Source organism: Ylistrum balloti, unplaced genomic scaffold (genome assembly GCF_031769215.1).
Source record: "Ylistrum balloti isolate Yb309-2 unplaced genomic scaffold, AGI_CSIRO_Ybal_v1 Utg371410, whole genome shotgun sequence".
NCBI lineage: Eukaryota > Metazoa > Mollusca > Bivalvia > Pectinida > Pectinidae > Ylistrum > Ylistrum balloti.
The window spans coordinates 68,768-140,856 of NW_026782741.1; the positions used below are offsets into that span (position 1 = coordinate 68,768).

General features: G+C 34.9%; 1 protein-coding gene across 1 annotated transcript; it reads right to left on the reverse strand.

The window, feature by feature from the left end:
• Positions 1–7,173: 7,173 nt before the first annotated feature.
• On the reverse strand, positions 7,174–56,416 carry LOC132562399 (substance-K receptor-like). The gene is made up of 4 exons (XM_060227140.1): positions 55,277–56,416; positions 13,671–13,883; positions 9,061–9,510; positions 7,174–8,061 (listed from the first exon to the last, which is right to left on the reverse strand). The coding sequence occupies exons 1-3, from the start codon at positions 56,111–56,113 to the stop codon at positions 9,226–9,228; spliced, it is 1,335 nt and encodes a 444-aa protein (XP_060083123.1). The 5' UTR covers positions 56,114–56,416; the 3' UTR covers positions 7,174–8,061; positions 9,061–9,225.
• Positions 56,417–72,089: the final 15,673 nt, after the last annotated feature.

Consider the following 72,089-nt stretch of genomic DNA (forward strand, 5'->3'; position numbering starts at 1 on the left):
ATCAACTTGCATCTTTTAGAACCACGAGTTACGAGTTTAACAGTCAGTTAACGACATCTTGCATCAAAATCGAACCAGTCCCTTGAATATCAAATCAACTGCGACATATTAAGAGAGTTTAAGCTATTTACTTTGTTTTGATAGATTAATAATTTAATTTAACTTAGATGTGTTGCTGCATTTTCATATCTTTCCTGAAAACTAAACCGATGTTTTTCGAACACATAACATATTAATCATACTCCTTAAAACCAGACCACAATAATTGCTTCCTCTGATTTAACTTAGTATTAAATTGACAAAACGAAATGCATGGAGGCCATTATTAACACATGAAGAAACGTTATCTGTATATATGTGATGATTTTCGGGAAGGCTTTTTGTCTTGCTATTGAGCGGCGGCGTTTAAATAATGACATTTTTATCACATGCAGAAACGAAAATGAGATAAAAAAAAAAAAAAAAAAGCATGTGTTAAGTATGTCAGGAAAATGTAAAATGCGTGAGTTCGACACAACTAGTATAAATTTTCTCTTTTTTCTTATTTTGAACAGAACATGCCAATTAGCATGTTGACTGTATAGAATTTGTTACATTCTATGGTATTCTTTAAAATCTAAATCAATCTGGTTCTTACTCAACAGCCTCCTTAGTTTGAAAAAAAAAAGCAAAAGCAAAAAAACGAACGAAGAAAACACCAACACGCCCACACTCAAATTCAATAACACTTGGGCAAGAAATGAACAAAAGAAAGATTTACGAGGAGACTCCTGATAAAGGGAACAAGACCAGGTATTCTGGAAGAGTTCGTGTCTTCTGCTTCATCGTCATGTAGATCTTCATCAATCCAAATAAGTAAAAGCTAACTCTAAATATGTATTGCAGAGTGTTTTAATTTTGCCCTTTGTACAACCTTAAATATGTTACTACAATGTACGACAATTAACTACATAGCTGAAAAGACAATTTATGTTATGATGTGTGATAAAGATTATACAAAGACACGCAAATGAAAAATGCCTTTCAATATGAATTCAGAATAAGATATAGAAGAGCTTAATTTTGAATCAACAGCATAACACAGCCGTTTTATCATTCCATTACTCATTAGTAATGCCGAGGACCTAAATTTTGAAACTAAGGAGACGGCTGAAGAAAACCAAATTTGATAGAATGAAATGTCAGTCTAGATTGGAAGGTGCACAAGCCACATAATTCAATGCAATTCATATTTTTTATATATGTAAAAATTTCAACGTCAAGTACATGTGCATATACTGAACCTTGCTTATATCAGGGTAAGGTACATAATGTTCCACTATCATATAATACACCGTTGGTTAAAAAAGAGTTATTTTCATTTAATACTGACAATAACGATAGTCTACCCTTGACAAAAAGTTAATCTTCGTTTAGAAATTCTGTATACGAATATAGTGACATTTGGTGGAATATGATAGATCGGCTTTAGTTTGCTTGTTTGCCATGTAGCTTAAAGTAAGAAAATACTCGCTTTCTAATTTTTAGATTTTTTGAAATATGATATTTTTGGTATTTCTGAAGGCTCATTTTTCTATCACTCATTTGATTTCGAATTCCCTTTTGATCACTTTTGGATTCGCCTTCTAGGCTTCATAAGTTAGGCCCTAAACATCACTGACGAGTCCTGGAAGGGTGAATTAGCTATATGATGCGACTTATTTGAGTCCTATTCTCTTGGGTATCTATTGTACAGTCTTTGACTAAAACCATGTCATAACAGTTATGATGTATCCAATTTTATCCTTTTTGAATATAAAGAAATAAGGGACATTATATCTAGAATATCCGACAATTATAACCGATAGAAAATCCGCGACCTACACATTCCCATGCATAAAAAACTTTATAAAATACAGTTGCTAGAAAATCGGATAAACAATTAATCGTTCTTTATTCAGTAAATGTGTTATAGTATGTAAGATTTTAGGATTTTTTAATGTTTATGTACAAGTAGATACTTCTGTAATATTGCTGGATGGTTTTATTATTCCTCTTGAACAAAAGCACTTTCTATAAAAATAAAAGCAGTGTTTTTAAATGTGTCATCATTACAGGTTAATTTCCCCGGAGGGTTCATCCAACCTTTAACATTTTTCTTATTTCAATGAAATGAACGTTGACTTTTATTACAAAATAATTAGTATGTATAAGACATAGAAAAGCTGGTAGAATCCTATTGAAATTTAATCCCTCTCCTGAGGTGCATGTACTTTCTGTTTATGAAGAAATTCCAATATCTTCAAGTCTGTAATACACATTTCCATTACCCCTATCCCTTACTTGGCGATATGATACAAACAACCTTATATTCACCTACAGGGCAGATTTGTTTCAATCTTCATGTTAATAATTCAATATATCTTTCCTAATGTGATGGATATTAGAATAAGGTTACATATGTAACTGAATTGTATTCATTGCATTCATATAGTTTTCCATTATATTGATAGTCGTTATCAAAATCATGCCCCAGTGTTCTCCATGGTGCATGTATCACCAATTCCGAAGCATTTTGGCGTCTCAAGGAGCACTGGAGTTGTTGACCTTTGTTTTAGTACGTGGCATCTGCTCCGTGTCTCAGTCTATGTTGTCCCCTTGGGGAAAATATGTAAACGTGGTTGTCACTGGCTTTATTCTTTATCCTTTGATAATGAATATATGCATGTCGAAAATACAATTAATCAACAGCAAAACCATGTTTATCTCGCCCATAACCTACAGCGTGACTTTTCGACATAAAATCATCTCAATTTGTCATCCGCATCAAACGTCCCGGTGGAGCTACAAACTGTTTGATAAGAGTTTGTTTTGAAGATCGTCTATCTTTCGGGATTAGTATTAGGGTTTTGTGTCCTGCTTCCAGAAATGCTGTGTTTCATTAGTATACAATTGTACATGGTTTGAACTCGGACATCCAAAGACGACATCTCTCGCTACTGCTTATGGCGAGTTTATTATAAATAATACAAGTCTTGTGAAGAATTGATTTATTGACGCACAGAGATTACCAAAACTAAAGAATTTAGAACAATGAAGTCCCGATTCAATACTTCTGCTTCATTTCAGCATATGAATTCAGGATTTTTTTAATGCAAACTAATACATGCATCGATATCAAAGTAAGCATTTCCTTTTTTCGGAAGAATTAATCTCAAAAACAATATTGATTTTTGGTGAAAAACGATAGAAAACCAGGATGTCACAAAGCGAATGCACTATGACAACATATCTTTATTGATATCACATATCGTGTGTTACATTGGATGATACTTTAATTAACCAAATATTGACCGAATTCCAACAATGGAGTAATGTATCCGAACAAAAGATCACAGTACACCACCTACGTAGCTACATGTTAATTTCAGTATAAGACATACATTTGATAATCATAGAGTTTTCATCAGGTGTCTTTTCCAATGCTATTTTTGGATTATAGAATAAGATGTTGCTTACGTCGAATTAAGCTTGCGTAATGATAAATATCAATTTAATGTTTGTGAAATTATCAATATCGATTTAACGTTTGTGTAAATATTAATAAAAATATCGATTTTAGGCTTTTTTTAATTATCTATATCGATTTAACCCTTGTGTTATTATCAATATTGAGTTAATTCTTGTATAATAATTGTTATCGATGTGATACTTGTGTAATTATTGACATCGATTTATCGATATAATTTTTATGTATTTATACTTATAAATTAAATACTTGTGTTATTTCTTATATCGATTTAACGCTTGTGTATTCATTTATATCGTTTTAATTTTTGTGTAATTAGTAATATCGATATAATGCTTGTGTATTTATTAACATCAAATTAATGTTTGTGTTACTGCTAATAGCCTTTCTATTACTAACTTACGTCAATTTTATGCTTCTACTATTGCTTATTTCATTGAATGGTTGTTTTAATGATATTGTTTTATATTATCTTACTCCTCACGTCGAGTTCATTCATGTTTGATTAATTAAATGATCATGCCCTAATGATCGCGTTATGTTTCATGTTGCCTTTCCATTTACTTTGATATTTTATTTGTTATTGATACTATCGTATCCTTATTATTTGTGTTTTTATACTTGCTGCAGTAACAACAAACAAATTGGACATCTGGATGTATATGTCATATGAGAAACTGCAGTGGTGACAGTAGGACAAATGTTGCAATGTCAGCATCCTTGTTCATATCACGTGACTCTAAGATCCCATGCATTGATTTCAAATGATTGGTAAATTTCCATTGACATGCAGTCTCGAAATACTATTTTAGGTGTAAGTTACAAGTCGATCTTATGCTGAATATTTTGTAATGGACTACATACTATACTAGAAAACGGCATACATGTTAGCTTTCGAATTAGTCATACTTCTCTTACTCCATTTTACTCATTTTAGTCTTTTCTGTCGATTACTGATATTGTCTTTAACTTGGTTAATCGTCGTTTTTGACGATCTTCAGATAAATTGGGTGCTCAAAATAAGGATGTTGAAGAGTTATAATTGTTCATCAAATAAGTGCTATGAACTTACAAGAAATAGCAATGTTAGCGAGGCAAACGCTGTCTTCGCACCTTTTGTGCTAGTAAACACTATTAGCAACCACATACACTTCTATAGATCTATCGATGCATGTTGACTCATCAGATGGGACAATGCTGTTCAGGAATATAATAGATGTGAGGGCAAGGTAATCAACTTACTTGTAGCAACCTCATATGTGTGTGTACTTTCACCAAAGTTCAAAGTAAGTATGAAAATGTATAGCAATATTTTTGTTTTAAGTATAAAATAGCATTGCTTTTGTTATCTTAGACATAAAGATCATTGAATTCGGACAATTTTGTTTTGTACAAGACTCCTGGGTCTCAACACTTTCGGTCTAACAGCACCGGTGAATCTTATTCATAAGCTATATCTCAGGTACGTATCCTCTAAACATTGTTGAACATGTGTATTTATCAATAAATCTGTCAGTTGTTTCAAGTTTATTTCAATAATTAATTCATCCTACTGAATATATGATAAATGAGATTGTGGATTTGTATTTATATGTACCAGTGTGTAAAGCAATGTGTGACCATGGACCGTGTTTCTTTTACTTGTGGGTAGTATGAAAGGTCAGTACATTTGTATAGAGGAATGAATTTGTAGATGTAATACATTATAATGCATTAGGTGTACTTGCCTTTCTTTTTCTTTATCTGCATTAACTCAGACACTGGCATAAAACCAGTGTTTTGTCGTATTCAATTCTATGCAGTTTAAAACAAATATTGGGGGAAATGTCAGTAATTTGTAATCACTGCTCAGAAAAGGAAATGTTCATAATTCCAAATAAGGCTATTCCTTGTTATACACGAGGTCCCTGATGTTTCCTTCTGTCACGCAATTCATTACTACAACTACACATCATACTTATCTTGTACATGTACATATTTTACCACAGGGGTGCTTTCAATAACTGCGAGTTTAATTAGACTATGACAAATCATTACTCCGAGATAGCATTTTAGAATACATGGAACATTACTACAGGTTATTAAGTTATCAAATGTTACTACAAATTTCTTCGTGTTAAGGTTGTCTGGTACGCGGGAAAGGTGTAAGTAAACATGATACTTTCACACAGCACCTGCTATCTGACCTGCATTAACGGAATTATTTTTTCATAATGACTCCTTATTTCAAAATATTATCCGTGTTGCTGGAAAAAGCTATTTAATCAACACTCGTATCCATAGAAAGTGATACTGGAGAATTACTCCCCGCTATCAATGGTATGCTAGTATGAAAGGATTCACACCAGCTATCGAAACGCCCAGTGATTGCTACTGATTAAGTTTAATTTTCATTGGAAAATAAGTCCATACTACATCAAAACGCCGGTGGGTGGTCTTACAAGGCAAATCCCAATTTGTCGGGATGGATACAACTCACGTTTTTATTTAGTTATGAAATAACTTCTGCATATCAGTAGGATTTTTAAAGGATGTAAGAAAAACCACAGATTCCGTTATCTAAATTGTTGCAAGCTTGCATAAATTCATGACTGTGAGGCTATTTCATACCTACATACATTTTGAAACTGTACTTTAACTAGATAGGTGCAGTGCTAGTGACCCAGGTAAGATATGGTAAGTCTCGCTCTGTAAATGTTATTGCAAGCATTTCATATTGGGTTTGGCAGCCATGGAGCAGGACGTAGCATTGCATTACAACTAGATTTTAAAATAGTGTTGTTTTGATCTGATATGATAGCATTATGTACATTTTCATAAACCCTGACTTTTCTCACCTTGTTAAGCAGTAATATTTTCATCATATGTGTTTCTTATTTATATATGAATACTATGAAAATATCAGCCACATATTTTTGTTATATTGTATAGTTCATGAAAAAGGAATGTTTTCTTTGACAAATCAACCGTAAAGAATAGTACAATGATTTAAGTTAGAAAGAATAATGTACATGTAGAGGGACTTAAATCTGAAATTGAAGTAGGAGAAAGTTCGTATTGTGAGAAACCCTTCGGCCCGTGTCTATTGCTCGTCTAACGTTTACCGTGTTCATGGAATCATATATACAATTGACAGCTCAAGGGAAATTATTCCATTACCATTAAGTCATCTTCTGTCAAACAAATGATTAAATCATAAACAATTCTTCCTAGATGGTTTCCACCACAAGCTAGTGAGTCTTCGTTACTTAAGGTCATTCGTACTTACAACAAAAGGATATATTGGCGCTTCATTTGTCCAGAACGAATGTTTATTTTACGGTATTAGAAAGATATTTTGCATTTGAAGTCTATGTATTTAATTCCTTTTAAAATTGTATTCCTTTTTCAGCTACGATTAAAATGAATTACGTTATTTAGAAGATGGCTAGCATTGTCATCACTCTTAACATTTCATCTACTTAAGAAATTGTGAATGTCTTATATGTATCACGTTCAATGGTCATTAGCATGTCTTTTTATGCCGTTATTGTTAACCCTTACCTTGCATTAATGTATAGACAAAATCAACACATTATCGGAAAGAAAACGTCACAAGCAAAGTAATGTATCACAATTACATCTTTATTAGAAAAAAAGAAATCAGAAACAAAATAACAGTTGATTCGAGATATGATTGAATGGTACGTAATATAAGTTAATGTCACCGTCAAATGTTGCCGACATGCTCCATAGACGGACATCTCTAACATATTCATCAGAAAAGATTGTCATCGACAGCTTTAATAATGACAATACAGACTAAACCAATCTCGTATGGTCTGCTCTCTATCGTAGCACGTTTACTCACGACCGGGGACTACTTTTACACGCGGAATGACACAGGGTCAAGTCACCCGGGAAATAGTGCTCGTTAGCAGCCTACGTTGGTGCTGGGTCGGTCGTTATTTCATCATGGTGGGCGATTCAAGGCCCAGATAGATAGCGCTGTCATACCTATACTTATGAAGAGTTGATTGATTACTGCTCGTTTTTCATACAGTTCATGTGATTCCCCGGTTTGGTAGACAAGCGTATCCTTGGGGATCGATACAGCGTCTTACAACAATGACCAGCGTACATCAGTTATGACTGCTAAAATTTCATCAGAAATTAATCATGAACGATGGGGTACCGACTAACAAGTCAGCATTAATGTATCGACAAAATGAAAAGTAATAAGGGCTATGATTAATTTTGTGTCTCAGCAAACCAGCTCGTTTATGACGTCAGGGATATCTATTAACCCATCATCACCGAGGGGCTCTGCAGATATATCGAGTCCCTTCAACAAACATCTTCCAATAATATTCGGATAGGTATCACAGACGCATCATCTCACTCTACATGTCTGATCTCCTTCCAAACGGCAGAGCTAGGAGACAGGGATAGGGTGATATATTGCAAATATAAACAAATGTGATGTAATGACGACCTTGATCTTGGTCTCGCGAGTGGTATAGGTCATTACATAAGTATGATTAACTAATGCCGATCATCCTGTCCTTGGCCGTCTGAAAAAAAGAAAGAAAATTAGCATATGATCGATAACAAGTGATCGTAGTTTATCTAAACACGTGATCAGTAACAAGAACATGACTATATAATTATCTCCTACACCTACCCTTAACATATCGTGTGATATTATTTATCTTAATTACCTATTACAAATCAAATTTGTTTTAAATTTTATATCACTACCTTGATATCTTTTGAGAACACCCAGACCTTTTTGAGACCATTTAGCTATCCTAGTCACTTTTGAGAACATATCGCCATCCTCGTCTCATTTGGGAACATGTCACTATCCTCGTCTTTTTTGTGAACATGTCAATATTTTTGTATCATGGGAACATGTCACTATTCTTGTATCGTTGGAGAACACGCCACTATCCTGGCACCATTTGAGAACATGAAACTATAAAGGTATTGTTTATGAAATGTCACTCTCCTGGTTGCTTTTGAAAACATGTCACTATCCTTATATCGTTTGTTTTGCCTACAAGTCACTGTCCGTGTGTGGTTTTAGAATAGGTCACTATGCTGGCTTGTTCTTAGTAATGGTCACTGTCCGGGTGTGTTTTGGATATAGATCATTATTCGGGGTTGTTTTCAGTACAGGTCACTATCCAGGTCTGTTTTAAACCCAGATTTTAAATTTAAATCTTCTGAACTCGATGTACATTATGACAATGTGGAAATTTGGTGATGTGCAAGGAATGTAACTGCTTTAGAAATAAAACTGCCGTTAACTGCTTGCCTGGTAATACCTTAAGACTATGCTCTTAGCTAGATAGGTTACTCTAACAGGGAATACATTTATAAAAGATCATCACGTTTAAGAAAGTTGATATACCTAGTATTACAGTCATTACAGTTATTATCATCGTACATGTTCATAGATTTGGATTTAATTCAGCGAACCAACAGGAACATTTGATTTAAAAAAAAACCTTTGGTGAAAGTTTCAAGTTAAAATTCATATATATACCATATATAATAATAGTGCGTACCTGTTTCATTTTGTTGTCGGTTCCAAGAGAAAGTTAATGTTTTCTTGCAAACATCTTCAAAAAGGCAGGTAAGAACCAATAACTAATAAGAACTACTCTTTCAAATGAGATGGTACTGATATACTTGTATGTTCCAAATGAAAACCATCCACTCACATCCGAAGTTCACTCATCCGATGAACCACCAGAACAAGCCGAACATTCCCTACTGCTTTGTACAGGTTCAAGGAAACGCTTGTTGTCGTAAGTGGTTTGAGCAAATTTTTGCAAACGTGTTTTTGAGGTAGACGACAATCGGCACGTGTTCGTGTTCCATTTGCTATTAATGACAGTGCTCTGGCGTCGAAGGATGACAGTTTCGTTCGTGCACGAACTGCTTAGCCGTGGCATGGCGTGTTTCAGACATCCGCAGCATGGCATCCACATATAGAATAGTGTGGCAAGGTCAGCCTACAAAAAAGGACGTGATAAGTATGAAATAATATGGTTGTTAAAAGGAAATTAAACATACGATAAATGATAAATGAACATAATAAATTTGTAGTAATCATGCTCATCCTTTTAGCTTTGGTTGTCATTGCGATCGGGGAATATTCTATTTTCTTGTGCGTTATAAGGTAGGGCATGTTTGATGTTCCTTAATATGCATGGTGTTTCCTTATTCATAGAGTTATTACAGTTGTCTCTAAACAGGTATATGGCATCCTCTTAACTTGTTAATTATGAAGAGTAACCGTATCCACAGATTCATCTCTACTTATTCTAAAGAAACCTAATGAACTATAGATGCTTAACACTTTTAGAGCAGTTCGTAATGTATGATGCGAAATGTGCACATTTTATGAATATAAGTCAATTTAAACTCCATCACTTCAGTTCTTTATCTAACGGAACAGAAGATGTTTACAATATATTTCATATATCCGTGATTTGTGTGCAAATATTACGCAAGGAAAAACAAATGTTTTATAAAATTCACTCAGTGTACGCTGGCGGTCGTTCCATTTGAAGCATGTTCATGTGGTTTTTATCACAACTGTTATTTATTAACTTTATAGTGATATTCTGAATAATTTAGACAGTCATTACACTGCAGCAGCAGAAGCTTAATTTCGTGCGTCGTGATTGTTTACGTTTTAAACACAGTCTAATTACAGTAAAAACAGATATTAAGCAGCGACTTTTAAGTATCGCGTGATGATGTCCGATTTTACCCAGAGGAATGGCATAGAGTGTTGTATTATTGGCAATTTGACTGGAGTGTATGATTAGTAGTTACCGTACCAAGGCCGTTGAAACATCATGATGCAAAGGAATTACAAGGGAGGTAGTTTCTTTTTCAGATCATCTTCGTATTTCGGAACATTTTCTTCGTGTTAGTAATAACAATAGAATAGCAGGTCTTTTAACACAGCCAGTGGAAAATTTGAGTGTGACGTTCAGGTGACTCTTAATCTTATTAACTTATCATTTTGAAACTCTACAAAGGAACTGGTTCATATATCTATAGCATATTCAATGAACCATATTGTCGACGCGAACAAACAAAGCAACCGACTGTTCGACACGTAATTTAATGTAACAAAACTGTCCTGCGCGAAAAAAAATGTAAAAGGGTACATATAAAGTACAAATTTGTCCAAAAGGAACAAAACAGCACCAATTTAGAACAATTTTCTACCTGTAAGCAATGCAACAAAATATTCCGAAAAAAAGAAATATTCAACAATGTACAAATCTGTGTTTCGCAACAAAAACATACCAGACTTTTAGGCACACAATGAAATTTTCTGCAATGTCCAAAACCCGTAAGCCTACACCATGCTTCACAGTTGATCGCAATATACAATACCATATGGTATCTTTTGCATCTTTTTAAAAGCCCGTCTCTTTCTTATCTCTCTAGACATTACCTCATTTTTGATATTTTGTCTGAGCGTCCGCCCAAGGCATAAAGAGAAGCGGTTCTAAATCAATTGCGGGACTTACCAAAATAATGATAATACTCCGTGTTCGGTACTAGTGGCTCAGCAGTGTAAAGGATGCATTATGATTATACAGCGTATCATTATGATGTGACCGGACGATTTGACACGATAACGTCTCCATGTTATGACATTTCGGTGTGATAGTGCTATAAAATCGTATGCTGTTGTGTGGGAGTAATCAATCAAATAAACAAACATATTTAGACCAAAACGCCAGAGATGAACCAATATGTTTGAAGTAGGAACCATTCTATAGCATTATTCTATACACAAAGCAATGAAGCGGTCATCTCCGTTTCTTTGATTTACACATATCTGCATTAGACTATGTCATTTTTGTATCATGCTAAATAATTTCCTAAACGACTCTCAATTTAGCTGAAATGTCCTAAGCAGAGAAAACGATCTTTTAATCTACGAACAATAACGCTGAAGCATTTTACAGACAACAGTCTGTTAATAGAAGCATATCACTGTGTGTCATTAACACGATTCCATTTATAGTAACATGGAGAACAAGGAATCATTCCTTGCGCGTGACACATTCCTATGGTAGTGGCATGTCCCGGACGTCATTTAAGGATAAACAAGACTTTATCTGCAAAATGGAAGACACGAAAGTATCGTTTTCAGTGCGTTTTAACTATAAATAGTAAACATTTCAGTCCCTATTTCCCGTAGAGATAATTGCTTCTTTTTTATAGCGTTAGCCTGACTAATAATAGTTTGAACACAACGAATATTACAATGTTTGATATCAGATTTCACATAACATCAAGATATTTGCAGAATAGATAACTATGTAGTTACTGTGAAGAACGCATTTCCCTTCCAAAATTAGTTTAATGTCGACATACAAAATGTACATCTACAATATGTTATTTCTATACTCGTTACATTCTAATATATACTGTTTTTTATATTTACATATTTGTAAAGTAGAACTCATGTATTATGTTTCTAATGCTTATTTGTGATACTTACGCATCTGTCATGAAAAAATACCTACATGTCAACGTAATCGTAATCAAAACTCAAATTAAATAAAACTAAGGCAAATATGAGCAAAAGAAAGATTTACACAGACTCCCGAAAAAGTAGAAGGAAAATAACTGACGAGTAAACGTCTTCTACTTCATCGACGACACGCGCCATATGTAAGCCTTGGTCAATCCCAGTAAGTAATGTCACGTTCTCTACAACGGAACCGACATGTGAACCAGCGAGCATCTAACATTTCAAGCTTCATATGACACAAAAAAAAATAGAATGTTACATTTTTGAACACTCTAGAATCACTGTTTGATATTTATACACTTGTGATACAGGATCTGTAATGTTTAACACTTGTAATGCAGAATCTAAATTTTGATAGTTTAATTATTCTTACACAAGGAGAGAATAGTCATTGATTGTATATCAACAAGACCATACCAATTAATCTAAACATGTTTCTCGGTGTGAAATCCCATTTACACTTCCATTCATAACCACTTCATTGACGATAATTCTGAATTTTGTGAATGAGGTGGTATAAAGGCACATGGTATTAATTTGAAACGCAATTCATTATCACCCTGTTCTTCCTCCTTCTCATCTTGTTTAAACATTCACATCATATTATCAGCTATATCATCATCTACTTAACACTTACTGAACTTAAAATATCTGCTTTGCGTGAAATTTCAACTAACAGAAGATAAGAAAAATCGGATAATCACGATAAAATTCATTTAGACATTATTTTTTTTATATATCTTTTATCAAACGATCCGCTACACCAGAGGCTGTCCATCTGTTTTCTTGTTACACATGAAAATTTTACCGACAGGGATGCGTTAGTACTGCAATGTAATTTGTTAGGTTTGATAGGTGACTGTAGGTGGCACCTGTTCCAAAGCTTTATAACAACATTATAAACTGTCTTCATATTACAAACGAGCAGACTTTAAATGTCGATCTTTATCCTGATAGATAACATAAACCCGAGTGCTGCATATGTTATAGTCAACACTGTTTAAATATTTACACTAAATGGTCCACGTTCCCATCACTTTAATCCTACCACCATCTATTATTTCATAAGAGGCTGTCTGCACTCAGTTCACTGCAAGTATATTGGTGGAAAATCGTCTTTTATGCGCCTGATTAGCGATGTAAGAGTTTGGTTTTTTTTTTCATTATGGAATAATTTCAGAAAGCGAACGGATTTTGTACTTTCAGATGTAGGTGAATAGGAACGATTCTTCTTTAGAAATCAAGTGTCATTAAACGGCCAACTGACTATTGATCTAGACAGTTAACATTCAATAGCTCAATTAATGGATATTTTGTACAGCGAATAGAAATAAATAGATTGCAGGAGAGTAAATATATGTAGTTATGATTTGACAATATGAGTCCGAAAAGTATGAACGATATATATTTGCAGCATTTGTAATTTGGCATACATATGAACTGAAGGTTATTCAAGCCTTAAACTGCCGCGATGCGGAGGTTATACAAACTTCCATATATAGTTGAGGTGTTCAATATGGCTACCGACGCAAGAAAATCCAGCTGTTTTGGTAAAAATACGTTCATATATTACAATTTTCTTTAAATAACTATATAATAACTTACCCTAAAACTTTCATTCGTAAACCCATATATGACTGGATTTGCAAAGCTGTTGGACATTGCCAGCCAATGAACACACAGAAACACGGCCATGGTGAACATTTGGTCCCCCTGTGCAAACACACTAGGGTAAAAGTCCATGACGATGACAAACACATGGATTGGAAGCCAGCAAACTCCAAACACGGCAACAACGATAACCAGCATCTTGACGATCTGCGGAAAGAAATATATATTGTTTTGAGAATAGTAACGACACCATCATTTCTTTTATGATGATGTATATAGAAATTACAATGGAAACGTAGCATTGGTGGTTGTAACTTTTACATATATTGAATAAAAAGGGTAAACAACACTTAAAAATATATGTTTTAGAAATAATCCTGAAAACTCATTCCATTATGCAATTGCTAAAAGTTTTATCTAATATCTTTTTTTTTCGATTGGTGAAATATTTAGATTTATTAACAGTCTGAAGAAAAAAAAGAAACAAATTTTTCAAGGAAGTAATGAAAATTTTGTCCTCTAAATTAGTGAAATTGATCAATCCTCAAAAAAAATTGCAGCATATTTCACTTTCGAGTTAAACATTTTTATGATTCACCGTAGCATGACACTATATCAGTTTATCGATATGCCCGCTCCACCAAGAATTGAAGCATATATCAATGAAAAAAGTACGGTTACCTCTACGTTTTGTCTAGCCGTGATGAATCACCTGTGTACCCTGACACATTGTGATTATATTCTAGTACAACTGCAAATAACGTATCATTAAACAAATTAAAATCGATATCACCGATTTTGATATCTCATGAATGCAGTTTCTAGTATTTTTGAAACTTTGAAACGTTATGTGGGGTGAACCCCCAGCGGATTATGTTGAGGTTGAATAATATTTGAAAACATGTCACTGATGCAGGAAGTGTAGGTCGTTTTGCGAAAAAGATTTGACAGAAAAATTCTGACACGGGAGACGTTAGGTAGGTTGTGACAATCTCTTTTTAATGTGAATCGAGAGATGTCAATCAGACAATTGAGAATGAAATTCAAATCAAATAACATTTAACGACTTTTATTTCATCATTTGTTATTAATGATAAAACGTCTCATGCTTTTGAAGTCTGTCAACATATATCGCACTGATGGTTTGAGAAAGACGCAAGAAGCAGTCGTATACCAGTCATGTCTTTGAGTTCACATATAACATGGCGATCAGTTCTTTGTCATTAATTCAAATTATAGTCAAAGTCTTTTAGATTTCTCAGATTAACGTTAGTTATCAATACATGATTACTACGTTGATGCGTCTATAAAACGTAGCAGTATGTTTGTAATTTTATTGTCATGTAAACAAATATCAATCTAATCAATCCAGATCTGGTTTTCACTCTAAATCCTGTGTGGTCGCACTTCATTAGTAACGTTTATGCCACTTCTAATATTACGGGATATGAAATTGTCTCACAACTACTGAATTGATATTGAAGCAATATGTTAGATATTTTAATTAATCCAAGAATAGACTCATCTACAAAATCTAGGTTATGAGGTGAATGAACATAGAATAATTACATGTAGGCTTTTTTCGCATTGTAATTATACAGAGGAAAGTATTGACCGTGATAATATCGTGACAACGCAGCGTCGTTTCTATCTCTAACAGACATCTTTTGCAATTTTAGAAAACCAGATGTCATATTTTGTACATTTGTTACGAAAATAACCGGTTTTATTCTTTGATCTTGTCAATATAATGACAAGCATTTCGCCTTAGAAGATACGCCAATCGACCGTTTCAAAGAGCTTGAAAGCTGACATATATCGAAATCATTTTATGTTTTGTGGGAAGAAACATGATTATATTTACCACCACTTTAACATTTAAAGAAACACAAAAAAGGAATTTTAAAAATTGATGAATAAGATCGCATAAACTATATTGTGAAAAAGCAACAAATACCGACATGTTAATAGAATCTTATTTCAAACTAAAATTTAAAAAAAACAGGGAAAATACGAACAAAATAAAGATTTAAACAATTAAAACAATTACAAGTATAAGACCAGGTGTTACGGAAAAGTAAGCGTCTTATGCTTCATCGATAACACCATTTAAATCTTGTTCAATCCATGTAAATAATGTCACGTTCTCAAATGCGAACAAGGTCTCTAACAATGAAACCACCAGCGTATTGATGAGCTTCGATAGCGTTCAACTTCATTTGACACGGGTCCTTGGATATCAAAAACAACAACGTCAAGTAAACATCATAAGTTGGGGATGAATGGAATGAAACAATCACAGCTTGGTGGAAAGCGGTCAATGTTGAAACAGCCTCATTACCATTAGTTGCTTGACTAACATCAGTCATTGTAAATGATATTATGAAGATAATCTTGTGACAGTTAATTCTGATATATATATCTGTATATCATCATGGACATTTTGAAGCTAGCTATGAAGTTTACATAAATACTGTGTTATTATGGATCGCACAGAGTTACATCAGACATCGTTTCAGCTCTCGATACTTTACTAGAAATATTGTATTGTATATGGTATCCTGTACAACTAAACCTATGTTCTGACCCTGCCTCATCAAAGCTAAGAATTCATGTGGAGTTCTATATACCTAAACCTATGTTCTGACCCTGCCACTTCAGAGCTAAGAATTCATGGGGTGTTTAATATACCTAAACCTATTTTCTGACCCTGCGTCATCAGAGATAAGAATTTATGTGGTGTTCCATATACCTAAACCTATGTTCTGACCCTGCCACTTCAGAGCTAAGAATTCATGAGGTGTTTAATATACCTAAACCTATGTTCTGACCCTGCCACTTCAGAGCTAAGAATTCATGTGGTGTTCCATATACCTAAACCTATGTTCTGACCCTGCCTCATCAGAGATAAGAATTTATGTGGTGTTCCATATACCTAAACCTATGTTCTGACCCTGCCACTTCAGAAATGTTCTTTTTCCGATAGGATATCACAAATACAAAATGAAATATAAAAGACAACAAACACCAGCTTAAACAGAATTTAGCAATCAAAAATATTCATAATGTAGCAGCAGATAATTTTATAGCATATACAGGATTGAGGGAGTCACTTTCTAATTTAGTTCAGTGAACTAAGCTGCCCTGCGCGGCAGTAAAACAATATCTGTGTTACCAATGTGGCATCACCCGCATCTTTTGTTAGAGTAAACGCTGTCATTGTTGTATACATGAATAGAGGCAAGTCATATCTGTCACCAGCGTGTGTAATATAGGGGTTGATGATGGTTAACAAGAAGACATGATATTGAATGTACGGGCTGTGGCATTGTTCATTCGGTGCGACCATATTCTACATACCTCACACATATACATATTTCATGTAATAACATCATTGATCGTTTTCATTTTGAAATATTATTTAATATCTGAAAGTTATGAGAAATCTTGATGTACATTTTGCGTTTGCGATGGTTAATTTTGTGTTGTCAGGACCGTTTTATTCATCATGTTTTGTAAATTTCCGTTGACCATGTTTTCAGATTTGTTTATTTATTACTAGGCCAACCTGTAATAAAAATGGGATGGTTTAGAACAAGAACATCATGATTGCAGTCTTTCTTCATAAAGAGGATTTAACACGAAATGGCATTACCTTATTTAACATATTTATCATGTTCAAAATTAATCTTGCAATACAAAGTATGCTACTAGCGGACACGTGCATTTTAAATGATTTTAATGACGTCAATATCTTTTTAATATATGTGTTCTTACCAAAATTTCCACACAAAACTATTATCCCGATCCAACATTTATCTCTTCAATATACCCGAATCGTGCTTCTCATTATCACGATTTTCGTGTAAGAACAACTTACTGAAGGACAAACTCGAAACAGCTGGTTTCATCAGATGCAAGTTGATTACAATGATGAGGAAGTTTCATGGTCGTTATATGGATCCCGTTGAGATATCTTCTATTCCTTTGTGAGACATGAGGTTTGACACGTTTGATGCTGGTTAGTTTGTCTGTTGGTTCCATTGCTGTATGTCTTGTTCTCATTTGATATGATGTCTTTACCTACTTGGATTGACCAAGGTTTACATGGCTGGTTTCGCCGATGAAGCGGCAGACGCTTACTCTTCCGGAGCACATAGTCTAACTATCTTTGTACTTTTTCAGGATCTTTGTTTTCTTTTTATTCCTCTTTTGCCCAAGTTTAATTGAATTTGAGTTTGGATTATGGTTATGATGATATATTGGTATTTTCTTGTTGTTAATTTAACGTTATTCCTTCATGTCTAGTTACTCCTGCTGTTGGTTTTCTCACTACAACATCAATTGTCTGCATGATAATCTTTGTGAATAATGACAGAAACTACAAGAAAATCGGCCAGAGACACGACATTGAGACAAGGATTTAGATGTAGGAGTCGTGACAAAGCTGTCGTCCTTAATACTTTGGGAACAAGTACCTTTATCAATATAAATATATCGTATGGTTACTACCATGTATTGTCATACTGAATTTGTAACAAACATTGAAAGAGATTTGTCACGGACAACAGAAGATCGTGTGGACCTGTTGTATGTTGTATATATGATCTGTTGCGGTCACTTACAAAGCGTTCGTAGACCATTATGGAAGTGCGAGCGAGTTGATGACAGATCATCAGTTACATATCATGCAAAATGTTTATCATTCTAAAATTAAATCAGACAAAGGTACACGGAGTACACCTGTCACAAAAAACCCACTACTAACGGCTGATGTGGGTTATATAACTATGTAATACAGAGTTTGTTTATTAATAGCATTTCATGCTGACATCTTTACTATATTCAGTAATAACATATTAAATAAATAAACGCAAATTTCAGGAATTATAAAAAGAAACCTGACTAGGTACTATTTACATGCGTAATTAAATGAATTCAAAAGTATTTAACACAAAAATCTCTTCAACAGTAGCTATCAAATCATTTAACAAAACACTGCAGTAGACTCCTGACTATGGGCGATAATCAACGTCCACACAATTCTCTGGAACTGGAAATGGTTTCGTTATAACATACCACATATTATCTCAAGCTGGATAAGTTGCACTTGGATGGCTTCAATGGTCGTCCCACATGCAATCTCTAGCACAGAAATTGGTAGAATTTAGAGTACAGCGGGATAAATAGCCATCATATCGTTACAGCGGTGTTTACCGAAATGTTATGGAAGGCATGCTATAGCATGTGTGTGGACGTAATCTAATTTTCTAAATGATTATTACATATGGTAACAGTCATAACAAATTTGATGGTTTCTCACATATCATCTCTGGTAGGTTTATAGTGGGAACGTCCGAGAAGGACCTGCTTCTTGTCTGTAAAACGTTCTTAATGGTTGCTTTCAGTACTACAAATGTAGGAGTGGCTTATATCAACTATGAATCGATATATGGAAATAATTGTTATGCTTTAAGAAAATCACTTCTTATTTTCAAATGTTGTTTTGGAACATTCCTTTTTTGATCCTCAAAGTAGTGTAAGCGTATACACGAATGTAATAACAGAGAGATGTGTCTGCTGATGTGGTCTTATTTTCTGTTATACCAACATTTGTTTCCTTTGTAAAACTATAATATTAAAAACTAAATCATTATAATCTCGTTTTAGTATGAAAATCTTAAAATTATTACGCTTTTAAAATTAGAACACCAGCGATGAACGGTTTGACCCTGTTTTCACGGGGGTTAACTTGTTCATTTTTTCTTATGACGTCATACTATTCATTAACAGGTTTGAGAGAGAGAGGGTGAATTTTATGGATCCCTGTAAACCTTCGAATTTAAATAATATTTTAATAGCAAGAAATGGGAATAGCTAACATATTTACTGTTACAATGAAATCTGCAACAGTTTACAAATATATTGCTGGTCAATGGGCAAATATATCTTAAAGAATAATTCCCAAAGGACTGCAAACCGCTTCTTAACATATAGGAGTAAGTTATTTCATACTTTGATAAAACTAACCATTCTTATCTTCTTTTTTAGGGGGATATATTTATGATGTACCTAGTTATGTAAAAGTACAAGTACTTACTGAGCAGAATTGCTTAGATTAGTCTTTATCAGGAATTTATCGTATTTTGTGTATACTAGTAGCTAGTAAAATAAATAATTACATGTGTCATAATCAGCGGCAACTGTTTTATTGGTACCTATGAAAAAGTATATTATTAATGTGTGAAAACAAAATTATATGCCAATACCACATTAACAGTTTTTATCTATGTTTTCTTTTAAACGATTTCTATGAAATCAACGTCGTTTTAAATTGAAATATTGATTCGATGAATACCAAAATGATATATCTTCGTAAACGGCTAATGAAGTGTTTTGATAAAGAGCTGCTTCCTATGGATTGTCAGCTCATAAAAACATCATCTCCTCAGGTCTAATACAAAAATAAGTCTACAGAAAAGATAAACATGGCAGGAACAATCAGGTGCCAAATCACAACCATGAAACCCAATAAATCGCTATCTTATTGAATATAGAAAATTTAAGGACAGTAACGGAACAAACATTACACCTAGGGGATATTTTAAAAGTGAGAATAAATCGGATTTTTTTCATCTCAATATCTCAATGTGTCACTTAATTACGGCAGTAAGCGATACCAATGAAGCCGTTAATGAACCACTCTAAGTTTGTGTGTTACTCTAAGAAGAATCCAATTAGTCATCAACAGCCATGCAGGATGTTAAATTGTCTATTGCACAGCGTAATCTAGTTTAATTTTAACATTTTAATCATAATGAAATCAACGTCATTGGGAAGGGGAATACGAAGACGGCATCTAGGCATGATATTGGAGTGACACAAAACCGAGTGTTCAGCGATAACTAAATATAACTGTAATGAAGTAGTTATCTGAGTGACAGTACTTATTGAGTCCCTACAACGATCTCATGCTTGTATAAGGTGACATCCTTACCAATAAAAGCAACTGATACCATACTGAAAACAGATCTGAAAGTATCATAATATACTATTTTAAAGACCAAAATAAAACGTGTTGGTATTAGAAGTAACCATAAAATCAATATACTCTTCTGAACGCTAGCACAGATTATATTTCATTTGTTATTGTAGAAATATGAATTACAAATCGATCTCGCTTGATATTAAAAAAGAAATCAGGTATTTCAAACTAGTACATTGTAATTCGTTAAGTGAAATTGCTAAGTTATAGGAAATAAAAGCAAACGAAAATTCTCAATGCTTCAATGGCTGCATTCAATCGTTAATGTGTTCTCTCTCTCTCCTTTCTCCTGTCTCAAAGCTGCAGCTGATGTATTTCAAGTCCGCCTCATGTAGCGAGCATCGCTACCAGTTTTCCCGTCATTTATCATATTGTAAGCGTAGTAGCTTACCAATAGACAAGAAAACATGATAAATTGTGTGTGTAGAAAATTAAAACATCAGGAAAAGATCTTTACTCGGTTCCTAGAGCGAGGTAATTCCCCACTTTTATACCTTCCGGGATTGCTATGATTTTTCCCAAAATGCTGTAAAAAATATATAAGAAAATACACTGACAGCTATATACTCATCAATGATGATTAAAGATGGTAATGAATATATTCGTTTATGTAATTATATAGTTCTAATGAATTGAGAATATATTTATTTATGGCATATATGTCAAAATGAATTCACTCTAACAGTAAAAAGATTTTTTGAAATTCTGAAGAATGTTCATTTAAGCTGTAGGACTTGCATCAATGTATCGTTGGAGAGATACAAACTAGTGTTTTGTTATGTATGCCATCATCCACCGCATACCCAGCATAGAAACTCATCAAAGCCCCAATTAGGACTACCACTACTAATTATCACCCAAAGTCTCTTTGAAATTACTTGTGAACTTTAAAAACCACCGTTTATGTACAGGAACTCTGATCGGTTGAAGATAGCCAACGACTTTCTTGATTAGTTTCTTGATTGTAATGAAACACACAATACATTATTTATGGTTGTGAACTAATGCTATCCTCGCCTTGTTTAACATACTTATAATAAGTTCACCAGTGTCACAGTTGAAACTCGTGTTCATGCGTTTGGATGCTGCTCCTTAAACAGAAGCTACACAGAAAACACCAACATATCAACAGTTTTCCAACACGAAATTTGATGAATCTAGGGGGATATGAACAAAAGAAAGTTTTACTTTGCGACTACTGAAAAAGCAAAAGGGGGAAATGTCAGGGATTCGCTTAGAGTAAGCGTCTTCAGCGTCATCGTTGATATATGTCATGTAAATAAATGTCAATCCAAGAACGTATTACCAGTTCCCAAATCAGAACACGGTACAAAACAAAGGAGCGACCAGGCTAATTAACGAGCATTTCCTATTGCACAAGGAATATTTCCAATTGAGATTTTCATCAGCTTGTATCTTACGAAAATTCTGTGTTACGAGTATGTCAATTGCCGACATCATTTATAAAAGTTGTGATTTCTGGAATACGACATTGAATATCGAATTAACGGTAACATGTAAACAACATAGATGTTTGTTTTTTTTTCTTGTGAACAAGGAATCCTGTTTATATTTGAACTTGTTATTAAAAACACATTGATTACTTTTCTCTACAAAACTACCCCTCACCTTGTTATTTATCATAATAGCTACTCTCTATATACACTGTCAAATTACGGAAATAGTTTTTGTACCAAACAGTAACCATATCAATATTTACCTCATTTAGAGCCCTTCAAATAGAAGACCTCGACATTATTCCTCATATACAGACAGAAAACATGCATATATGTTTATGATAATGACGTGTTACAAAGCTGTTTTGTTGACATCCCTGGTCTATAAAACATCAGGACATCCTCACATTTTGATGTATTATAGGTTATTAACATGTCTTACAATCCTCGATGTCATCAATATTTCCCAAGCCATCAATCTCCCACCAAATATACACCACATGACGAGTATTCCTTACGGATTATGCACGTGCATTATTAAATGTAAACATAGGGATACATGACAGCCATTCGATTTATAACGTCTGTGTTTTGATCACCTGATTGTTCTTCATTCTCACACAGTTGGATGCTTTACATTGATAAGCGTTTCTTTGGTTGAGAAAACATAATAAGAGTTGGGTCCAGGAGCACAATACTATATCCTATGTATGTACAAGCAATGCATATTCCATGTTTTGTAAATCACAGTGAATCCCTGTCGTAAGCTGGTTGATCTATGTGGCTCAACATTCATTAATAACCGCCGCCTCGCTTCATAGGAAAGAATTCTTTTATTTGTTAAGGTCATATATATTGGGGAGAGAGAGAGAGAGAGAGAGAGAGAGAGAGAGAGAGAGAGAGAGAGAGAGAGAGAGAGAGAGAGAGAGGTTTATTTTCTTTATAGTGTAATGAGATTTGTATCGAATATATCGATTTAACCTATATATTCTTAGTTATCAAATCCATTATTATTTGGCCAATGTTACTGCATCAATGATTTTACGGACGGACCTTACATACCAAGACGAACATTGTGCGTCTATTGCTCCAATATTTAAATGGCGGGTAGCATAAAGGAATCGCTTACCCTCCCTAAACATCTAGTCTCATTATCATTGTATTGTTTCAAGAGTTTCCATGTCAACCTGTCGTCGCCATAAATGTATTGATTTGAGTTTGTCTCATGATTCTGTTGACATGCAGGTATTTGGCTTTATTGTTATTACACCATGAAAGCTATCACTGAATGTCATGTAATTTACAGTTTGGCTATGCTCAACTGTGTCTCTATGTTGAAATACAAATAGTATCGATGATAACATTTATAATAATCAAATCCCAGCTGGAGATCCTTGTTGAAAAAACATCCACACTGTAATCCAATTTCATTGCTATGGTAGCAAATACAAATAACATAGACACTGCTTTAATACAATTTGTTTGTGTCATCTGATGGTCGTTCCGGTGGATACTTGCTGCTTGACAGCCATGTCGATTTCTGACAACCGCTCGCTTTTTGGCACAGAAAGATTGAAAAAGGCAATCACAGATGAACACGTAATGCACGCTTTCTAACATAACTTGTCTAGACAGCGAGATGGACTAATGCAAAGGGAGAGTAGCCAACATTATACACACTCTGAAATGAATTGTCAAAATTATTCTAAGGGAAAGGCATTCATCATTTTAGACAACACAGATTCGTCTCTCTTTAACGAGCATGGGTCATGTACTGTAAACACTGGATTACTTGTTCAAATGAACTCACTGCTGAAACCGCGTCTGAATGGCTCCCCGATTGAGAGTGGACGAAGCCATCATATACGAATCTCAATTGAAAAAACCAATCACAAGAGAATCAAACGAAATATTGCGTCACACATCTGAACAACAAAAAAGCGATAAGTTAAAACAATCTTAATAAAATTGATGAAAATCGATGAAACAACGTCAAAACAAACAATAACTATGTATTGGAAGGCCGTAAAGGAAATAAGGCCAGATGTATCGGAAGGGTTAGCACCTTCTGCTTCATCGACGGCACCCGCCATGTCAATCTTGGTCAGTCAAAGTTAGCTACATAGGAACTTCGTTGATGGTGGTACGAAGGTATCATGTTCAACTCCATTAATATGCAAATCGGCAAGCTTCGACAAGGTGGTATATTCATTATTCTTTCAACATTTAATTTTAAGTGTGAATGATGTATTTTCTGTGTTAAACATGATATGTCTAGTAAATCGTAATAATAATCAATTTTTAAAAAGGATATTTATCATACATTGATTGCAAATAAAGTTCAAAGCTTAATAACTCTTTTTGACCTGAATTAAGGCACGCAGTGGGTCTCAGTGTGGTATATAAATAAAGGATTACGGGGACAAACACACGTGCTTTGATAGGTAAGCCCATAAGTTCCCATGTTCGATAAGGAAATTGAACCCAGGTCGCCTGTTTGAAAGGCGAATGCGACAACACTGTGCCACCTTATCATACACTTATCTTAGTATAAGCACTATTGGTAGTCAGGTCTTCAGTTTTTAGAAGGATGAAATATACATGATAATGTATTTGAGGTTTTAACTGTACAAAAAAGAACAGCTCCTGTTAAAATACTTTTACAGAATATCATGAAAAAGGGAAGAAAACTTATTAAACAGATATTTCATTCTTCTAGGACTCGTCAGTGACGCTTTGACTTATGGTGACTAAGTCATGATTATCTTTAATTTTGTAATTATATTGCTACATGGGGACGCAAACCGCAAAGAAAAATATGTTTTTTGTTAAAAATAGGATAATCCACTAGGAAAGTACATGTGAATATTTTAAAACATGACACGCAATTTATAGGGGAGCAAGTATATTCAGAAGTTTGATGTGTTTTCTATTGCTGAAGGTAAGCATGTGTCGTTCATAGTAATTCAGAATAGTTGCGCACAAAATACTTCACTTGTTACCTCTTTGATTTGAAATGCACATTCAATGTCAATTCGGTGTACATAATACATTAATCAAGAGAAATGGCAAGTATTAAAGGAGACTCTGGTGTATGTTGACTTTAAATATTTAAGACCATGATGTCAAATACATGCGAGAAGTTCAAAACCGATTTTATTTAAAGTGAAAAAATATTTTAAGACATTTTTTGTAACATTTTAGCTCATTTAGTGATATATTAAAGCACAGATACAACATAAAGACCAATCTTGCAGATATCGTGTCAATGTGAGCTTCGGTACTTCTTTATTAATGATGTTGATCAGGTTGTGAAGGTTCAAGCATGCGTCTAACACTACAGGGTAGGCCTGTCTGTAAATTATGCTTGAACAAAGTTACAGTAGGTATTACATACGTGTGACCTAAAACAGGTTATTATAAAGCACAACTAGTGACAGATATCTGCGTCTTAAATGAACATGGGAACAATTCCCCTTTACAAGTGTTCATTAACCTAAAGTCTTATTAGATTTTACTGCTGTGTTTTACGGCTAATGGATTTCAGTGTTTGATCATTAAGCTTCTCTCGAAAGAAGGTTTTAAGACAATTGTTTTGATCCTAGATAAAGTTCCTCACATTTGTGGTATTTTGGCAATGACATTATCTAAATATCAATCTTAATAGCATCCCAAACTAAATTCATACAACGGTATGTAACCTTTATTTTCGTTAACATTTCTGTTCGTCATTGGAGAAGATATTTTTAACTTTAAGCCCTATATTTCCATGTAAAGAGAAACATAACTACCTGTTCAGACTTTTCAATATGCCACATTGCAATGAAACGGTATGTTCAGCAAGTGTCTTCGTTGTCAAAGGCTATTGAAATATTGATGACGCCTATTAATTTTGTATCGATTTTATAGACATTTTGTCTTTCCTAAATCATCAGTCGGAATAAAAATGTATAAAAGAGAAACATCACTCATGGGATTGCTGTAGTGCAGAGAGCATAGTTACGGTAAACCATAAAATTTCAATGACAGAAAGTCTGAAGAATCATATTTATAGCATTTGTAGACAGAATAATTTAAGTATAATAACGGTTTATGCATAAAAAGCTTCAACATAACTTGAACGTAATAGTTAAAGTAAATACACAGTTAGATAAAAGCATGTTGGTGATAGAAAATAAGTACACTCATAATTGTGGACGTGAACTACATGCACGAGGGAACGTTTATAGAAACTGTTTTCACATTCTACATGTAAAAAGTAATGACTTGTATAATTCTTTCGTGAATGCGATGGAAACATGTATCATAGTAAAGAGGTAAATGAACCCAGCATTGTATTTTTAATTTGTTTTGTGATATTTATTTTTTATATATAGCATTCTCGATTACGCGGGGTTGCGTGTATGATACGGATATTTTGAAATAACGGTTATTGCGCTTGGGGATATAAAACGACCTTTAAAATGACAAATGTTTTATTGACAATTTTTCATTTTGCTAGTTTTTTGTAACATAGTTTAGCTGTAAGACATGCTCTCGGTAAGATATCCCCAGAATAACACGACTGTTGAAAACAAGTCAAACAACTGTTTACCTTCATCTGACCGATGATTGCCGATGTTGATACAGCGAGCAAAAACACGGCCCCAAAGTAAACACGTGGTTAATTACCAATCGCTGTGTCAACAAATCGCGCTATTAAAGCCGTCCCATTACCGGAACATGTAGTTATCCAACCTTCGGAAGTGGTCGGATAACAACCAAGTGCGTTACTATCAGTTTATTATCAGATATGGTATAACATGTAAGCAAATCGATTCGGTTCGAAATTGGCAGCAAGCAACACTTTAAGGGAGTACTTCGTGTCGTCATGAAATTAAGTTTAGTGTTACAAAATGATAGCCAATGCAACAAGAGAGGTCATAAACACAACTGAGGAAAGAAACAAATTAAAACATTCCGCATGATGAACTACTTTGCCAGGGAAAGTTACAGTCGAGTGAAGAGGGAGAAGAAAAATAGAAAAAAAAAATTTGTTGTTGAAGAAGTAGCCATAAAATAAGGAAATGGACAAACAGGATATAATTGATAGAAAAAACAATCGCTTATTTAAATAAACAAATACATAAATAAACATAATTAAATAAAGAGAATAAAACCACATCAGGTAGACAAGAAGCAGACAGAGGAAAAGGTAAAAAAATAACATGTTATCAATCAACTGGGAGTGTTTATTGACATGGTTAATCATTGCAGTTATATGGTGGGAGAGGACTTCGTAGACAAAATTGAAGCGTGTCGCGAACAAACATTTCTTACAGATCGGTGTTGGCACTCCCTTGTTGATGTGCTCGTTGAAATGTCAATATTGAAATGTTTTAATGACTACTGACATCTAGTTCAATGATAAAAGAAAATGCAGCGCGTTTTCTCAAGAGAAGGTCGTGAATGACAGTGGTTAATATGATAACATGGTTTTCATACGCAGCAGAAGTCAATTAAAAATTTTGATTAAAGCTAACCTTCACATTGAAAAACTAACTCAGATACAATGTACGTATTATATGGCATAAACAAATGCATGTAAATCTTATCAATTCCATGTTTCATCTATTATTCGATTATGTTTCTTCTGTTTTATCTTTATGAGATTATTGTGGCTGAGCTAACCCAGTTTTACGCTTCATCTCTAACATTTCCTGACTGTTATATGACCTCGGCATCGGGAGGGGATACCAGAATTATTACAGAACGAATATTCCATTAATTCTTGCCATTCTGCTCTTAGTACGGACCAGGATTCCACAAGTGGGTTATTACTTTAGTCAATTAACCTGGGTTATTATTGTAATGTGACGATGTGGTGAAATACTACCACGCTAACAAGCTAAATGGGTAATGTGACGTTAACAGACCCGCGCGCGGTACGCTCGTGCAAGTCTCCTCACGTAACCGCAGTCATAACAACAAGTGGTCGGTGTTTGTGGTGGTGTAACGCGCAATGAACATACATATCGGATTACAGAACTTGGGAAGGTGTTGACATCGATTAGTGAATAAGTAGCATTGATTATCCTTCTATTGAGTGGATATGAAAGGAAATGCTGGTAGACAAGATGTACTGTGGATACATATCATTCAATGGTGCATTGTACGTAGACATGCTCTAAAATACCGACCATATGTTACAAAATAAAAGCCACATAGATAATTCAACAATATTTTTTTATATATCATATCTTTTGCGTAAACGTTATGTTTTATACAAATGGAATCTGTTATGATTTAATACAATGCCTAACTGTGTAGACTTTCCTGATTGCCGGTGAGAATAACACATCAATGAAAAGCTTGGTCCTGATACACAACCATACTGTAACAATTAAGACAATGAAACAGAACCATCAGTATCTATATATAGATAGAAGCAGCTTGACGTTAGTACATATAAATTATCACAGTAAGTGTTGATAAGTACATATGATGTAATTCGAGTCAACACAACATACATGCTACTTAGAATAAGTGGTAATGTACAAGGCATAAATACTTGTATCAAATAGGATTTTCCTAAAGCTTGAAGGCTTGCAGAAATGATAATTTGTTGCGCTGATAAATAACACATACAGATCTTATTGACTTTCAAACAGAAAACCTCAGTATGTTAGAAGACGTTAAACTCACATTTAAATGCACGTGTTTACGCCTATATAAAATATCCAGGTAAACTTAATTAAATATTCTTTTATTTATCTGTTTTCATTATATCTAGAGGTGTAACATTCTTACAGTTCGTGCATTATGATATGTATTGTCCTAGTGTGTGTGATTAGAAATGGTATATTTGTCGTTATCGATGGTATTTCCTAATATTGGTATCTCAAATAGAAGGATGTTGGTCTCTTACAAAATTAATCGATCTCAGCCTATACGTATCACCTCTATAACATGTAATAGAAATCATGGGCAAACTTTAACTAAAAAAAATGTACGTTGTAATAGAACAATTCAAATTTTCTTTAGGACCTCGAAAATGTAAGAGGTTTGTAAACACACCATAACCCCTTTCGATACACAGTAGAGCTGTTTCGCCCTTCGAGGACTGGTCGCCGCCAAAAGTTGTTACATCAAAATACCTCCGATCAGCAGATACCAACAATCTACTTTAAAGAAGCAAAAACTTTTATTGCAAGCAAAACTGTGTCTTATACCAATGTCACGTTAATGTTAAGGTGAAACATCGTGTTAGATTAGCCCAAAGTACCTGACTCTTTGTGTAGTTCTAAAGATCTCTACACCTTGTTGATGCTCCATCAAAGAACTACGATGTTTCATTGCATAATGTGGAAGAATTTAATGTGTTTTTAATAGTTTACATTAATTTCTGTACGAACTCGTTATTTGATAAACGTTAAAATCTCGTAAAGATACATCAAAACTGTTCGAGCAACAGATGCTATTCGTTTGCACCGTTCGCCTGTTCTTCATGTCAGCTTGGTTGGTTACCCAGTGAAAACGTCATGACGTCATCCCATCTTGTTAATCATAACTTTAATGTTACACATCATCACTCTATGGTGTAACACTAACACCATAACACAATATTGATAGACAAGTCAACAAAATCGTAATTTACACAGGAAATTGATGTCAGAACCTTAAAATATGGACAAATAGATAATTTACCAAGAAAAATCATGTGCTGCGGAAGAGTAGGTAATCGACGACAATTGTTAGGTTAATCTGGGTAGGGTAGGGCATAATAATGTCAAGCTGTAGAAAGTTTAAAAACAGGTTAAAAATGTGACACCGAACATCGAACACGTCAAACAAGAGTATATCACAACAGGAAAACTAATGGCTCTGACGGATATCATAAAATTTCTTTGCGAACTTTATGAATTTGCATTTCTCAAAAACCATGTCAGCTGTCGATACCTATCATACTCATGAATGTCGAAGTATTAAGGTTAAACGGTGATGCAAAACAACGCAAACGACGTAAGCACGGCATTCGGGCACAAAATAACGGTTTTGGTGATAAATGAAGTCGTTTCCTCGAAATTGTACACTAGTTAACAATAAACAACCCATGACAATTTTAATCGTATTGAAAAAAATAATTAGAAGAAAACTGATTACAAAGGCATTTCAATTTTTAACCACGCAGGAAGTCTTTTGTTCACAAAGACAGAAAAAATAGGTACCTGCTTTGAATGAGAACCCGGCTCGATACGCGTGAGATATTAGTCATGACAAGCTTTCCTTTCTGGATTAAGCACAGATATAACACGCTTACCGTCCGGAAAAGACAGCATTTAATACCCGGTTAACTAGAATGTGATATTTTTGGCACATTTCATGGAATGTGACTAATTTCCTTAATGTTAGCACAAAAGAGAGGAGAAAACATTGACACGAAGATAATGTCTCAAGCTTTAACTGTTCTATATATACACTGTGCACACCAATAACACAACAACATGATAATTTCATCAAAAGTAATTGTTTTGGTTACTACCACAGCTTTGCAGCTGTTGTTATTTTCTTTTTAACCTCATTCACAGCTACAGATACCAGCGTGAGTAATGAAAGAGACATGCAAAGTAATTAATTAAAGGTTTACAGGTTCTTTCCATCGAACGCGCCTCTCTAGTGAAGCCAATCCATCAACGCAGTATCTTTATTCCTGATTCAAAAAAACGCTTCATACTTCACTGCACAACCAAAAATAACAAGCGATGATTTCTAGTCAATCTGAAGGTTTCCTTTCCTTTCCGATTCGGTTCCGATAACAAATCTCCATTAAACCAATAACATTTGATTAAGGAAGTAGTTGCTTCAGGCAAAATGCTGCGAAAATCAGCAATAATCCTTTAGAAAACAAATGATCAGTTCGTTTAGTTTGAAGGTTGTTGATTCATTTTTGTAATAAATACATTAAGAAGGTTTATGTGAAGATATATTTTCCCAAGATGCATTAGTTGCCACATCATACAACAGTGGCTGTTGTTTTATGGTTCCGATAAGTGTTGCCCGTTGATCTACACAGCCGAAACATACCTGTTACCAATTGGCCATGTAATTGGTTGTGTCTGATGTTTGGCCACTACGACACCGGCTTGCCTAATCACTGACTGTACGAAACGCCTTCCTGCGACTCATGTCGTTTGGACGTTCTGAGGATAAAGGTGTTCATATCGCAAGCGTGAGGTGTTCATATCATCCATAAGGTGTCCAATACCACCGAGTATTAATGATCTGATCAGTTACACCCTCGACCCGAATTGGAATGCTGCCTCCTTCTTTCAAGGATAATTAAGGAGACATGGTTCGTTACTAAGCCACGGTGCATCTAACCAAGCAGTTAGTATAAAACCGTAAAACTGTCTTGATGGATCAAAGAATATGTACATGTGCATAATACAAATACTACACAGAATGGAAAACCCAACAATTTATACCTGATATTTTTCAAACGGTGAGGTAACTTATGGCCGGTGTTTGTATTATAATATATATCCTTCATTTTAACGCAAAAAAACCGCAATTGTAATTATCTGAAAAATGGAAAAATGTTGTCCTTTTTCTAAAATTATACAAAATTCACATATCATGTCACTTTCAATGAACATTTCGATTTTTGCCACGGGCGCATCCCAAACAAGGATAAAGATACAATATCACTTCAGAACAGTGACAAATGTTGGTGCAGATCGATCATGGCAGCATTTGAGGCAACGCACGACCTATTCCTCGGTTAGAATTTTAAAAAGACGTAAACCTCGGGGATATGATATTGTTCACTTCAACTTGATCACGGCATTTTTCTATTAGTTTTGACCTTGAATCATTTGATAGGAGACTAAACCAATGAGAGAGAACAAGTCATTTTCGCTAAAGCTGAGTCAGCAAGGAAAGACACAGACATGTGCTTACGGGTTAGGATCTAACTTGAGTGTTCAATCTGAAACTTGATCATTAATATCCCCCGAAAGGGAAGTGACTGTAAAATATCGGTGTTTACACCGAAATCCAATATAAATGTACTTCTTACTTACTGCTCAAACCTTGATATCACCATTTCCTGCTGATAGATTCTGGGATAGAACATTGTTTTGGTGTAGGTTTATACTACGTTAATGCCGAAGGTCAAACAAGATTAGGCAAGGTTGTACCAGGCCACACACTAAACGATATGAGTGTCTGGAGGCAAGTCGCCATAGCAAAGTATACGACACATTATGTCTGGTCCTATCGCATACACTCTTTATTGATAAATAATAGATTACCTAGATAAATGTGGTTTTGGCGTTTTTATATATCTAGTTATTTGTACGTTCTTTCTTCATTGCAGACCATTTTCAGAATTATTGAAAGTGAAATACATTTATGTACAGCACAGACCAAACCAGTAAAGAAATACAGACAAAATCATTTGAATTCGCAAACTCGAGGATGAAACATGAACAATTGAAATATGAACGAGGAGACCGTTTCGGCTAAAATCAGATCAAAAGAAGAATAGTTATTCCGTCCATCATATAACTGTATATCTTCAGCTTACGCGTAATGACCTTCATAAGTCGGCAATTCGAGTGTGGAATTTATCGCACTGTACGGTATTTAAGCAGTGATACATTCCCCACGTACTGAATGGTGTGCAGGTGCTGGCAATTTTACAGCTTATCCACATTGGCCGATAGTACAGTAATCATGACGATGTACCTGAATAGATTTTGTCGTTATTTTGTCGTTACAACACATTATAGCAAAAATCAAGATCAGGTGGATAAAAATATGATTTTTATCTTCAGTAATTTTGCATATTTTTTTGTTTTTTTAGTTATTTTATCAATGTTATAAAATACTAATTTAACCAGCAACCAACATATCATTTTACTACATAGCCTATAATAAAAGTGTAAAGAATGTACTCTTAGGTGAAGAGCACCTTTTAATAATTTAAAGTTAGGTACAGTAGAGCAAAAATTAATCAAACTGCATAATAAAGCTGTTTCGTCTTTCTAGGACTCGTCAGTGATACGAAGGGCCTAAATGTGGAAGTCAAGAGGCGACTGAGGGAACACCAAAGTGATCGAAAATAGATTTATATTTATAACCAAATGCTGTTTTCTAATATTCCCTGTTACTATAAGTCGACCATGGCTAACTCCATTTTTGACTAATGCTATGTTACAGCAAGATACAAAATGATACGCTTTCCTGTACTACCTACTTACATTAGAAAAAAAATATCAAAGATATCATTCCCGAAATTTTTACATCAAATGCCGGGGCATTAATGGAAGTGATATAAATAATTATTCAAAGCGCACAAATTAGTTCAGTGATCATATCTACACACGCGAAAGTTATGATAACTTAATCTCGGTTATGTGTCGCACTCGTGACGTAGTCGCTGGTATTGTAGAGAGCACGAAGATGTGAGGCAGGACCCCTCAATTCACTAGAGAGAAATCCTGTCATTTTTATCAAGATTTTATTTTCAACATTGAGTGACACCTATTCATTTCATTCGATGGTCACTTGCACATTCTATGTTGTATTAAATATATCCCTGAATATTTTTCAATAGTGAGTAAAGAAATTATTATTACTTGGCCCCTACTCGTTTCGCTAAGCTCAATCAATTCCATTAGTTGTTGTGTTCTCGGCCAACTGTTCACAGAAATATTTTGTCATCTTGTCATATAAAAGATCCATAGATATTGGCCATTTCATCTGGAGTCTGAAATATTCCGCAACCCATTCGCGTAGTATTGTTCTTGGCTTGTATTGATATGGATAAAACTATCTCGTCGATCTATCTTGTTACTTCCTTGTCAATCTACATATACATATTGTTGCTACGGCACTAAAGGTCAGTGTAACGTACATCGGATTTCTTCAGAATATATTGGCATTATATTTTCAAAACCAAGTTCACAAGAAGTCGGAACGGCTGTTGTATATTTGTTCAACAAAGTATGATAGTAGAAGCAAAATCCAAAGTTTCCCTTTCTTCAAATTCTTCAAATTCTTCATTTCGCGTCAAACGATAACGATCACTAGTAAAGCTAATACTTATGGCAATCGTACGTGTTTAGGTGAAGAAGTCATATTGATGTTTAGCCAATCATATTTCAAATTATACAGTAGCAATTTAATCCACGAAGTTAACAGGGTGTGGACGTCTCGTTACCTATGAAACAGACTAAAAATACACTGGACTTCACTTTTATCACATAACGTAACGAATCTCCATTAATCTCTTTAAGAGAAACATTTATCATCCCTAAATCATCCAATATAGTGTAAAGTTCAGATTACTAAATTTATTATTTTTATTGTTCATGATGAGGATATACCCAAAACATAGCTCAAGCCGTGACCAAATCATCGTTTGGTTGATTATTATATAAAATATGTGAGCCAAAGACAACTGCGTAAAATATACTGACAAGGAATTAAACTACTGAAGTTAACAGCCAAAACATCAGATTGAGTCCAACAGTACAACAGAACGAGATGAATTGATTATCCGCTAATTAGCAAAGTTAAGATTATTTTAACATGTAATTTCAAAATATAACAGAAGACGGAAAGGAAGAAAGATTTTATAAACATGTCCGATTATGATATTTTTAAAGGCTTTTTTCATGGTGGCCAATGCTGAATTTCTTACTCTTGCGCGCATTGTATTTAGCTATATGTCTTTTGTACAATACGTTTTATGGGAAGCCGATTTGACAATTCATAGAAAGACATAATTGTAAAGGGGAGCAGGGTATATGACAATTTGCCCGCTTGCACATGATTAAAATTATAGACACAAGCGGAATATGTCTGTTATGATATTTGGAGAAAAACAACTTATGCTGACAAAGTGAAGGATACATACTGTAAATAACTGTTACTGTCACTTGCATTCTGTGTCTGCATATCCAAACGTGTCGTTGATAAGGAGCAAGGGAAACGCTTTTCCAACGGAACGCTTGACATCTGGCCTAAGACCTGTGTTTATCATGATCATGTATAATCGGTTTAATAGTTACAAATGGCTTCACATCATGACATCAAGTCTCGTCCTCTTATAATGTATGGTTCGCTCACATGGTGTGTCTACTATTGTGGAAAAATTGCATTAAGGCACAAAGGAATAGGACCGGTGCATGAAATGATTGACGAAATAATGCTGATGATATTACGTGTCTGTATCAAATGAAGTGTGGTTTCCCTAGTTAATACTCAGGGCCAAAGGTGTTCAATAATTCTCGTGCAAGATGTTGGAAACTATCTGGCAAATTCACAACACATGGGTTCGAGAGATGCTGGTTGATGAAAATTACTTTTCCTTATGGGATATGAAGTGTGATGTATTTGATACTCATTAGTGTACATGTTGGTTACATTGTTGTTTACTGTGTTATTATTACGGAACGTGATACTACCGACTAGAAGAGATCAAAATTCACATAGTGGGTATCGTTGGTGGAGAAGACGCTTACTCTTCTCGAATACCTGGTCTTATTCGTGTAATTGATTCTTCTGTTCAAACATTGGTGTGTTTAACCAACACCACTGACCCAACCGGAGTATGCAATAACATGACTTACATTTTGATCATCTAAGTGAACTGGGAAAACAATGCTATTATTTTTTTTTTTTTTAAATGATAATCATTTACTTAAATGACAATACCAAAGTTAAAGAAATCTGATTTTTACTTAAAATCAATATCATGAGAGAGGAATGCAAATGTATGAACCATTTACACGAAAATTTGTCACTGCACAATTTGAAACTTCCAGGTTTAACCATTTGTGGAGTTATGAATTCTCAGTAAAAACAAAGCTCCCCAAAACAAGTAAATACTAAAGTCTCAACATAATCATAATCCAAGCTGAAAGTTAAAACAGTGTGTAATATAAACGCAAGAAGTCTAGATAGGACGGCGCATTAACCCCATAATTCAATCAATTTTGTAACTTTCAAATATCAGCTGAACAGCACCACTATTCGAATGAATTAAAGAGTGGCATGCAGATTATGGCAAACCACGAAAACTAAAATTCCACTAGCACTGTCTACAAGCAGCTGCTATTTGAAATACTGCAAAGCACATACATATTTTGTATACATCTGAAATGTGTAAATGCATGTTATAACGACAATATAGTTATGTAGGATCATATTGAGCATCGGATCTGTATCTACATATATTTCCATTCTACTATCATTTCCCCCTTTAACTCTACGTTAACCAGATGGGAGCATATCAGGTTATACACGCCCATCTGGTCAAGCGTATGAATATACATTCATCGCCTCGTGGTTTGACGCATCACTACTGTTTACGACAATATTAGTTCGCATAGCTATTCGTCTGTTTTTTTTATAGTTGTGTTTTATTACTTTAAATCAATTTAAATATAACAATAGCATTCCAAATAAAAGTATTCATCACAAAGGTTTTGTTTGTATGTGGGTTTTTTTTCTTACTCCACATGGAACTATATTTTAAGGAACTATACCATTGCTCCTTCCGTTAACTGATCTGATGACGTCAACCCTACGATAAGCGGGAAATTCAGACGTTGTATTCCATGTTTTCATTTATTGATCGAAATACATGTCTAAAAATGGAAATATAAACAATAAACTTCATATCCACTGTATATCCCATCTGGTAACAGTTTATTGTTTATATGTCAGTCCGTATTATTTTTCTTCTTTAAAGAATTTCTCATGGTAAATTTTGACTTTAAGATTAGCGTTGACACTGTGAGGAAGGCTTTGGGATCTTTTCATCCTTTCCTGATAGGGTGTAGTGTTTTTGGCTTTCGGTAGTTTTTTTCTTTACATGGTAACACTATAAAGTCGGCTTTAGTTACGTACTGTCACCAGGAGGCTTACACCAGCATGCCCCAGCCTCCAACAACACATCCACTCAACACATACAAATACATGACCATAGCTGTTAATAGCACGTCAATTAATATAAATAAAAACTAAAAGATGTCAGTAAATGATAATATTATAATAGCTAGTTACAAGAGAGTAAGACACAGAACGCAGTCTTCAGCGTTAGCATGGTACAAGTACAGACTCATGGAGTCTGGTATTATAAAGAACAGAATAGTCTACAAAAAATGCAGCACATCCTGTTTATACAACGAACCAATGTTCTGACGGAATGTTGTTGCTCTGTTGTTTTTATTTCAGTGTTTCATGCATTTTATCGTGTTGAGATAATAAATCATTAAGAATCACGGCGCACATTTTTTTTTCTGTAAAGAGCATGCTTCCTCATCACTTGCACGTCACATACGTATCGTAGTTTTTAATCACTATTTGAGCATCGCCATTCTTTACCGCCACTTCAGACAAGTGATGTTAGTAGACAAATAACATGTGTTGTTGATTAAACTGACAGGACACTAAGCTGTAAGCAATAAGGAAGTCGGTGTGGTCACGATAGGTGGTATTTTAATGAGTAATTTACATATCTATTACTCTCGAGTATAAATATAAACTGATACTAGCTATATCATTCGCGTGACATTTAATCCGATGTAACACTGCGTATTTAAGAGATAATTTTTGAGGAGGTGGGTGAGATAAAACGGTTACTTGCATTAAGCACTGAAGGACAATAAACTGTCATGTTCTGTTATCAACAATGTCAAACGGTATATACACCCTATACAAATCAGTTATTTCAAACCTCTACATAAAACAGTTGATCTTTGTACGGTGATTTTTGCTGATAATACTTATACCAATGTTCATAAGGAATTAATTAAATATCAATAAAACATATTTTGAGTGACTTCAGTACAATGATAAGAAGAACATTGGTGAAGATATCAGCTGCGCTGAAAAGTACCAATCTGAGTTCAAAATAACTGTTGAACCTATGCAGCTGACGGGGAAGAATATATGCCTGCTGTATCTCAATGCATGTCATGTATCACTCTTGCAAATCATGGGGTAATTTATCAGATGCCGTTTGACAAGAGACAAGAGCCTACGAGTGGGCCTGTTGTACTTTCCTGTATGTTCGTAAGAAGTAACTAATCTAGGGCTTTATCCACTGTCTTTTAATAAGGCGATAATTGGGATGCAAAACAGATCTGTTACCCAAACTGCAACACTTTCGCCTTGTGTTTTCTTATTCCTGTCTTGTTCTTTCTATCAGTCAAGTCGTTTAAATTCACTTTCAGATACATCTATAGCGTCATGTCTTAAAATAACAGAAATATTATTGACAACATATATCCACCAGTATTAGAAATCAAGACACTTTTTCCTACAACGAAACTAACATTTTCTATTTCTAGATAGCAATATATCCCTACATCTGCAACCTATGGTATTTACATATCACATTTGCTTAGATCACGATTTTCGTGCAAGAGGTCGTCAATTGACGGACAAACTCGTAACACATGTGTTCAAAAGATGCAGGTTGGTGAAAATCGTGGGGAAGTTTTATGGTCGCCATAGGGATCTCATCGCGAAATATGCTATAAACTGGATGCTCGTTAGTTTGCCTTTTGATTCTGTTATTGCATACTTTGTTCCCTATGAGAAAATGACACTTACTTGGATTAACGAAGGTTTAAATAGCGGGTGTCGTCGTAAAAGCAGAAGACGCCTTATTCTTCCGGAACACTTGGTCTTATTATCTTTGTATTTTTTCAAGAGGCTCCTTTTAAATCTTTCTTTTGTTCACATTATGCCCTTGTTTTATGAAATTTGAGTTTGTCTTATGTTGACATACTGGTATGTTCTTGATTATTTTTTCTTTGTCTGCCACACTTGGTGTCCTTCTTGACACTCGTCCTCATATGACCCTGTCTGTAGCGAGGACGTACAACAAAGTGTAAGGTGCTTATTTAATGTAGGTATAACAGTGTTAGTTATTTAACTGTATACTTGTCGAACTGTTTGAACTAGCAGAGATGATATATTGGAGCTTTAATGTGTTCAATATGCATTCATGTGCTTATCTTTATTTGATCTAAACTAAGTACCACACAAGACGATAAACAGGATTGCCATTAGACGTTAGTTCTTTGATAATGTCTTTTCTTTGTAGAGCTTGATACATTTTTGATGATAAGTACGTAAGCTTTGATACAGCCGTCTACTACGTGTGCATACTTTGATCTGATCCACACTAACATGCGAAACCTCGATTTGATATGAAACTGTGAAATACCACAGCCTTAGGTAATCCTGAGTGACAGATTTTTCTATTGCTTTGAAAGCTAATTCTATTGCAAGGTAGAAAAAAGATTATATAATATCAAGTTTATTTATTTTACAACGATTGCAAAACACTCTGCTTATATCGGTACTCTTGTTGGCCGTGATGGAAGCATGCGAGTGTTCTTACTGTGAGAGGAAACCTGAGTATCCAGGGGAAACTCACGTGGTCGGGCAGGTGACTGGGTTTTTTTTTTCATTCCCAGGTGAAAGGCGAGTGCCTTACCACTGTGCCATGCGACCTTCCAGATAATAATCCACAAACAAAATAAACTCGTCTGGTAGTTGACAATAACTTGTCACAAATTATTTGAAAATTTGTTTTCATCTTTGCGTGTATCAGTTCATAAAACCATTGAACTTCAGACACGAATGGTAAAGCATGTCTAAGGCTTCCCGAGAATGTCGTCGTAAAGACATCCCGTTTTATCAGATAACAGATGTCGCTGTTTTACTCTGTCCTCATAATATCAAATTGTATATTACAATTATCTAATTATCTTGGTGTATGTTCTGTTTGTATTAATATTTTACCAGTGATATCGTCAGCTTGAATTGACTAATCGTAAACGCCGTCATCATTTCACGTTTAATTTTGTGTTTCGTTTACCATATTGTTGTTATATTTTGGAGTTTATGAAATTGAGGCATTCTTGACGATACAAGATGTACTACATTATTGTTTAACCGACATCCCTAAGAATTCGTATAAACAGCTTGGGAGATTGACCTTGACCTTTATTAACAAATAAGACAACACGGAAATCCTGCATATTTTGCTAGCACGTGTATAAGGTAATTCATTAGTGAAACTTAGTCGGAACAGACCACGAAACAGGCGTCGCCTCACGATAAACCGTGACAGCACGCTCAGTGTTCAGTGTCTAGTAAACGATTTACTGCTTTGAGAAACGTTTTTTGTTTGAAACCATGTAAACTTTGTTGTAACTCAATTACAAAATTTTATTTCTTAATATAAAATGATTTATGAATATTTCCTTTCTAGAATTCAAAAGTATTACATCTTAAATTGAAGAAGATTAACTCTGAATCAGAAATAGTAACAATCAATAGATTAAGAAAAAATCGAGACGTATTTTGTGAGTTTTGATTTGTCCATGGACAGTTTAGGGCTTGTGACGATAAACACTATGAAAGAGACTAGCATTCAGCCTCACGTGTTGTTGAAAGGCAGGGCAATGGATATACGATTCCCCATATATATTTAGATATTGACATCAATGTTTCTTTCATCCAGAATTGAAGGATAAAGAGGAGATCATTGACTAAGAACCTGGTACTTAAATATCATTTAATATGTCTACACTCTGTAAAGCGTCATTTGTAAACCATAACTTGGTATGAGGTTCGCAATGCTGGTAGAATCATGGGGATTAAATAAAGTGGCATTTTCAAGACGCACGTGCATCTCATGCATGTTGTGCCGGTTTGGGATTTCTGTATTGTACAGATGAAGTCTGTTTCGAGTGTTTGTTTGCAATCTCATCGGCCATTCTTCATGATAGTGTCTGTCATATAGGAAAGGTTCAAACAGGGGTTGAATTACACGATGAACAAATTAGTTATGAGTATACCACTCAGATCTAATCATTTATTCACTAACAGTTAATTATATGATTTACTATAATGTCATATTTTTTACTATAATGAAAAAAATCTGAACACAAGTTGATTCATACAGTTACATTGTCTGATTTTCACATTTGTACAATATCACTCCGTATATATTCTTTTGAAAACCGCTAAAATCATTTGATCTGTCCTTTATACTCATTACAAAAACATATACACTTATAACCATGTACGTGTGACCCTTACATACATTATAAACACATACCAGTGTCGAACATAACAAATAAATGTATGAATTGAAGACATATATGTGTCACATGTATTTTACTCGTATCATAGGTATCGTCTGTATCGTTTAAACACATACAAGACACAATTCCCAACCAAGCAATAGCATATATGTACAGTCTAGATATATTATGTAGATCATATATGAAAGACATGTTACGGTATTTGCTTAACGTTGTGATAGGCCATTCCACTAGCACCCTGTGCTGTTATAGCTCATACCACTTAGATATTTCTCTCTGATATTCTCAATACGCCTGTAATTAATTATATTGTTGTTTTGCTTAGATAATCCCGGAGACATGTCATATAAGACTGAAGTTTGACAATAATGCATGACAATATTGGAAGTATATTACATCACATGAGCAAATTTCGGTCTCTCCAGCTCTCTTATTTAATTCTGTCTCCTTTAGCTGTTCTTTGTATGTCTAGATGGACATCATTACAATGAATGAGGGAGAGCGAAGACGAGAAGGTTTGAACATGATACTGGAGTTTTATAATTCGGTAGACGAGAGGGGCAAAAGAGGTTTTGATAAAATAATGAAAGCATATCAAAAAACATCCTGGTTCTTAAGACATTGATTTGTGTATAAAATACTAGAAGGAAAGGGGACGAATGGGGAAAACAGGGAGGGAAACGGAGAGTGTCTGATACAATTTGATTTTATTTCAAATGGAGAATGAGGCAATCTGTTTATGAAGGAATATATAAAGTGTAGCTAAGTCCAGAGTGTTGTAGTAGAAAGTTAAAGGTGTTTTAACGCTATTGTTATAAACTGTTGAGGATGGTTTGTAAGAAAACTGTAAAGAGAAGTAGAGACGAGATTAAACCCATACAACACACACAGAACACAAACTTTCAACGTTAAATAAGGCCTCCTTCCTTCGTTTTACATCATGCGTGCGATACATATGTTCATGTAATCACGAACCGCTAGAAACTACATTTGTATTCATGCGTAGTTGTTTTGAAGATAGTCTTAATATTTGTGCCAGCACTTCTCTGCGGTCTAGTACTAACAACGTGTGAGGAATTTTAAACATCAATACCACACGTATATTTCTTGACCGGTTTAACGTGACACGCTTGCTTGGTAATTTATTTTAAACATTCCGATGTATTTACAAATAACAAACAACAAGAAAATACCGACATATTTACAAAACCTTGATTCAACTCAAACTCGATGAAAAATGAAACGGAGTAAAATATATAAATATTATTAATAAATTGCTTGGATGCTATGATCAATCGTTCTGGAAGGAGAAACGTATTCCACTTCATCGAAAACGCTCTTCATGACACTCTTGTTCAATCGAGGTAATTAATATCACGTTCTTAAATCAGATATAACCAAAAGAATCTTGCCTTTGAAAACCATCATTGTTTTAAAGTGGTGTTTTCTGGCAAGCGTTAAACTCTAAGACAGCAGTGATTACAACCGTAATAGAGTTAGATATTAAATTAATATATTTAAATGGTAAAATAGTCCTCATAAAAATCGTTACAAAGGTCACGGCATGATGACGATAACGCACAAATTTCTTTGATATTTGAGTATTGATCAAACAATTCCGACTAACTAGTCTGAAAACAATTAATTAAAATTGATCTGAATTGTCGACGTTGCTTTGGACTAATCAATCATATTAAGTATGATCAGTTTCTTTGTGGGTACAAGTATTTTTTATACCAAATGAGATGTAATAGTATACGAGATGTTTAATAGCAATATGTACATAATGTCGTTACCGAAAGGGGACGTTTCTGTCATAATTTTACACTTGTATTTCGACAAATTGGTTTCAATGTGGCTAACGTGTAATAGTGTACATAGATATACCCCACCCTTCAAACATCCATGAACACTCCCTATTAATTGAGACTAACTCCACTGACTATAACGCACACATTTTTTCTGTCGACGACATCACATTCATCAACCGTCCACAAAAAAGACGTTCCCGTACGCTTACCATTACGACTATCCACAGGACAAACTAACGTTGTAAGTAAGTAATAAGTATCACTGAGTATGACCTATGTCCTGACCTATCACCCCTCAGGGACACTATCGAAATCACTCCGCTATTACATCCGGTTTCTGTCACATTCCTCGCCAAAGCTGATATGGCCAATGACATCCCCAGCGATTACGTTCACATTGGATACAGACTGGCCTGACGACATGGATGCCCAGGGACCATGAATTCTGAGCTTATGCTGAAGACGTTGTCCAAGTTGGACGATTTACCGTGTCTTTTATTACTCTTTCTGGCATTGCACGTCCATGGCCAGGGAATGACTAACACGCTCTATCAGAGTTTGATATCAAAGCCTGATGTTGGTTGTAGAAATGATGAATATTTCAGTGCGTATTTTATATCGATGCTGACATTCCACAATATTTCTAAATAGACATTTCTATCTTAATTACAATATAAGCTGACGTGATTCCTTCTCTCGATGCTGACGTAATTTCATTGCCAAAGTTGACGACTGAGTAGTTTACATGCATACAACCAACAGTTAATGACAAAATGAGAACGGTTCCAATCCACGATTCTCCTTTTACACCGACCTGTTTTATTTCCAAACACCCAATGAAGTTACATATCGCCCAAAAACTTTTACGATACCGCTATTGGAAACGGTTTAACACGACATTTGTGTCGTTATACTTAAACGGAATTTTAAGAGGTGATATATATATATATATAGCAAGCGATAAGGAAATGATCGTAAACACACGTTATAAACCTCCTTTCTAATTCCTTACTGGTGTCCTGTGGTCGTATAGTCCCTTTGCGACAATTTTAACACTCCCTAATCTTCAGCTCTGAAAGTGCAGGTGTAGCTCCTTCAGACTCAAATTAAGAAGGGATTGAAACCTGATTACAAGTCGCGTGTTTGTCACCCGTCATAACAAAAATAGTGCTGATGTTTTATATAGACCATTGGCTTGTCGGCCTTCGTAGTTGTGAAGCACAAGCAATATAATCCTTGAAACGACCTGTTTGGTAGAATTTACTGTATTATTAGAAAAATAACTGCCCCTGTGGAAAATGCGTTCAAGTTGTGCTAGGTTGTCTGAGTTTCCAAGGCTTATTGAATTAGTTGTCGACTTTTCCCTCATGTAATATGCATGAGGCAACAGATTAATTTCATATAAATCTATATCTGTCTGTACAAACGTGGACTTCCTTGTATAGTTGCTTGATTGCCTTTGCGTTAATCAATAAATTGATAAGTAATGACTGTACGCCGTCATAAATGAAATGCTGGTTTAACTTTGATAAAGTTTGCTAAGTTTATCCCCATTTTGGCGGAGTTTCCTTTTATACGTTGGTAGCTAACTCACTGAACAACATGCGGAAGGCACGTCACATAACATCCAGAGCAATCAGTGTAAATTGTCTTGCCTAAAGACACAATTACGTCAACATAGAACAGTCTATTTCTCTACTTTCTAAGAAACACAAACGGGTAGGGAGCGTCGAACCACTACTAACTCGGATCTTTACCAGAAGATACGTAGGTCAACGCTCTAATAGTTATAGTGACCCCCTACCCCGTGAAACGATTTTGTACACCATGAACATAAGAAAATTAGGTATGTATCAACAGGGGGTTGTTTGTAAATACTAGGATAAAGATAATTTACCATAGACATTCTGATGTTTGTTCCCCAATTTGTATGACATTACAATTATTGAATTACAGACCCACTCTATCAGTGTAATAACGCCCATTGCGTATATTTTGTAAAGGAGCACTGACTTGAGGAAGATTTCCCATGTTTTCATAGCGACGTCATATCTTCATGGCGACATATGGATTGTTATGACACCAGAATCGGCAAATACGTAAGAATATCATAAATGGCTTATTTTGTATCAGTCTAATGTATTTGACTCACAAATGTTTGCAAACATATTTATTACATGTGGTATTTTTGCATTCATCTCTATTTCAGGGGACCGGTTCACAGAAAAAAAACTAAAAAAACTATAACATAGAAAAGGAAAAAAACAAAAACAAACAAACTCATTTCATAGCCCGGTCAGAAACATATATATATTCGATAAAATGATACCATGATTTTGGTATTGGTCAGTTTTTATGAACTCTGAAATCCATGCATTAACATAGGAATGTGACAACTTAACATATAAATATAAAGATTTGCATGACGAGTGTCGTCGATGAAGCAGGCATTTGCTATTATTCTCTATTTCTTTTGTTCATATTTTGCCGTTACTTTATTGATGTTGGCTTTGGATTAAGATTCTGTTAACATACTGCTGGTATTTTCGTGTTATTATAAAACGTTCGTCTATACGTCTGTGTAGTGTTAGCTGTTTTATAGAGATCGATATGTTATTTCAATGAGAGGAGATGTTAGCTGAGAGTCTTTATAAAACTCCATCACAATATTGCTTTATATTTTAATATCGAAAGTGACAAATTGCAGTGTCTGGGTTTTATTTTGATTTGATTTATTTTGTTTTAAATGTGTCTCTGTTACTTAATAACAAAACCTTTATTAAGCTACATGTATCATCAACTTAGATAAAACGTACATGGGTTTAGATTTTCTGTTTGGCACTTCCACTTTCAAAACTGAATGCATTTTTAATGTTTTTAACAGTAGCAAGTATAATTCCTGTTACAGAATAAAAACAGTTATTTCTTGTTTTTGAACTGAACTGCGTTAAAAACTATAGGAAGAGTCTTGCCATCGGTAGCTACACTTCTATATTCTTTATATTTTATATGAATTGCTCAGAAGAAAACAATCAAGATAATTCAAATGTTTCCATTGAAATCCGAACGTGGCTTCCGATTGTCAAAAAATATTGAAATTAGTTTTGTTGATGTTTTACGAAAGGAGAAATCGTTAATTAATAATGAAAAATAAAGTGATATCAACGAAATTTAAGACTTCTATCGGAAAATTCCTTACTCGACGTCGCATGCAACTTTACAAGACCGTGATACATTCCCTTACTAGATCCCGTGATACATTCCCTCACTAGATCTCCCGTGATACATTCCCTTACTAGATCTCCCGTGATACATTCCCTTATAAGATCCCCCGTGATACATTCCCTAGCTAGATCTCCCGTGATACATTCCCTTATAAGATCTCCCGTGATACATTCCCGTAATAGATCTCCCGTGATACATTCCCTTACTAGATCTCCCGTGATACATTCCCTTACTAGATCTCCCGTGATACATTCCCTTAATAGATCTCTCGTCAACAGGTCCTTACTAGATCTCCCGTGATACATTCACTTACTAGATCTCCCGTGATACATTCCCTTACTAGATATCCCGTGATACATTCCCTTACTAGATCTCCCGTGATACATTCCCTTACTAGATCTCCCGTGATACATTCCCTTACTAGATCTCCCGTGATACATTCCCTTACTAGATCTCCCGTGATACATTCCCTTACTAGATATCCCGTGATACATTCCCATACTAGATCTCCCGTGATACATTCCCTTACTAGATCTCCCGTGATCTCCCGTGATACATTCCCTTACTAGATCTCCCGTGATACATTCCCTTACTAGATCTCCCGTGATATACATTCCCATTCCCTTACTAGAATCCCGTGATACATTCCCTTACTAGATCTCCCGTGATACATTCCCTTACTAGATCTCCCGTGATACATTCCCTTACTAGATCTCCCGTGATACATTCCCTTACTAGATCTCCCGTGATACATTCCCTTACTAGATCTCCCGTGATACATTCCCTTACTAGATCTCCGTGATACATTCCCTACTAGATCTCCCGTGATACATTCTCCCGTGATACATTCCCTTACTAGATCTCCCGTGATACATTCCCTTACTACTAGATCTCCCGTGATACATTCCCTTACTAGATCTCCCGTGATACATTCCCTTACTAGATCTCCCGTGATACATTCCCTTACTAGATCTCCCGTGATACATTCCCTTACTAGATCTCCCGTGATGCATTCCCTTACTAGATCTCCCGTAATACATTCCCATACTAGATCTCCCGTGATACATTCCCTTACTAGATTCCCTTACTAGATCTCCCGTGATACATTCCCTTACTAGATCTCCCGTGATACATTCCCTTACTAGATCTCCCGTGATACATTCCCTTACTAGATCTTCCGTGATACATTCCCTTACTAGATCTCCCGTGATACATTCCCTTACTAGATCTCCCGTGATACATTCCCTTACTAGATCTCCCGTGATACATTCCCTTACTAGATCTCCCGTGATACATTCCCTTACTAGATCTCCCGTGATACATTCCCTTACTAGATCTCCCGTGATACATTCCCTTACTAGATCCCCCGTGATACATTCCCTTACTAGATCTCCCGTGATACATTCCCTTACTAGATCTCCCGTGATACATTCCCTTACTAGATCTTCCGTGATACATTCCCTTACTAGATCTCCCGTGATACATTCCCTTACTAGATCTCCCGTGATGCATTCCCTAACTAGATCTCCCGTGATGCATTCCCTTACTAGATCTCCCGTGATACATTCCCTTACTAGATCTCCCGTGATGCATTCCCTTACTAGATCTCCCGTGATACATTCCCTTACTAGATCTCCCGTGATACATTCCCTTACTAGATCTCCCGTGATACATTCCCTTACTAGATCTCCCGTGATACATTCCCTTACTAGATCTCCCGTGATACATTCCCTAACTAAATCTTCCGTGTTACTTTCCCTTACTAGATCTCCCGTGATACATTCCCTTACTAGATCTCCTGTGATACATTCCCTTACTAGATCTCCCGTGATACATTCCCTTACTAGATCTCCCGTGATACATTCCCTTACTAGATCTCCCGTGATACATTCCCTTACTAGATCTCCCGTGATACATTCCCTTACTAGATCTCCCGTGATACATTCCCTTAATAGATCTCTCGTCAACAGGTCCTTACTAGATCTCCCGTGATACATTCACTTACTAGATCTCCCGTGATACATTCCCTTACTAGATCCCGTGATACATTCCCTTACTAGATATCCCGTGATACATTCCCTTACTAGATCTCCCGTGATACATTCCCTTACTAGATCTCCCGTGATACATTCCCTTACTAGATCTCCCGTGATACATTCCCTTACTAGATCTCCCGTGATACATTCCCTTACTAGATATCCCGTGATACATTCCCTTACTAGATCTCCCGTGATACATTCCCTTACTAGATCTCCCGTGATACATTCCCTTACTAGATCTCCTGTGATACATTCCCTTACTAGATCTCCCGTGATACATTCCCTTACTAGATCTCCCGTGATACATTCCCTTACTAGATCTCCTGTGATACATTCCCTTACTAGATATCCCGTGATACATTCCCTTACTAAACCCCGTGATACATTCCCTTACTAGATCTCCCGTGATACATTCCCTTACTAAACCCCGTGACACATTCCCTTACTAGATCTCCCGTGATACATTCCCTTACTAGATCTCCTGTGATACATTCCCTTACTAGATCTCCCGTGATACATTCCCTTACTAGATCTCCTGTGATACATTCCCTTACTAGATCTCCCGTGATACATTCCCTTACTAGATCTCCCGTGATACATTCCCTCACTAAATCTTCTGTGATACAATGTCCTACTATATATCTCATGATATATTGAATCATTAGAAACTTTTTTCGTATCTTTGTCCGTCTGTACTCCTCATATACAATACAAATCAAAACAGTGTTAGAAAGCTCCAGAAGGAATTCAACAAGGCACACGATAAATCTACCGTAACGTAGTTACATATCACTCTCCAGTGCTTTCCTATTACATCTGTACGAAGCGTGATCCTAGAAATTCGATATAACTGTGTGTGTTAAGAACCAACCTTACCTACTGGCCTATACATACCAATAAAGATGAAATTAAGCCGTTCTACCTCTGAAACATTTGTAGGTAAGCTTCTGCAAGAATAACAAAGACTTTTCATATTCTTACACCGGTTTATCGTGGTTAAATGCCGTTGTATTGAATTGTCGAATGTTTTCATTTTTCTGGTGTTGTGCTAACCAATCATCCGCTGTTCATCCTCTATGGTATTAGAACTGTTCTCCATTTGATTTCTTTTGATATTCGTACACAGGTCGTGATGTTTTTATTAGTAGAGCTCTGTCTTCAATATCCACGCCACGTGTCAGCCAAACGGCTGTAATGCTAGAATTTGTAAAGAAACGACATCAAGACTTAACGTTTATTTATAAGCAAGGCGAGACGAAAACAATTTTTATTAGAACCATCAAAAGTGGGACGGACAGAACTACTGGTTACAGCGAGTGTTACAGCCGAGTAGTATGCCCTGTAGGGGCTAGATTCACCCTAAAGTAAAATAATAGTTTTTACATGCTTGAACTCTAATTTATATAGATACATGTAAGTAATGATATATAAAATATAGTTTATGATGGAATTAATTATTTTGCATATGTACAATATGAATATACAAAGTTCCATGTTGCGATAATTTTCCCCTCACACACTGCTGCAGACAGTAGTGTAACTATGGACCCTAATAACGTGTTCTTGCGATAAATATGAACAGGTAATTAAAACAATGCTTTAAAAGAGAATGCTACATTAAAATGTTAACAGCACGACGTTCAATATAAATGTTTTGATAACACCAAGCGCAATGTTAAATAGTACAAGGAGCGCCCTACCGAAGCCGCAACAGCATCAGTCAGTTTATTTACTTTAAACCTTACGGTTTATCAGTACAGTGCATATATTTACAGTGCAAGTACAAACACAACAACAAACATAGGAAATACATAGCACACAGCACACACAGACCACGTACACAGGATCAAAGTGTAGAGAATAAGTCTATATATCTAACTCTACACATATAAATTAAATTAATGTCTTAAACAGTATTTATTCTCCTTTTGTTCCTAATACTTATAAATTTTCCTAAATTCGACAGATCTTTAGTATTTTCTGTGTCCAAAAGTTGTATAAATTTTGCCATACTTGGTTTCATATAGTAATACTTTTTAATAAAACGTTTCCTTATATCTTTATAATGTTCGCATTTTAAAATAAAGTGATACTCATCTTCAATATCGCCACTCGTACAAAAGTTGCAAACTCTATCAATTCTTTCAACCGTATTGTATCTACCGGTTTCAATATACAGTTTGTGCGATGATCATCTAATTTTTGCAATTTCTTTGATATTTTGCACGCACCTTGTTAAAGTAAATTGAACTGAGATTGAGTGGTATACGTGAAGTTTGTCAAGTCATCAACAAAAATACAGGTGAGACCGTGAAAAGACCAATGTGAATAGTACGAGATGCACGACCTTGTGTTTTTGTGTAAAATAACATTAACCGTTTAACTCACGTCTCCTTTAACATCTTGAAAGTTTCGGATTTCAATATTGATGTATTAAATACATTGAATAAATGAACTCATAGATTTCGTCTTTGTTTTAGTACAAGGAATCGTGTAACTTAACAAGTACAATTTAAACGCAACATTAACGGTGTACAAAACTATTTTGAATATGGGGCAGTTGCCATAATGATGGAGTTCCTTTGGTTGGTAAACAAACTACCTTTACTGTTTGATACAAACATGTACAACTTTCTGTATTCTACATATCGATGTAGTTCTATCAAATCATAGATATCAATTTGTAGAATCAATATCGTCTAGTCCTGAGGGGCCGGCGGTGTCGATCAGCCAAAAACAACAAAACTAGATCGACGCAATATGAATAAACTGTATAAAAACAAACTGCAGTAAGATACACAGTTTGATTAAGCTTTCGTCTCGTATGTTTTATGTAATGATTTAATGGGTATTTGCGAAACTCTACCTAACAAACTGAATTGTTTCTTGCTTGTTTGTTCCTGTGGTATGAAAGTCTTTTTTCTAAGTTCGTGTCTTGGTTCAACCACGTCAATCATTTTTGTCCATCAAATTTCCCTGAAGACCTGAAACTGGCGCTTACATATGGTGAATGTGATATGTTCTCTCTGGATACATGTATGACTACTTCGTAATGTTACATGAGTGATAAGTTTTTCTGAAAAGGCCTTCAACCCCAGAAACAAATATTTTAGTTATGATTATATGGTCCCTATGTAAAACCATTGACTGTCAAGCGTCAGATATTTTCCTTCCTGTCTTTATTTCAAATCTCGATTCTCAAATATATGTACCAGTTCGAGCGTTTTCTACTACAGCGATTATATGTTTCGATCACCATCACCTTCACACATTCTCGTGATTCATCCTGGTTTAGTTTCAGCTTAATTAAAAATTAATAGTATAACAGTCTTTTACAGACGAGGGAAATGTCAATGTACTTCTACTGATACAAACAATGCGTGCTAATGAGCTACGTGTTGATAAAACAAGACAAATCTTTATATTACAGCAAAAACAAGGGAAATAACTCTAGTCATAACAATATCATTTGTCCTTTTCATTAATCCTCTTATTTCATCTACATTGCACACAAAACTCAATAATCTGGTAATGGATATATATATATATATATATGCTAATGCTAATGCAATCTTTTACGACCAAATTCCCTTACGCAAATTATCTACAGAGAAATATGAGTCTAATAACACCTTTTTCCGAATACAATATGTCCTACAGAGTACAGTACACGGCTAATGTAAAGTGATTCTTTCTCCCTTTCATCTTGGGTCAGTGCGGGTAAAGTCGTAAAAGCCCCCATCCAAGACAATAATCCGAGATTTGCCAGTTTTATTATTACGTCAAACGCAGTATAATGTTTTACTTTGTACCGACACACGACTCTATTAAAGTCAATGTTGTGTGAGAATAATTTACCATCACATTCCCAAATATATACGAGGCGCGTGCCAACTCCCGCAGGAGTCTGATCAAATCGACGAAGACGCCTTTCTAAGTAACCCGTGCACACATAGCACTATACGATTGCATTGACAAGACTCGAGGCAATAAATCTTCATACGTAATGCATATCACCTACACCAATGAGTGATCGGCATGAGATCAACGGAATTTTAGTCTATGTCGCGATATCATCCGTTCCGCTAATCCTTCATTGTCTGACGATGTCGAGCGCACTTGGTTCAGTGAACAGTCCAAATAAATATTTGCAATACGTATACAGGTCATAATTCAGACACAATTTCAATCTAAAATCAAAAATTAAAACCACTTGATATTATTTTGTTTTGGTTTTTGTTTTGTGTTTTTTTGTTTTTAGTTTTAGGGAAGAATGTGCCCACCTGTGGTCAGTGGTATTGTACGGAAACAATGCGGATTTGTATATAACTTAATGTTATACTTTAAATAAGCACGCAAACCCGAGTAATTATCCAACATTTTATATTTCAATTGTAAACGTCTTTCAAATAAAGATAATTATAGAATAACGCAATATTTGTTATGTATTTGTTTTAAGCATTTGAAGACGTTAGTATAATTCAACTCATTATCTCAAACCAGTAAAATGGTGGGTGCAAATGTCATAGACAAGACAAATAACCGTTCAAAAGACAAGCTATTAACACTGTTCATTGAAGAGAACTACAAGAACGCACGTGTTTGATGATTGTGACATTGCTATAGTTTCCAGGTCGTAGCCATAGCATAAACAACGATTATCTGATTCTGGCTATATTAGGACCATTAATTGAAAATTCAGATAAGATCTGAAGGAACGAAGAATATATATCACTTTACGTTCAAATTCAGTAACAGCTATAAATAATGAAAAGAACGTATATTGTGTTAATATCTTTATAGTTATTTTTCAAAAATGCACGTTATTCGATTAGTCCTCAATCTTATTCAGAATTACAGCTTTCTACATCCTACATTGATGTGACGCGGAACAGAATGCAGCTTGATGCTAATAGCCAACACCAAGCCACTTGACTTTACTCTCTTCGCTGCTATAATATCCTATGCAATGCTAGCCCCCTTTTAGACCTAAGATATCTCTTTTGTGTGGCTAACTTCGGCAAATCATAGCAACAGCAACATGCCAGCTGCAATAATTTCAACCTCGTGCATATATCATACAAGGAACACATTCAATGGGTAGCATCCATTATACGTGATGACGATTATGGGAAAGTTTTTACTTCCTGTCGGCGGACAAAAATGGCTAGCTCGTTATCAACATTTTTTACACTAAGATAATTCAAAGAAACACTGGTATTGCGCAAATTGAAACATCAAAGTAATTTTCCTAAGAGAGATGTAATTATGTTTATTTTTTGTTTGTTTTAAGTTTTGATTATCATGTCACGTTTATTTATGACAACACCAAATTATAAATCTATGATATAATTGAACTATCGTCTGTGTCAAAATAGAAATTACACAGGTTTTTTTATTTTTCCTAACTATGATTTAAGGCAAAGAAGGAACTCTTAACAAAGAAAACACATTTAACATATTAATACATAATTCATTTTCAGTTTAACACATTTTTACCGTCGGTAGCTTTAATGACGTTATTTGATTTAATGTCTTTCCGTGGATGAGATAAAGCATTGCTTGATTAGTTTGCAGTGTTACGCGTCTCTAATTGGTGGTTAGAACGCAAACCTTGACATCATCAAGGCACAACACGTGGATCTGGTGATGAAATTTCAAAATGAATCAATGGCGCTGCCTACCTGGCGGCACTGTTTAACGGCTATAAACCTCTCGTTGAATCAACGTTTACGGAAAACATTGTCTTCATCTCCAATTAACGAAAATTTCCAAATACGGATTCACATGTTTTCATTGTGTAATAATAAATAGAAAAACGCTCTTTTTTTCGGACAGATAAGTACATGCATACCTAAGAAAAGTTTCATAAACGAAGTAATTTGCATGTTTCTAAAACCGTAGTCAACTAATATCTGCTGTATATACAGTTCTATCGTTAAAGATATGAATCAAATTTGAATGAATAAGTTGTACAGTAAGTCACCCAACTCGTACTTAATATCACTAGTGGACTGGCACACAATTAATTAATCAATGTATATACATGTAGACCCATTGATTTTATTCAGTGTAGACCCATAGGTCGTATTCAATTTGTTATTCAATGTATATACAAATGTTATTCAATGTAGACCCATATATCATATGCAACTTATTATTAAATGCATATACATATGTTTTTCAGTGTAGACCCAGAGCCCTTATTCAACATATTGTTCAATGTAGACACATATATTATTCAGTGCAGACCCATAGATCGTATTCAACGTATTAGAACTGTAAATAATGTACACACAAATTATTCATTCAATGTAGACACACAAATCCTTTTTGATGTGCGATTAAACAGAATTTACCACATTGAGTTAACCGACACTGATCGATTTTTTTTCAATTTTCTTGTTTTAAGTAGTCATACTCATCAGTTGTACTTAATATGGTTCTAATCAAGACTGATTTTCTTTATGGATTATTGAATTCACTTACTCCTGAATTTCAAATTTTTACATTTTGTTTATAAATGTAGGGTAAATTAACTTTAATCATTTGTATAATTACGGTGTATTAAACTTTCCTGTAAAGTAACTCAAAACAGCTATTCCTTTTCGTGAAATGAATGTACTTTATCATTTGACTTCTATACGTTTTGTACTGAAACATGAATATCACTTAGTATAATTACCATATACTTACTTTAGTATCCTACTTTCGTGGTTTATAACCCGTTAAAAATACTTTAGAAAAATACTTTTAAAGCAATTAGCTTAAGTGCTAACATATTAAAGCAATGCATTTTACATTTCAGCGTTAACGTTTAATCAAATTGATTTTTGACTGTTGTTATAAGTATATATACCGCCTCTAAATGAGCCATGCAAAGCACGTGTATTGGTTCTTACCTTTATTTTTGAGCGCAGCCTGTGCATGTCTCGTATGTGGTCCTTATTCCCAGGCGCCGTTCTCTTCCAAAGTAATATTCCAACAATTGAATAAGTAATAGCTAGTATTAACAAAGGAACTACATATGTCACAATAAATATAAAAATTGTGAAAATACGTCTTGCCTCATCACCCGGCCAGTTCTCTAAGCATTTCTGAGTTCCGTTTCCGAATTCTGGTATTTCAGTTGCACGTCCGACAAAAAACATGACGGAACCTAAAATGAAAGCACAGATCCAAATAACAATTATCACATATTTCGCACGTGCGTGTGTCAACCGTGACCGTAAAGGAAACGTTACGGCAAGGAAACGATCTATTCCTATCGCCATATTCGTGAAAACACTGGCAGCAACAGAAAAAATCTGGACAAACAAAACGAGAGGACAAAGCACTTCCGGAAACAACCATCGGCCTAATATCACATCAGCAAAGGTGAAAGGCATGCAAAAAAGAGCCATCATAAGGTCAGCAGCTGCCAAATTTATCAAAAATGGTCTAAGGTCCGTACGGGATCTCCGGCCCCTAACAAATACAAGAACGACAAACACATTTCCAGTAATAGAGAAGACAGTTGTAAGGGTGTAGAGAATGGTAAGTCCAGTTAAGGTACTTTCTGACATCGCTACGCCATCGGGAAAAGTCTCGTTTCCGGTCCCAGATTCAAACCCTGTTTCGTTGTGTCTTGTATTTGACATGTTAGTACCAGCTGTCGAACTGATTACGTCGTTTATAAACACATCTTCATCATCCAATGAAAATATTTTCTTTCCAGAGTCAATAACATAATCACCCATAGTGAGAATTCTTCCGGATACTTAAGGTGTTGCAACGCCCAATCAAACTGTTATCGAATACAGCACAGCCATATCTTTGACACCTGTGAATTTTTTCAAAGGCCTATGAGGTAACGCCAATGTATATACTTGACTCTTGTCGACATGTTTGAAGCTCTGTATCCTTCTTATAAGTAAGACTAACTAAACTCCATCTGACTTATTTAATGCCTGACAGCTCTGTAAGAAGTTCCGACTGACTTTGTCTCTCGAGAACTCGACAGAAGAAGAACACCGCGTTTATGAGCAGAACCGTAGTATCGAATAGAACAGGCGCGGGAGGTTTGGGCCTCCTTGTATTGCTCGGGTGCGTTCGAATTGATCACTAATTAGTACAGACCCGTGCGGTGCGTCGTATGAGGAAACGTATTGTATGCAGTGTATATTGTAGCTGTAGGAGATTTGTCAGTGATGTGTGAAGGAGGGGGCGTGCGCGCGTGTATTGCTTGTGTAATCAATATACCACATATCGTCGAATGGTACATACTGGTTATGCCATTATCGATACGAAATGTATCAAACAGTTACCATCACGTTCACACCCTATAAACCCTATATATGTATACATATAAGTGTACTATGTACCTCCACATAGAGCGTGACGTGACATAGAAGCAAACACTGCGCGAGGAGGTGATCATCTATTTTTAAACAGACATACGTTATTTTAGATCATCATACAAACTGACTGATGACTTCACCATTAAAATAAGAAAAAAATAAAAAGTCTTTTGTCTTTTTCTGCTTGTTTTGTCTTATGGGGTTTATCTTAGAATCAACCCGTGTCTTTGAAATATGTTAAGTTGGGTCTTCCATTGCTTACAAAGCTTTTGGTCATACTGGTCATGGCACTTTTTTATTTTAATACATTGGCCTAGCGTCTTACTGATTTTGTCCTACTAGATTATAATGATACAAAATGTTTTGTTGTGATGTTCCTTTTACAAACCTGCTTTGGTCCTTCATCCTATTGTATTGTTAGTGTTGAAATTGAGTACATGATGTCTTAATATGATGGACAATCCGTTTATCTACTTACTTAAAATTTTATGTCTGCTGGACTGTTACATTACATGGAATGGTCTTGATATTATTACAAACTGCCTCGGTTCTCTTAAATGACTTAACCTAAAGCCCTAAGGTTTTATATTGTTACATCAATGGTTTGTCTTATTTTTATTTTCAAAATGACCATGGATCTATTAACTAGTCTTGCCTTGTCCGTTATTTCTTCACCTTATCGTTTGCTTGTTTTCCCTAATTTGTTTCTACGTATTCATTGTTTTTTGTTTGTTTTTTTTTTAATATCTACGTTTCTTACAATAATGTATTTTTGTCAGGTATTGCTAGAATTAATACTCAAGTGTGGTAGTAGTACGTATTCTATTTGTAATGAGTATTACTTCTAATGACTGGTAATTCCGTTATCTTTATGATAGGGCGGGATATTATGTTACCATATCCAGATCGTGACCTTTCAGTGTGACGCACTATAAACGTGATCCTTGATAACCTCATCACCTGTGGACAACATCAACATGAGATGTTTGAAGTGTCTCGCTAATAGCTTTAAAACAACAAAGAAAATACCAACATATTAACAGAATCGTAATTTAAACACACATTCAATGAAACTAGGGCACATTTTAAAAAACGGCATCGTATTTCATTAGTTGTCCAGCAGGTATTTTGTCCCTTCTGGGAACGACCTGATCACTTCCTATTTCTGAAGTTCTACAGTAGAGCGGTGCACACTTGTCACTCAATACATCGTCTGGACTTTCTTTGCGAGTTCCATCGAGGACACCATATTTCATAAAGTGCCTTCATTTTGATAATTCTTTAAATTCCATCGAAATTCGATCATATTTTTAGGATCGTGGTTTGGATAAGAATTATTACCGTACCAACACTATGCTATGAAAGCCTATTATACATGTCAAAGGAAGAAAAAAATCAATGAAAAACAAATCGCGAAATCTGTCACAGTAAAGCCATCTTCCCTTGGAAAGAAGACAAATAGTACAGACTCATGTGATAGCCAGATATCTCTAGACGAAAACAGTGGTGTATGTTCTGGCTGACAATGTATATGAGATTACTTAAGAATGGAAGACTTCTCTATAATCTAGTAAAGACCCCTCTCATAACTTTTAGATCAATAGATGAGTACATATAGGTATATATCTACCTGTTCTGAAGATTGGTATTTACTCATTTATCCTACGCGAAAATCAATACGTCTGGGGATCTGATTTAACCTTCAATTTATACTTCATCTGAAATATAATATAAATGTAATGGCTTAAATGTCATACCAAAAGATTAGGTTTCCTGATAGTCTAATAAGGTCACTATGTGTTAAATATATTGTGTTCAAGTAATATACGTATGTAAATTAAAACTAACATTCACATTTACAAAATTTATCTTGCTGAAACAAATATTTGTAAACGAATCAGGTTTCTGTTGTAATACGTACAATGAATGATACATTCAGACACACCTTCCCCAGTGTCAGGTCGGATGTGTACGCTGGTCAAAGCTTTACTCCAATCTATCAAACTGGAAATCAAATTACAGAGGACGCTAAAGATTATTCAAGTCATGATCAAAGAACATGATTGGGATCGACCAACCACAGACTTAACACACCTAAAAGTATCACGAGACTAGTCATGTCATTTTCACACATTACACGCGTACAGATAACAATGCGTTTTGCGAATAACGCAAAAACGTCCTTGAGAAAACACATGCTGTATAGCTATTGTAGACATTATATCACTACCTGGTCTTTTCCATCGGAAACGACCAAAGAAAACAATTTCCAAACCATAAGACATTCATATTGCTTGCAATCATTTCTGATGTAAAATAAAAAAAAAAAAATAAATAACGGCTGTTAATTTCAATTGACATTTTCAGTGAAATCCAATTCTTATCATTTCAATACGTGCACTTCTGTGTGAACTTTAGCCAGACACACTCCGTCAATACGGTATCTGCGTTGTACCAGGAGCAGCTGCGATATCACAGAATCACACTTGCTAACCACAACGAATCATCACTATAACCCAGCCAGCAGTTCTACCGCATATAATAATTTTTTCTTCTTCTTCTGAAATCTCAATTACGTCTGTTTATTCCGTACGTTTTACAAATTAAGATGTCTAGTTTGCAGTGAGTATTCTTAAACGATTTCACCAAACACCTAAACCGATATAGTTTGTATGTAAGATATTTCCAGTCGAAACTCTCCTGAAAGAGGAAAGAGGAAATGGATATATGTCTAGTGGCAACCCCCCCCCCCCCCCCCCCCCCCCCCACCCCCCAGTCAGGACGCGGGTTTTTGTCAATGTTGTAATACCTTGATTCGTCAGTTACAAGGATGACCCCCATATAGTCCTATGTCTGATAGTCCGAAGGATGTCTGATGTATGAATTTTTAGATTTACTAAAAGTCATTTGAAATAAAGAGTACTTATTTTTTTCATAAGATAACTGAAACAAACAAAAGAAAATTTCTCATGACCCGGTCACTTGAAAATGTTAATGGGTTTTTTCCCCAAGTTCAAACTATTTTTATAAATCATTGAATTACATCTAAAATGCCTTTTAGACATAATTTTAAACAATATCATAACAAAAGCATAATATATATATATATATAAATCAAACAACAACTTAACATTTATATATGTATTAAAGTGTTGCAATAAAGGTACTTGACTTCCAACAGGTAAGTTTTACAGGTAAATCTACCTGTTGGGACTGATGCTCCTTTTATAAAAAATATATTTCTCATCAAGACAAACTACTACATAGCGAAATTGCATTTGCTGGAGTTCAGAGAAAAACTGTGGCCTAATCAGGTGTACATTACAGCCCCTTCGCTCAGGCTATTGCTGGTTTTCCCTGTAGCAGAGCCCCAGCTTTTATAATGCAGAGGCCTTCATCAGTAATTCTAACTTCACATTTGAATCGCATCCATGATGTTTTTTCACAAATGAAGCAATCTGATGATGTGCGCGCATCCAAACGACTCGGAGGCCGACCGAACAGAAGACCCGGCCGAAATAGCCGAAGGTATAGCCCGACAGGAATAACCGAGCAAAAAAGTAGGATGGAGAGGCCGGCAAAATGCTTTAATAGCCAAACGGCCAAACGTACATCTAACCAGCCTGAGCCGGGTGCGAACCGGACGGTGGCTGATCGCAGGACGGACGGTGGCCGGGCGGTGATCGGACGATGACCGGACCGTGACCTAACGGTTCTGAAGTGGGTGCTTTACCGTAGCAACGACATCTATTTTTACAGTCAATATAAAAAAAATCGCACATTGGAAATAAACGTTATGATCCATTACAGCATTGTCATCCTTTGTATATCATCAAAAGAAGCGTTCGACATTAAAACTTACGTTTGACGTCATGGTATAAGACAACAGGAGTTATGAAAAATGGAGCGGGCGATTGTTAAAGTCGGATGTGTTGGTAAAACCTTTCATAACGTTCTAAAACATCATGGTACACAAAGAAAAACGGCGAAAAACAAAAAACTGCAAAATATTCAAAAACACTACAAACCATTAAGCCATTATAGAATTCCGTAAATACTGCTGAACATTTTTCAGAGAGAGAGAGAGAGAAAATGTATAACATCCAAAAATATTTCAAAACATCGAGAAAATTGTAGCAGTAGCACATAACCTGGCACATGTTGTATCACAGCGTGAAAGAAACATTGCAATATGTTATACACGTGCTAAAAATCTGTTTTAGGTTGTATATTACATATATATATAAATTTGTTTAAAGATTCAGATAAGACAAAAACAACATCAATTCTGACTTCTAAATTCCATAAGAGGGTCACTGAAGTCGACAAACCGTGTCCACTAAGATATAAAAGTGATTTTGATAGTTTTGTTAGGTTTCAATCCAACTATGGTGTGATTGTCATCAACATCAAGTCCATTGGAATAGCTGTACTAGGACCAGCTGTTGATTTCCCCCTTAACTCCGTTTTCGCGCTTTATCTTTCCAGTGATGAAAATTTGTATCGGTTTTAGATTGTATTGGCAATGCAACACAAGCAATGAGACCTATGCTCTGAAATATCATGAAACAATTAACACAACACGCATACTTCAGGTATCGCATTTTGCTAATTCAAAAATCGTGCTGATAATAGATTCTCTTTAAATGGCATTCATTTAAAAAAACTACATTTTATTAGGCACCTGAAAAAGACATGATACTTTATTGCTTGTGTCAATTCTTCGTGTTTTAATCAAGAAACCAAATATCTTTAGATGGAAAAACGGGGACTATGTAAGACAGACTGTTAGAAAACCATCCTTGTGTGATATTCAGATATGTTTCAAAGGCTCCAATGTCATATGTGCAATGAGTAATACTTAAACACGCCGAATAATATACATAAGTTATGGATGCACAAATTTTGTTACGTACTATACAAACACAGATAATCATTTGGAAATGTTAAAAAAAGTTATATATTGTAAAACATTTTAGAAAGGTTTGTACAGAGGCAATAGCAATTTCAATAAAATTCTGCAATAAAACACCGTATATATCTAATACTGAACACAAGTACATCATACAGCTGACGTAATGGGTTTAGCGTGTGAAAATCTAGAGATCGAGTTCGGAAAAATCAATAGAAAGAAATGGTTCACTATAGATAGAGAGTCTTTGTAACGCTCTTAGTGTGAAATGTTGTTACAGGGCGAGAAACATTGTCAACGAAGTGACATTAAACAACGAAAACTTTAGAAAATATCAACAAAATATACTGTAAATTAGAGGAAACTCTGAAAATGAAAACAATATATACATTTGTATGAAAAATTTGGAGCCGTAACAAGATTAAATATTTAGAATGTACAAACACTTCAAAATACTTAAACATCACCGAAACGCATTGCAAACTGCCGATACAGTTCTGAGAGCATTGCTAGTTTTGGTAGGCATAGTATTGTACAAAGAGATGTTGTCAGAATCCGGTCTTAATTTCAACACTCTATATTAAGTTTATATACGTATATAACTAGTATAGGTTGTACATACAGGAAACTGAGTAAACAGAGTTCACGGTTGTCTTCGGGACAATGATGAACTGTGGCAAGTGCGAATGTGAATTTCTGCTCAGATAATGATATGACATTGAGTGTTGTTTCTTATATATAGCATGTATATATAATGTTTAACCAATAAAATATCCTATATTACAATTAGAATAGAGAAAAAATGTCGACACCCAACGCCACCAGTTAGGTTCCTCTGATTATCGGCTTACATACGAGCTTATAATACTGTAATCCGATGTTCTTACATTGAATTCGGCATATTTCGATATCGGGTTGTACTTTGTAGTACTTTGATGCCTGTGATGTGCTGTATAAACAGATTCTATCCATGTACCTCAGTCTGGGCATTCTACATATAAATAGTTACGTGGACGAAATTCATCAAATTAATTTTGCCACAAAAAAAAAAGTGAATGATCATATTTTCTTAATCTTAATTTATGATCACAAAATTGGAAATTGTATATAAACTTAATTTTGCGATAATTATTTCGAGATTGAAGGACTATCTCCTCAGTTGTAGCATACTTGCATTAATCACATGATCTGGTTATCTTCCAGAAACATATTTTAAAGTTTTCAAGGTAAACAGAAGTCCGGAATTCAATAGTTCGGCTTGTATCATAAGGAATGCAAAGATCGCAAGAAACAGAAATCACAGCAGAATGGAGCAGGTTCCGTATGTTTTAATAGGGACACATTAAAATGTATATGTAATGAGGATTGATAAGTAATTGTAAGATGTGTTATCGTATGGCCGACACAAGGTGCAAATCTGAGAAAAGTGTCGTGAAAATTACAAACACAATGTCTTATTCTGAAAGACGCGTCTTGGTATAGTATTACAAATACGGTGTATAATAATGAAAGATACATCGTGATGTAATAGATGAGGTAGATAGTGTGGAATGATGTGTCGCGGTGTGTTCGATAAGGTTGATAGTGTGGAATGATGTGTCGTGGTGTGTTCGATAAGGTAGATAGTGTGGAATGATGTGTCGCGGTGTGTTCGATAAGGTAGATAGTGTGGAATGATGTGTCGCGGTGTGTTCGATAAGGTAGATAGTGTGGAATGATGTGTCGCGGTGTGTCCGATAAGATGGATAGTGTGGAATGATGTGTCGTGGTGTGTTCGATAAGGTAGATAGTGTGGAATGATGTGTCGCGGTGTGTTCGATAAGGTTGATAGTGTGGAATGATGTAACCATGGCTTGGTAAGTATTTTCAAGATATGCGTTTAAAATTATCTGCATTTAACTTAAGATAACTTTGCTTTCTTATTTGTGATCAAAATTAAGGAGATGATAATCGTAAATTCATACTTCAGGGAGGACTTAAATGTGTTCATGTGAAAACAAAGAAGAATTACATGAAAATATTTATGAAACAATCCCTGCATGTCAAGACCGCATATTCTTCGCTAGACTAACGATTCCAAAGAAGCGAAATTCCTAAGGGATTGGGAATTTGCAGGATTCTTTCATGTAAAATATAATCACGTGTTATGTTTCTCAGTTACCAATATTCTTCTATTTAACATGAGCGACGAGAACAACACTAAGAGTTCCAGAAGGTTCAGGGTTTCGTTCGTCATCGAACCCGTTCATTACCATTAGGTCGATCCAAGTTGTCTCGGAACAGGTGTTATGAGAAACAAACCACTAGACATACTAAAGATTATCGCATTGCGTATCCCTAAAGGAAACTTTATCAACACTGATTTTCCAGCCGTGGTTTTTGACTTGATCTCAATGTGATGTCCACCGGGAAATCACCTAGTCTTTATAGCCATAATTCATAAACACTCTGCTCAATTTCTGCAATGAACTTTTAAAACAATAATAAAACAAAACTTTGAACATATAAAAATGTGATATGCGTCTGGGAGAGTGGTGCTTGGGGATAAATAAAGACATACTGCTAGATGTTACGGCAATGTAACTTGGTCACGCAGGAATTTTTTAAACTGTAAAATGCGATAATTGTTTATTTTGTGGTAGTCGTGACAGTTGCTGAGCCTTTTAAATCACAAAACGAGATTTTAATTATCAATTTAAAACTTGCGGGCGAACTTCGGCGTTTGGTTCACCAATCAACAGGAGAGAGGTCAGTCGACCTTTGCAAGAAGACGGAGAGGTCAGTACACCTTTGGTAAGAATATTTATCCAAAGTGGTCATTTGGCACTGATGAAAGGGACTGATGTAAACACGCACGGAGAACTTGACCATTGATGTATTGCTTACAGATCTGGCGTAATATGTTTACCATTGGGTCAGTACTTCTCTCAGGATGAGGTAGAACCACAAATAGCTTGACCTGTGGTCAATACGTTAGGATTAGGACTATATGTAACGAACTTCTGAGACCATTACCGTGGCACAGAGAACGTATTTATCCGTGTTGATTAGCTGACGATCGTTCGGACTAAAATCAGTACACATGTACTGGATTATAATGATCACGTCACGTTATATGTCAACAACATTCGAGAATGCGAATGCTCACTACTGACATAAACTACGAATTAAAATTTTCGTTAAGTTTAGAATATCTTGTATTCATTTTAATTTCAATTCTATTTCATTCCGCATGCAACAGCATGTACGATTGACAATATGCATACAAATAATAACATTTACACTTACACAAGATAGCGGAGAAGCACAATTTTAACAGAGAGGTGTTCTGAAGCACCAGTACTCGAAAGTGTTACTTTTGACACATGAAAATGTATAGATTAATTAAAAAACAAACACTCAACTGCTCAAAAATATCTTGCATAGTATAAGTAAAAAATAACACAAGTATTTTATAATTCTTTTCTTTTTGCCGCAGCTTGCCAAAATTCCTGAGAGTTTTTACATTATTACTAGATAATAGCTGAATAATTTTGAATACAGTTTTGAATATGATGTCCGATAGGTACGTAAAGTTGCAGTAAAGAAAGTCTGGTCGGCTGTGGTCAAACGATAGCTTGACATTGTAAATGTGTTCTATACAATATGTACGTGTCACTTCGTCATTTTTTTTAACTATTTAAATGAAATGATTTTTCAAATGAGGTGGTTGTAGGATTTTTTTTCGAGCATATGTATCGTTATTTATTTTTTTTTTTCATTTAAGCTATTAATCTTCTTTAGATTATATCAAATTAAAATCTTACTCTCATTCGAAGTTATAATATTTCTTTCGATCAATTTGGATGTTCCCCAGTCGCCATCTAAGTTTCAAAATAAAAGTCCTTGGCATCACTGGCGGGTCTTATAGAGACACAACGGTTGTATGATGCATTTTAATTCATTATTTGGCATTACTACATGTACATCAAATTCTAAATTTGAATTAAAATGTGCTATTGACATTAGTGTATGTTGATCAATCACCCCAGATGTTCGCATAGACCATCATGAAATATCAGGCAGCATATGATGTACAGCCTTTAACTTTCAACGGAAGTAAAACAATCCCCAAATGAAAACAACACCAAACTTCCAGCACATATGTTTTTTCACAACGTCGAAATATATTTCTGCATCTGTGCATTATAGATGTCCGATGATGTCAATCAAAGGTCAGATCCCGCTAGCTTCATTATAAGAGAATTTTATTGTATTGGCAATTGAGAAACGATGGATTTAAGTAGAACTTAGAGAATTCAACATCATTCCTTCTATATGACTCCACTAACATCAAAACATGTCTGGGTTAGATACACTTATAGATATACGTTAGCAGTCAATATATTTACACAGAACACAGCCGAATTGTTCCCAAGATGAAAGCTCTCAAAACGGAACTGGTACACTAACAGATGAAACATTCAATTTTATTTGAATCCATCCAAGGCCGATTCGTTTGATCCCCTTACACGATATTTTACTGCAAAGAAACAAAGAAACGTGTACAAAGGTATTGTGTTACAACAGAAAGATCAAACATCGATGATTCCTCCCAGAATACTTCAAACTTGCTCGTATGTGAATATAAGGCAGACACGTGCGTCGTCCGGTTAATACCATGTTTTGTCTATTAACACGACATTTATATTCCCAATTATTGTTGTAATTAAACCGAAAACGCATTTTAAACTGAACACTTTAGTTACAATTTTAAAGTATCACATAACGTATGTAATAGCAGTTATTTGTTTTCTTTAAAAAATCATCGGAAGTGGTAAGCTACGTGCCGGAAGTGATAGCGCAAACTGACATTTTCTGGTAACAATTTCAGTATTGCATATTTGGTTTCAGGATGCATTCCGTACCGTGTGAAATGCGCGTGCTTTACGTGTATAGATATTTCCTGTAGAGCTTTCACATGCTTATAGACGCCTCCATGTCACCATTTCAATTTAAGCATATATTCGATACTGTTTAATAGGATCACAGTCTCTAGAGTGTGTGATGGAAATTTTGAAGAATTCAATTATTGACATTAAATGTAATAACAGGGGTTGTATACTTTTTAACAACATGTGCGTATGACATAACATTGTGGTCAAGTGTAAATAATAAATGAAGGTTAGGGGCGGATGAAATCGACAGGAAGAGGAGTCGGTATTTGATGTTGAGATCGTAACACAGTCAGTATAATGGTAAAACTGGTAAGTAAAACTTTGGTATCAGAAGTATTACATCGTAACTCAATGAAACGTTGTATAATTACAACTATTACAGTCGTGACCGACCCTGTCTCCATGCTGGCAGATCTTTAGATTAATTTCTTTATATAACGTTTTTATCGTAATAGACAAAACATGTATGTATACAGTAACCAGTTTGGAGCACTTTCCGGAGAGTCCAGTGGCTGCCATTCATTTGATCGGTTGGACTGATAGGATCAGACGCAGCAGTGGCTGTTGTACTTTTATGTAGTTTTGACACCTAGTTACACTACACAGCAGTATGGCCTGACAATGGCACACCTTCACCAGACGACAACGCCCGTCTGAAAATGATAGACACATTGTTTATCTAGTGTCTAAACAGGTCGATAAGGATCTTTAATCATTTAACTCGATGTGATGTGTTAGTTTCAGCAGACCTGCTCTATGACGTCTTAACTATATTAACATTGGACGTTAGATACAGTATCTTAGCACACAATCCAGCGGTTATCCAGTGAATTCGTCCCTGTCATATTCTTGCATACGTCATTAGTGTTATATATTGTAAGTTTTTTAATGGCTTCACCACATAATTCGACTCCGTTGTCATAATATTACCAGTCATGTAATGTCACGGATGAAACATGACTCAACAAAATAGCTACCTCCGTTTGGTTATGTCCTCACCATTTTTACTTCTAAACCTACCAAAATGTAACATTTCAGAGTTATAGGATGAAAAGTATCTTAATTCTGTTCTCATTTCATGGGAAATTTTACGAAAACGTCTGGCCGTTTTCATTTTTGCTAGAAAATAAAAAGGAAAAAACGCACGTTTCATAAAATTTCATACAAAATAAAACTCGCTATACATTTAAGATTCTTGATATCTTAATACTTTTTCTAATTCAAAAGTCATTTTTCGAAAAAAAAAATGTAAATGCATGCATAAGCAGGCAATGATGAAGACTGCCGTTGTCTCCACATGTACCAACGAGACCTACAGCCGATTTAAATAAACTGGTTAGCGAAAATTAATTACAGGCTATCAATACATGAGTCGGTTCTATGCATAGAAAAGATGGGCACCTGTCAAGAGGAACTTGCAAATTAGATGATCAAGTATGAAAAAAGAAAATATACTGGTATGACATGTAGTAACAAACATGTCGATTGGTTACTGAAGATGTTTCCATTTTTGGCATGGTTGTGCCACGTAAAGTGATGCTGCGAACTTTGCTTGTGTGAACTATCTATAGTTGCATGTTTTGCATGTTTGTTTATTTATGTCCTGAGCACAAGATATTTGTATTCAGTATGAAAAAATGCTCCCTATGTAATAATGACTCTTGATTTCAGATAGCCGACATAGCCAATTACAGAATATACTGGTGTTGATTTACAGATATTTCCCGATAACCTACATCAAATAAAAGTACATTTCTAAGTAATGATATGAAATGTGATATAGAGTTTGAAGAATAATGACTCACAGTATTCAATATTTTAGATTAATATGATCTTTCTCTAGCTTTATGGTAGAACGAAGACATCCTACCATTGAATGACATTTTTGATAGACTTACCAAAGGCTTTACTACGGAAAAATCTATAACCGGAGGCGTGTTCTGATTGTCAACCCCGAGGTTCAAATAGCAAACTTACAACCCTGTCTGTCTAGCTCGAGATTTTTAGGGTTAGTCAGTTGAAAATCTTGTTTTTTTTTCATTCGAGTATGTGTAGCATAATTAATATTACCAAAGTAATAAGAACAATCACAATTTAAAATAGTGTAAGAATTTTGTCTTACCTATAACTTCTCAATACTTTCTTGGCACGAATGATTCGACAATATAGATACAGATTTCGGAAGTGACGAATGCCAAAAGGAATTAAAGGTGTCGACAGTTTTATTTTTATTTCTAGTTAGTATTGTGATACTTTTGTTACCTTTAACTCTTTTTAGCATTCGTCACTTCCGAAATTGAATGAACAAGACTCATATTCTGAGTTGATGCTATATATATACTCCATCGGGAATAAAAATCAATTGCAACTGTTTTAAATTGTCTCTGTACTTGTAATTATGACCATATCAACTATGCTACACATATTTATAAAAATAAAGAATGACATTTTCTCTGAATTAATCAGTTGATAAGCACGTGCAGAAGCGTTACGTCACAACCGGGGAGGGGGTCCCATCCGGCATGGGTTAGTGAGTCGAGTTCGGAGCACGTGACTTCCCCGTCCGGTTGGCCATGAATAATTGAACAAGTGTTGATAATTAATCACGAGGTGTAAGTTATACCTGACACACGGTTGAACCCAGTATTGATATGTGTATCAAAAGTTACGTTTCCTGTCTCAATTCCGAAGTCTTCTCATTTTCTGATGCTGAATAATAGGTTACATGTTGGCCGTTGTTTACAGATTGTTCTAAGGATTAATTAGTGTTATAGAGATATGTATATGTATTGTGACGGATAAAGAAATAAACACAAGTATATCGTAAGCGTAATTGATTATCCAGCGTAAATACATACATAGATACATATATTTATTCTGACAAGGTACAGAAAATATGTACATGATTAACAATCCTTTGATAGTCAGCTCTTTATACAATTTATGCTAAAATGAAGTTCACAGCTTAATGTTTTCTTTAAAGCAATACTTCTGTGGCTGGTTTCTCCAATATTCATCTAGATTGTATTTGAATTGTTTAACTGTCGTTGCATTTACAACATTAAATGAGAGACTGTTCCAAACATCTACGGTATACTATGTTAGATTGTTTTACAGTAAATCTGGCCAATCACTTTCATCAGTGACTTGATTACAGATGAGTAGTATACTCTAAATGTACACTCTTATAACGCACTGTAAATACTTTATCAAATATAAACGTATATCAAATGATGATCGTTTATACTAGAATGCATTTACAATATGTAATATATGTATAACATATTCAAATATGATTATCATCTTATTCGAGGTATATTTACGCATAAAATGCGAAATATGGAGGATCTGACATTTGTCTCAATTCCTTTTATGAAACGAGTTTTTTTTTTTTTTTTTTTTTCTTATTTTATCGGGCACCTGGGAAGGTAATATGAAAAACACATAACGAATTTTAGAAGTCTCGTATGAAATGGAAACGAATGTACGATTCTGTTTATCACATAATTTCGATATCATTATAAATAATCACAAAATCGGTGTTTTATCAGACTGGTACGATGTCTAAATTGGCGATATTCTAGGAAATGTTGTCGAACCGTGCGTGAAGAAGCGGAATAATAATAATAATAAGAAGAAGAAGAAGAAGAAGAAGAAGAAGAAGAAGAAGAAGATGATGATGATGATGATGATGATGATGATGATGATGATGATGATGATGACGACGACGAAAGAAGAAGAAACTTTAGTGGAATAGATAAAAGGATGGAAAGAGGAAACAGCATAACATCTATTAATTTTGAAAATGATATCAATTGAAGATGAAAATGAGGGGTAGAATTGATATCCAGATTCTATCTTGCTGTTTTATTAAACTTATCATCTTATTATCAAAGGTGTAAGTGACTTTTATATCTTAGTATTAAGGGTGCACACACACCTGGATTTTATATTTTAGTATTAAGGGTGTACACACACCTGAATTTTATATCTTACTTTTACATAAGAGTGTACACACACCTGACTTTTATTTATTATTTTTACATAAGGGTGTACATACATCTTGCTTTTATATCTTAGAGTTAAGAGTGTACACACACCTGGATTTTATATCTTATTTTTACATAAGGGTGTACATGCATCTTGTTTTTATATCTTAGAGTTAAGGGTGTACACACACTTGAATTTTATATCTTATAGTTAAGAGTGTACACACATCTGACTTTTATATTTTAGTATTAAGGGTGTACATACACCTGGATTTTATATCTTATTTTTACATAAGAGTGTATACACACCTGACTTTTATATTTTAGTATTAAGGGTGTACACACACCTGGATTTTATATCTTATTTTTACATAAGAGTGTATACACACCTGACTTTTATATTTTAGTATTAAGGGTGTACACACACCTGAATTTTATATCTTATTTTTACATAAGAGTGTATACACACCTGACTTCTATATTTTAGTATTAAGGGTGTACATACACCTGGATTTTATATCTTATTTTTACATAAGAGTGTACACACACCTGACTTCTATATTTTAGTATTAAGGGTGTGCACACACCTAAATTTTATATCTTATTTTTACATAAGAGTGTATACACACCTGACTTCTATATTTTAGTATTAAGGGTGTACATACACCTGGATTTTATATCTTATTTTTACATAAGAGTGTATACACACCTGACTTTTATATTTTAGTATTAAGGGTGTACATACACCTGGATTTTATATCTTATTTTTACATAAGAGTGTATACACACCTGACTTCTATATTTTAGTATTAAGGGTGTGCACACACCTGAATTTTATATCTTACTTTTACATAAGAGTGTACACACACCTGACTTTTATTTATTATTTTTACATAAGGGTGTACATACATCTTGCTTTTATATCTTAGAGTTAAGAGTGTACACACACCTGGATTTTATATCTTATTTTTACATAAGGGTGTACATACATCTTGTTTTTATATCTTAGAGTTAAGGGTGTACACACACTTGAATTTTATATCTTATAGTTAAGAGTGTACACACACCTGACTTTTATATTTTAGTATTAAGGGTGTACATACACCTGGATTTTATATCTTATTTTTACATAAGAGTGTGACTTTTATACTTAGAGTTAAGGGTGTACACACCTGATTTTTATATCATAAGGGTGTACATGCATCTTGGTTAAGTTAAGGGTGTGCACACACCTGGATTTTATATTTTAGTATTAAGGATGTACACAAGCCTGGATTTTATATCTTAATGTTACGTAGGGTGTACACATACCTGACTTTTGTACCTTGGTGTTACATAAGGGTGTACACACACCTGACTTTTATATTTTAGTATTAAGGGTGTACATACACCTGGATTTTATATCTTATTTTTACATAAGAGTGTACACACACCTGACTTTTATATCTTAGAGTTAAGGGTGTGCACACACCTGGATTTTATATTTTAGTATTAAGGATGTACACAAGCCTGGATTTTATATCTTAATGTTACGTAGG

Excerpts from the sequence above, each read along its gene's own strand:
- LOC132562399 (XM_060227140.1), bottom strand. The coding sequence starts at position 56,113 with ATGGGTGATTATGTTATTGACTCTGGAAAGAAAATATTTTCATTGGAT. Across the intron at positions 13,884-55,276 it reads GGCTGCGCTCAAAAATAAAG|ATCGTCAAGATGCTGGTTAT; the intron begins GTAAGAACCAAT and ends TTCTTTCCGCAG. Across the intron at positions 9,511-13,670 it reads TTACGAATGAAAGTTTTAGG|GCTGACCTTGCCACACTATT; the intron begins GTAAGTTATTAT and ends CCTTTTTTGTAG.